Source organism: Microplitis mediator, chromosome 9 (genome assembly GCF_029852145.1).
Source record: "Microplitis mediator isolate UGA2020A chromosome 9, iyMicMedi2.1, whole genome shotgun sequence".
Lineage (NCBI taxonomy): Eukaryota > Metazoa > Arthropoda > Insecta > Hymenoptera > Braconidae > Microplitis > Microplitis mediator.
This window is the reverse complement of record NC_079977.1, coordinates 14,763,905-14,835,993: the sequence shown is the minus strand read 5'-3', so window position 1 is coordinate 14,835,993 and position 72,089 is coordinate 14,763,905. Positions and strand designations below refer to the sequence as shown.

General features: G+C 33.8%; 5 protein-coding genes across 7 annotated transcripts; 3 read left to right on the top strand and 2 right to left on the bottom strand.

Moving 5' to 3' along the window:
* The first annotated feature begins 33,142 nt into the window (after positions 1 to 33,142).
* Positions 33,143 to 34,942, top strand: LOC130674188 (uncharacterized). Its single transcript, XM_057479458.1, has 3 exons — positions 33,143 to 33,341; positions 33,402 to 34,839; positions 34,900 to 34,942. Exons 1-3 carry the CDS (start codon positions 33,143 to 33,145, stop codon positions 34,940 to 34,942), a joined length of 1,680 nt encoding a protein of 559 aa, XP_057335441.1.
* A 15,557-nt stretch (positions 34,943 to 50,499) lies between these two features.
* LOC130674393 (uncharacterized) lies at positions 50,500 to 52,957 on the top strand. Of its 3 annotated transcripts, none has more exons than XR_008991038.1 (3): positions 50,500 to 52,076; positions 52,177 to 52,369; positions 52,734 to 52,957. XR_008991038.1 is itself a non-coding variant. In XM_057479709.1 (2 exons), exons 1-2 carry the CDS (start codon positions 50,619 to 50,621, stop codon positions 52,735 to 52,737), a joined length of 1,755 nt encoding a protein of 584 aa, XP_057335692.1. In that variant the 5' UTR covers positions 50,500 to 50,618; the 3' UTR covers positions 52,738 to 52,957. The 3 variants fall into 3 exon arrangements, 1 of the variants encoding a protein (XP_057335692.1); XR_008991039.1 differs by having other exon boundaries at positions 52,159 to 52,369; XM_057479709.1 differs by having other exon boundaries at positions 50,500 to 52,369.
* Positions 52,958 to 54,680: 1,723 nt separating this feature from the next.
* Positions 54,681 to 60,742, bottom strand: LOC130674781 (uncharacterized). The gene is made up of 5 exons (XM_057480196.1): positions 60,353 to 60,742; positions 59,682 to 60,065; positions 58,840 to 59,441; positions 58,528 to 58,729; positions 54,681 to 55,353 (listed from the first exon to the last, which is right to left on the bottom strand). The coding sequence occupies exons 1-4, from the start codon at positions 60,495 to 60,497 to the stop codon at positions 58,598 to 58,600; spliced, it is 1,263 nt and encodes a 420-aa protein (XP_057336179.1). The 5' UTR covers positions 60,498 to 60,742; the 3' UTR covers positions 54,681 to 55,353; positions 58,528 to 58,597.
* Positions 60,192 to 67,186, top strand: LOC130674780 (uncharacterized). Its single transcript, XM_057480195.1, has 3 exons — positions 60,192 to 60,929; positions 60,987 to 61,073; positions 64,941 to 67,186. The coding sequence occupies exons 1-3, from the start codon at positions 60,767 to 60,769 to the stop codon at positions 66,932 to 66,934; spliced, it is 2,244 nt and encodes a 747-aa protein (XP_057336178.1). The 5' UTR covers positions 60,192 to 60,766; the 3' UTR covers positions 66,935 to 67,186.
* Positions 66,969 to 68,628, bottom strand: LOC130674187 (tigger transposable element-derived protein 6-like). Its single transcript, XM_057479457.1, has 3 exons — positions 68,266 to 68,628; positions 67,192 to 68,151; positions 66,969 to 67,019 (listed from the first exon to the last, which is right to left on the bottom strand). Exons 1-3 carry the CDS (start codon positions 68,626 to 68,628, stop codon positions 66,969 to 66,971), a joined length of 1,374 nt encoding a protein of 457 aa, XP_057335440.1.
* Positions 68,629 to 72,089: the final 3,461 nt, after the last annotated feature.

Here is a 72,089-nt window from a genome sequence, read left to right as displayed (position 1 = left end):
GAGATATCAGCCTTCAAATGAAAAAGGATCCTTTTGTCTTTGATTATTGACATCTCAGCAAATAATGGCCGCACAGTAATTTAAAGGGTAGTTTAAGAAACTTGAATTAATTCACTACAAGCTCTATTTTCGATTTTTTCGAAAAACAATTGTTTTTTATCCGTGATATCCATTTGAAAAACCCTTAAAAAATAACCATTTTCTGGTTTTTTAGTCGACTCATCGCTACTCTGCACATATTGATTAAAAAAATGATGTTGCCAGGTAATTTTACAGCTTAATGTACCCTCAAAAACCCTGGAAATTTTCAGATTGATCCATTGAACCGTTTGTTGGGTCCGATTGCTCAAAGTTTTGCAAAACTATTAAAGGAACAAGTTTTGTTCCTTAAATTGTCTAATCGTTATTAAAATGAAAAAATCAATTTTTTTCGGATTTTCTTTCATTTTTGTGTTATTTATTCAGTAAATGTAAAGTAAAGAGAAAAAATTTTTTTCCGAAAAACGAGATAAAACAAGAATTTTTTTACTTTTTTTTTTTTACGTTTTATACAGTTTTTTTTTCGGAACGAAGTTCCTTATGGCGCGTTGCGGAGGGGTACCCTAGCCGGCAAAATACGTCCGTAACGCAACAAAAAAAATCGTAACCTTTTTATGTATAGTCTACGTACGGTGGCTATACACTGTCTAATGTATAGTCTATGGGATGACTGTTATTATTGTTGCCGTTTGCTATAATTATTATATCATTCGATAATTACACCATCTGGTGGTCAAAAGTGGAACCATCTGATCATTACTCAGAGAGAAGACTTCTCTCTGCATTACTACTACGGTAAATGCAGGGAGGCTATACACTATGTATAAGTGTGTATGCTTATTCTTTACAGCGTACATACACACACACACACACACACACACACACACACACACACACACACACTAACGTTTCACGATCAAAGCGTGGCTTGTGTTTGTGTTAAGTTATTTTGTGAATTATTTTGATAAAAAACATTATAAATACCAAAAGTGGATTGAAGACAGTAACAGAAAGTGAATCGACCGAAATGGTGATTGATAATTGTATTAAGTCACCAAATACTATGTAAGTAAAAATAAAAATTTATTTAAAACATTCGACTTATAAGCAACACGTGTTTTTGTTTGGTTATGTGTATGATTACCACGTGTGTTAGTTTTGTCGTTGTTTGTGTATAATTCATTTACGATATTTTTTTTTTATATAAAATTTATTATTTCATCTGTTAGTAGGAAAGAAAAACGAAAAAAAAGCGGAGTACCAAAAAAAGTATCGGGAGCTGCAAAAAAATAAAAATACAAATAAAAAAAAAAATTATTTTTTCAAAACAAAAGTGTCAACGCTTATAACAATTATGTTTTACAACAATTTGAAAATAAAACTGTCTCTATAGCTAGTGATGTGATTACTGGATCTAAAACTCATGAACAAGAGGCTAATTGTAGAGTTAAACTACATAAAATGTCTGTCATTGATACGGGTGGTTTGCCTTATGAAATTACTTTTGTAATTAATAAGTATTATATCATTACAACGAATATCGATGTAACTTATGGATTATGCAATGGTACAGTTGGCAATTTAGTACATGTTGACTTTGATGAACATAACATCGTTTGTCGAGCATGGCTGGAATTTAGCGGTTCAGACAAAATTGGAAGAAAAAGAAGAACAAAAGTTGGTCATTTAAAACGGAGTCAGTGAACTTGCTGTACCCATTGATTTACGAACATCAAATATTTCATTGACGTCTGATTAAAAAGTTGTCACCGAACGGAAGCACTTTCCTTTAATGGCCGCTTGTGCTATGACAATTCATAAGTCTCAGGGTGGAACTTACGATGAAATCGTTTACGAGTATAGTAAAAGTCATTTACAAAAACTTGTATATGTAGCACTTTCCCGAATATCAAGCATCGAAGGATTGTACATAGTAACACCCGATGACGACGAAACTAAAATTAAGTTTTATCATAATCGAGTGCAAGCTAGATCGACGGAAAGATTACTTACAGAATTCAAAAGGTTATCTCTAAATTCTTTACATACAAGATCAAAAAGTATCGTAGATTTCATTAGTAATAAAAAAGGTGTTTCAACGTTAACATTTAACGTTCAAAGTTTAAAGAGTCATCGCTTGGATTTAACTGATTCAGTCACTCAAAAAACAAACATTTTATTACTTTCTGAGACAAATATGGACAATGATCAGCTATATGAAATACCGAATTTTAATTGTATCGTCCATTATGAAAGAGCTAATGTTCGATCAGGTGGAGTTGCGATTTACCAATCGAATGAAGATAATGTTAATATCATTTCACCAAATATGGACATAATAATGAGAAATGTTAATGATTATAGTTTTAGACATTCACCTGTTGGAGATATTTGTTCCGCTATATGCAAGATGGAAAACGGCGTTGAAATCGTAATGGTAGTCGTTTACATTGCCCAGAAACAGAAGCTAATAGACATACAAGGATTCATACATCGATCGCTGTTGGAGTATTCTGCAGAATCTGCAGCATTACTTGAAGAGTATGGTACCAATTATCACCAGCTTCCACTAATTTTGGCAGGTGACTTCAATATTAACTTCCAAGATAAACAATCAGAATCATGTAAAACTTTTCTAAAGAATAAATTTGATTTAAATATGAACAATAATGCTGATGAATCCACTACGAGAGGCAATACTACTATCGATGCTGTTTTCTCAAGATATTTGGCAAAAATCAAATCATAAATATATACATCTTATTTTAGTTACCATAAAGCTATAGTTTCTATGATAGAACATGATTAGTCTTAATTATTTTTATTCATGTAAATAGCTGTTTCTTTCTATAATATTATTATGTATTTTTTTATAAACCATTGTAAACAAAATAAACGTGTTAAGATAATTTTGTAAAGTATTTTTTTTTTAATTTTTATCGAAAAAAAAATCATAATAAATACTGTTTACCCGAATAATTATTTTCTTTACACCTCGAATAGAACTTGAAATTAATATTTTTATAATAAGGAACTTCGTTCCTATCTGGTGTCCCACGACACCACACGATTTTTTTTTTTTTCGTCTTTCGGAAAAATTTTTTTTTTTCTCTTTACCTTACATTTACTGAACAAATAACACAAAAATGAAAGAAAATCCGAAAAAAATTGATTTTTTCATTTTAATAACGATTAGACAATTTAAGGAACAAAACTTGTTCCTTTAATAGTTTTGCAAAACTTTGAGCAATCGGACCCAACAAACGGTTCAATGGATCAATCTGAAAATTTCCAGGGTTTTTGAGGGTACATTAAGCTGTAAAATTACCTGGCAACATCATTTTTTTAATCAATATGTGCAGAGTAGCGATGAGTCGACTAAAAAACCAGAAAATGGTTATTTTTTAAGGGTTTTTCAAATGGATATCACGGATAAAAAACAATTGTTTTTCGAAAAAATCGAAAATAGAGCTTGTAGTGAATTAATTCAAGTTTCTTAAACTACCCTTTAAATTACTGTGCGGCCATTATTTGCTGAGATGTCAATAATCAAAGACAAAAGGATCCTTTTTCATTTGAAGGCTGATATCTCAGCAGCAAATTGACGTACAGGAAAACAAAAAAAGCAAATTGTAGCTGAATAAATTTCCTAAGCGAGCCATGAATTCCTTTTCTTGAAAAATTTTTCCCGGCCCCGTAGACCTTAAAAACAAAACCAAAAAATTTCGAAAAATTTTGTCTCGACCTTTTTCTTATGATTCTGCAAAAACCGTGGCTTGAAAAAATATTTTGCTGGAAGATCTTCAAACTAGAGATTTCAAGCTTCAAGTTGCTTTTTTTGTTTTTTCAATACGATTATTTTTCAAGAAATTACAGCCCTTCAAAAATCACTAAAAAATTTATAAAATTTTTTTGTTCCTTTAATTTTTCGGATAAGTGTATATTCAATTGTTCTATTCTAAAAAAAATTATATTATGTAAAAAAAAAATGGTATTTGATAAATTCACCTATGCAGTACAGTATTTTATGACATTAATAAAATAATATTTATAAGTTGGTTGGACTTCTGTTTCCGGTGAATTTATGTTCAAAAGTGTTAGTTGTTGGTGATCAGTTTTTTGGTTTTTTGGGGTAGTGGGAGATAGAGTTCAGTGGGGTATTTGAGTTAGAATAGCAGGGAAGAGGTAAGAGGGTTTCGGGAGTATAGAAAAAGGGAGGGTAGGGTGGTAGACAGGGAGATATTTAACGGTTTGGTGCAGGTGTCAGAGTGAAGGTTAAGACATAGTTTGTTGATAAGAAGGGAGGGAGGTAAGGGGAGTAAAAGAAGTAGAAAGCGGTAGGTGTGAGTAGCGGTTAGAGATGCGGAACGACCGTCATTTTTATTTTCGGTCAGGAAACGGTCATAGGGACCGTCTTGAGACCGTCACATATTTTTAAAAAAATTCTGTGATGCTGGAATGACCGTCACGTTTCAAACGGTCATAAATTCCGTCATTTGCATCAATATAGACGATTATGGCAGAATTTTTTAATAAAACATTTTTGGAGAATTGATGCAAAATTTACGATCATATTAGAAACCGTCGTGAATTTGATCATTTGCATCTATATAGGCGTTTGTGACGAAAATTTTCAATAATAATTTATTCTCAAATAAAAACTATAAAAGAAATCGATCATTGTATTACCGAAATTTACCGAGATATTTCAGTTTTAGCTTGTACAGGTAATCATTTTAATGTCGAATAAAAATAAATATTTCATGTACCATTTTAAAATTGTCTTTTCAAATAAATTTCAACCATCAAATGATGCAATAAATATGAAATGACATAAATCATATTATTATTATCACAAAAGTTTCTTTATTTAATAGTTATTATTACATCTTTATCTTTAAGATTTCATATAGCTTCATATTTAGAATTAATAACGATATCTTTTTTTTAAATAAATGATATTTTGTATCTTTTAGAAAATATTCGTATTAATTTTATTTATTTAAACCATTGCATAAAATATATTTCAATTTATAGCTTTTAAGCATTAAATATTAGTATTTATATGCTAAGATAAGTTGTTAGAAATTCACTACCCGGAAGAAAATGATGAGACCTGACCATGCCTGTTCACGTATGATCAGGCCAGAAATTAGACCTGATCCTGCCTGCACATGTCTGTTTATGTCTGAAGCGTTGAATACGCTCAGGCCTGATCATACCTGTTCATGCCTGGTCATGTCCGTTCATGTCTGAAGCGTTAAATACGCTCAGGCCTCATCATGCCTGTTCATGTTTGAAGCATTAAATACGCTCATGCCTGATGATACCTGACCGTGCTTGTTCATGCCTGGTCATGTCTGTTCATGTCTCTTCATGTTTGTTCATAGATATAAAATTTTATTTACCAAGAATCTATCACGTATAAGATTTTTATTACTTGAAGTTCATACGAAACTTACTTTTGGACTAAATCTCTTAGGTCAGCGGGTAGCGGGTTAAACTTTCGAGCGCAAGGTTCACGGTTCAAATTCTGCACACGCCCGAATTTTTTATTTTTTTATTTATTTTTATAGAAATAATTATATATAATTAAATATAGTTATTAGGGTGGCGCAAAAAAACCGACTATTGTTTTTTAACTTCCCGCTAAGAAAATTGTAAATTTTCAAAAATTCGGGAAGTTATTGGTTTCGGTCCGATTTACGAAAATCGAATTTTCACCAGATGTCGACGTTTTGAGGTCCTAGGAAGCTATTCTGACTAATTTCAAGATGATGTCCGAGTGTATGTATGTATGTATGTACGTACGTACGTACGTATGTAAATACCTGTATCTTTTGAACGGATGAACCGATTTTGAACTTTAAGGTGTCATTCGACGTGGCTTGTCAATATCTTGAAGCTGTAAGATAATTGAGCTTGATCGGTAGGACTCGTTCAGAGATATTCCAAAAATAGAATTTTATCAAAAATGATTTTTTCAGATAACTTTTAATGTGCTCGATGGAATGATTCCAAAATAGACTGGGCTCTAGAACTTTATAACCGCGTCGAATGCCACCTTAACCATCAAAATCGGTTCATTCGTTCAAGAGAAACCGTTGTCGCAAGAATTGAAAAAAAAATTTTTTTTTATTGTTTTTGAAATATCTCAAAATCGACTCGATAAATCGAATTCAAAACATGATCAGCTTTAGAACTTGATAAAACGCGTCGATTGCCACCTCAATCGTCTCAATCGGTTTATTCGTTTGAGAGATATCGTTGGAAAAAAAATGGTGAAAAATTTTTTTTTTTCGAAGACAACAGCTTACAAACGTATTTTCGAGCTCAAAGAGCTCGAAAATGTATTCACAATAATGTTTCCTAGGATCTTGAGCTCGAAAACAGCGGAAAGTTTTGGGGCTGGCCCGCAGGGTCAACTGACAGACCGGATTTGTTTTTTTCGATCTCGCATGGAAATTGGTTGGTTTACAATGTTTTGAAAAGCCTCTACAAAAATCAGCTCGATATAAAATTTTCAAGAGGTCGCTCACGAATTTTGAAAATATCAAAAATAATCGAAATTCGGATTTTTATTTCTAAATTTTTTTCTTTTTCGTGGCAGCAATAGTTTATACTTGTGAAATCATGACTATGCTTAAAATTTCAGCCCAAAACTTAAATATTTGAACGGCGCTCAAGAATTTTGAATAATAACTGATAATATGTAACTAATAGTTTGAAATAGTTTTTATATTTTTTTATAACTCAATTATTGTCATTTCAATTAAATATAACTATTGCATTACCAGAAATATACAGGACAGTCTTAAACAATAAAATTTAGTAAGTTTTGAATAAGCGAAAAAACCTACAAATTGAATCAAAAAATAAAAAAGTATGTAAATAACTTAGTATTTCTTTTCGTCGGGTTACATTTTCATTCATTGTTATGCAAATTGATGGTGGAAAAATCGAGAAGCTTTGCTACTAATATTTAAGGGTCGCTCAAAAACATCCAAAAGACAGCACTCAGAAACATTCAAAATTCTTGAGCGAGGTTTAAATATTCAAATTTTGGGCTGAAATTCTCAGCGTAGTCAAGATTTAACAAATATAAACTATTGCTGCCACGAGAAAGAAAAAAATTTAGAAACAAAAATCCGAATTTCGATTATTTTTGATATTTTCAAAATTCGTGAGCGACCGCTTGAAAATTTTTTATCGAGCTGATTTTTGGAGAGGCTTCTCAGAACATCGTAAACCAACAAATTTTCATGCGAGATCGAAAAAAAGGCCATTCGGCAGCCGAAATGGAAGTAGATTTCTCATTATTTAATTTTTTTCACTATTCAAATAAAAGTTAATAATGAAATAAAATTTTTTTTTACATTTTCTTAGAAATTCTCGAGATGATAAAACAAAAAAATCAAAAAATTATAAGTATAATGCCAAAAATTGAAGCTAACTAAATTAGCTTAAGAATAATTTTTGATGATAATGCACTATATGTTTCGATTTGACGTTATTTAAAGATACGTATGCATATACTCAAACTATCGGACCAATGGACTTCCGGATCCTATTCGAAAAATTATGATAGATTATGGTTTTAATGCTTGAAAATTCTACCATAAGGACAAAGGCGATAATTTGCTTTTAATAAAATCTACTAATGAAATATTCTTAGATTAAAAATTTATTGTGATACATCAAAGTGTCATTCTTGAAATTAGTATTAATATTTGAAATCAAAAGCCTCTTAGAATATCAAACGACGAGTAGATATAGAGAATATTATCATCATAACTAAGGTTAATCTTGTTATTAATATATCATATCATTTATACACTGTCGATAAAACAAAATTGTATATACCCACTGAATTGAGATGTTTGGATTTTATAAGTGTCACACTGCGATAATATGAATTTAAGTAGCTCTATGAATGTACTAAGAAGTAGGAGAACTAATGCAATAGCAAAATTTCATTAAATGAATGGTAAAATAAGTAATTTCAGTGGTCTAGGCATATATATAGGTATGAAAATTAAAGCTTATTTGAAGAGCATTTAGATGAATTCGATATAAAGTCGATAAGTTATCACATTCAAAAGATATTGAAGGAAGAATAAGTAAAAATATGAATTTTGGACATTTTGAAAATTTTGAAATGCTATAACTTCTAAAATAATCTACCGATTGAGCTCATTTTCAAACTCGAACAAGGTAGTCACCCACAAAATACGTATACTAAGTTCCAAGGTGATTGGTTTGAAATTGTAGCTATAATCAGAGTGAAAACCTGCAAAAAATCAGTTTTTATACTATTTTGTAAATGTTCAAAACCATTTATCTACTAGAAAAAATGGTCCAATCAATGAGCTGTGTAGTCAAAATTGTAGGCAATCGAACGAGCTTTCACACAGAACCAACGAAAATAAGCTATCTTTTTCCGTTTAGAAGTTACATCCAGTTAAAGCGGCAAACAAATTTTTTTTTTTAATTTTACAAAATTTCAATTAACCATAACTTCTAAACTTATCGGCCGAATTGGCTCATCTTCTAACTCATCCAAGGTAATCGTCCATAGAATAAGTATACCAAGTTTCATTAAGATCGGTGTAGAATTGCGGACGCTATCGTTGGAGAACGGCGCGTTATATTGCATATATTATATATATATATATAAGTGAATGGAACATTTGGGCGAGGTTGATCAATTAAATTAGTCGAGTCGTAAACGGTTCGTTCGAAAAATGTCGATCGTAATCTCGTGTAGATCCGTGCCTTCTGACCTTTTGTGCCCCACGTTGGGCGCCAAAATATGTAACGGGTTTTTTACCACCGGGGATCTACCGGAATGAAGTCCGAAAACACTTACGATTTTTGGCAACCTTGTTCAAAATTTTTAGTTGGGCGCCAAGTGATTTTAATGTCACCAAATGATACAATTATCAAAATATAACTCGGCTCAGGGTGGCGGATCGGGGAAAGGTCAGGCGCTTAAGATTACGATAAATAATTAATCAAAATTAACACAAAATAATTAGTCGTATATTAAACACAAGTAATTGATCGGTATCACAAAAATAATCGGTTACAACAAAATATAAATGCCGTTGTCGGCTTGACTCGATATAAACAAAATTAAAATTGCTCGTAGAATAATATGTGATCAAAACACGATGTCAGTTCGGTTGTCGAAATAAAATAAATTTATTTGATTTTTCACGAAGAATACTTGACAAATGACGTCAGAGTATCGTAAACGTAAGACTCGACTGCGGTACGAATGAGACACGGATAATCCGTAATTCTCAGAATTGCTCGATGAAATAAAATAAAATATAAAATAATATTTTATTTCGGTAACGCGTTCAATTTCACTATCACAAGTTATTACGCGAAATTAATTATTTTATTAATTAATTATTATTGCACTTCACTCGTTCATTAACAAATCGGTTGTACACTTTGTTCAGTTTCGGGCCGAGGCTTCGGCTTGTTCACTTAATCGGTTATTGTCGGTCGAAATTATTGGTCGCGATTAATTGTTCGTTGATCCAACTCGGATTGATCTTACATGTCGTAATGCAACTCGATCATACGTCGGAATCGAAATTGTTTGTTTAGTCGAGTCGAATTGTTCAAATAAAAATAACCGTGGCCGTTCAGTTCGGCGTCTATCCCGGATCTATCGTAACAATCCATGCGTTGGATCGCTTGCACGGTCGAAGTCGAAATTTTTGCTCATAGGTGTCACCAGAATTGGCTCACCGAATAACTGTTTATTTTATTTAAATAATTTCAAACCTCGGGTCGATGTCGAATTTTTTCTCCTGTTACAATATATATATAAATACATATATAAACTTTTGAACTGAATGTATTTCCTGACTCAGCTCGTCGAGCTAAGTTTAGAGGTAGCAAAATTTTTCGAAAATTCCATCATGAGGAAAAATACAATAGTTAGTTTTTTATGAAATCTACTAATAGTCGGTTTTTTTTGTGCCACCCTAATAGTTATACATAATTATATATAATTACATAGGGCCATTTTTTATATATAATTTTTTTACCCGGACGGGCATCAAACATGCCTGGCGAGGTTTGATCAGACCCGATCATTTTTTATGTCTGATCAGGCCTGAAGAATCATGCCTGTTCATGTCTGATCATTTTTTCCCGGGTAGATGGCAGCATTGTCGCTTGCTTGGTCCGTAATTTAACAAACGGCCATGTGACGGTCCTGTGACCGTCCGGTGACCAAAACAAATGTCAATGACGGGACCGCTCGTATTTCTAGTAGCGGTGAAGGTGCGTATTTAGAATTTCGGGGTTGAGTAGGTAAAGTGTTTGCAGTAGAAAAGGTAGATTTTGTGGGTTGGTAAGAGAGTATGCCGGATCGTAAGGAAGGGAAAAAGGCGGAAAAGTTATATTTTCAAAGATTAGGCTTAGGCAGAGCAGCTAGTGCAGGGGACTTAACGGAAGCAGTGTTGAGGGGAAAAAGAAAGGAGAGAGAATTATAAGGAGAGGTAAAGCTAGCGACAGAATTGGAGGAGAAAGAAGTATTTAAAAGAAGTTAGAAGTTGGTGAGGTCTCCAGAAGATAACGAGAAAATGGAGGGGATTCTGAGGAAGCTAGAGGAGATAGATGGTAGGATAAAAGAGGGGTGTGGAAAGGTGGGTGAAAGGGTGGATTGTTTGAGGGAGCAGGGTATAAAGGAGAGGGCGGAATTGAGAAAGATGTCGGAAGAGGAGAAAAGAGAGATGAATAAGAGGCTAAAAGGGCTGGAAAAAAGATTAGAAAAACTGGAGGTGGTAGGATTAGATAAGGAACAGGGAATAAGTAGCGGGGGAGGGGAGAGGTAGATAGAGAGACTGAAAAGAGAATAACAAAAAGAGAGCAGAGCTTGGAAAGAAAAGGGAGGAGGCTAGGAGAAAGAATATTATTGTGAGAGGGGTAGGAATGGGAGTAGGGGAAGATTGGGGGAGGGAAATTGAAAGGATCTGAGAGAAAATAGGAATGGTAGGAGGCAGAAAGAGCATGAGGAAAATAGGAGTAGTTGATAAGGAAGGGAAAGTCCTGGATTTAATCAAGTTGGAGGGATTAGAAAAGAAAAGGGAGGTTTTGATAGCGAAGAGTAAACAAAAAGGGGAAAGAATCAGGATAGATAAAGACCTCACAATAGAAAAAAGAAAAGTTAAAAAGATAATAATGAGGGAGGCAATTAAGGAAAGAGGGAAAGGGAATAAAGTGAAAGTAGGGTACATGAAGATGTGGGTGAATGTGAGGCTAAGAGTGTGGAATGAAGTGGAAGGGCTAAAAATTTTAGGAGGGAAACGAGTAAAGGAGATAAACGAGAGAGTAGGGGGAAGGCGGAGTGGAGATGAAGGAAGGGTGGGAAAAAACAGGGTGAAAGGGGGTACAAGATAGGTTTCTTAAAAGTGGCTGGGTTAAAGAATAAAGATAAAGGTTTCTGGGAAGGATTAAAAGGCTGGGATGTCGCAATTTAAATTGAGACGTGTGTAGATCAAAAGGGTTGGGAGGAAATACGGGGGAGTTGGAAGAGGGGATACAATTGGAAATTGCAGGAAGCAGTAGCCTTAAAAGGTAAGGGGAGAGCGATAGGTAGTATGGTAGTGGGGGTGAGAGAAGGAATAGAAGTAGGCCAAATAGGGAAGTGTGATGTAGAGGGATGGATGGAAAGAGAGGTAAAATTAGGGGATGAATGGTAGTGGGTGGTTGGGGTGTATATGAATGGAGACCTGGAGAAGTAAAAACTGTTAATGAGTAGATGGATGGAAGAAGTGAATGAGAATAGAAAAGTGGTGATAGAAAGAGATTTTAACGTAAGATTAGGAAAGGAGGGGGGTGTAACGATTAAATAGAATGGGAATGAGGAGAGGGTCAGAAACTCGAAAGATAGTAGTTTTAATAAGGAAGGAATAGTATATTACACTAAAAGGGCAGAAAGTTTGAGATTCCTGCACTGCGCGCCATGATGCCCGAGGCGAAGGGTTCTCAAACTTCTGCCCGTGTAGTGTATACTATTTTTCTTTATCTGCGGTCGAAAGTACGTTAATTAATATTGGTTTTCTTGCTTACAAATGTGTCTTGGTATGTCTTGATGCGTGCCCGACATTTACAGCACGAGCGAAGCGAGTGCGGCTGGTCGGGGGCAGGCATCAAGTGCATCTAATAGACAAAAATAATAATAACTTTTTAAAATTAAATAGAAGTAATTGAATAGTTTTAATTAATTGTAACGTATTTTATTTTTCATCACATTCATCAGATTTAATAGGCATACATAAACAATAAAAATTATTAATAATGTTGCTATTGAAAGTGCAGTTATTAAAAGTGTTGCAAGTATCTGCGTATGAAGTTAAATTTGATTTCATTTCTTTCGAAAGATTTCTTAGGGAGTGAGATTCAATTCTCTTTGCTGGTGGTTCATTTTTCTGCTCTTTGATAAAAATGTTGATGGGTGATTTTGTAGTAAAGTGTGTACGCTGAGTTACTAATGGTAATCTTCGAACATGTGTTGTACACGCGGTTGTTGGTGTTCGTGCTGTCGTTATTGTTGTTGATGGCGGTGGTGATATAGTTTTTTCGGGTATATTTAAATTATCAATATTAACTAAGTCTTCAGCATTAAATATAAAATCATCTCCAAAATCTTGGTCAGCAGTGTCAGCATATTGTAAATTTCCATGATTTGTCATTGTCGAGTTGCTTGAGCTAGTTGATGGTTTTGAAATATTATTAACTTCAGGACCAACTGTACCAGTCATTCTATTAAAAATTATTTCCCTAGATTTTAATAAATTCTCAACATAGCCTGTAAATTGGTAAAGGAATAAATTAGTAAAATAGAAAAATATAATAATTAAAATATAATAATAAACTTGGGCTGTAGCTGTTGATTTCCAACCACCTAGTTGTTTAAGCATAGTTGTATTGGCACCTGAGTCAGATAATAATGCGGCAGCAGTCCTTCGGAAACAATGGCCAGTATAACGTTTTGGATCGGGTAAATTTAGAAATAACGCGATATTTTGAGGTGTTGTCCCAATGGTGTTTCTTCCAATATTTTGGTGAACACATTTTCCTCTGCGTTACTGTACCAAGAAGTTATCAGAAAATGGTTCCTTCGGCCTCAATGATATGTATTTTTTGACTCTCGTAAAAAAATTTGCCAATTATAAACTGCCGAGGCACATAATTTTTGGTATTGTTAACAGAAACAAGATACCGGTTCCCAAGATCTTTTACGTATTGTCTTTTAAGATTATAGATTTCTTGACATCGGAGAGCCTTAGAAATACGATATATCAAGATAACCTAAAATCATAATAAAAATAAGAATATTAATATCCATATTATAAAAATATTAATATAGATTTATGTAAGTAAATATTCATATTAACCTTTTGATCCAAATGTGTTACGTCTGATGCATCATCGATAAAGTTTATAACATTATTCCATTTCAACACTAAAGATTTTTTAGGCCTAAAACCTTTAGAATTATTTTCAACCAGACTTTTTAAATTTTGAAATTTTCCAGTATCGATATTATCATTAGTATTTAATGTCTTTTTAACATGGACCATGTAGACCATATAGTCGACGGTTGTAACCTCTTACTTCATTCTTTAAAGTATACAATAAGGTTACTTTCATCAGAATTAGATGAAGAATCTCTGTGTTCTTGTAGCCATTTTTTATAGGCCTCATGATTTGTTAGGTATTTCTCTGCAGACTTCTTCGGCAACGTATCAGTTAATACTATCAGATTAGCTTCCACATCGAAATTTCTCAGAATTTCCTCATCGTCCGAAGAATCATCTGATGATGATAACACGTTCATTTTTTTTTTATTTTTCATTATTTCCACTCAATACAATATTGTATGGTTGATAATTGATTAGAAATATGCGGTCAAATTTTTTCAATTTTACGATTTGTTTGTATTAATACTTTTCGTAGTTTTTAAGAACAGGACAAAAGAAATTAAATTGTATCAACATACATAACGCTGCCTCGTACTTCAGTTCAGTTCATACTAGCTTCTTTCTGCTCACTAGAGCAGTACGCATGCGCGCCCCTACCAAAGCATCAATGCTAGACTTTCGGCCTCTCGGTCGAGGCACAAACTACGTACTTTCAGCCGTGGATAAAGAAAAAAAGTTTTGTAAGTTCATAAATGAGAGGGGGTGGGTGATAGCAAATGAGTGTTATTGAGGAGACGAAGAGAGGGAATGGACGTTTGTAGGGGAGTGAGGGTGTTCAGTGATAGACTTAGTGTTAATTCAGGAAAAGATTAAGGAAAGTGTAGCGACGATAAAAGTAGTTGGAAGGACTGACTCGGATCATCTGCCTGTCGTGGTGGAAGTCGAAAGTAAGAGAGAGGGATGGAAGAATAAAGGGGAAATGGGAAGAGGAGTTTAGACAAAAGAGGGCGCGCAGAGGTTTGGGGAAGAGTTCAGAAATTGGAGTAGTTCAGGAGGAAGTCTGGAGAAGAAATGGGGTGTGCTAAAAGAGAAAGTAAGAAAAGCTATCAAAAAAACAGAGAAGGTGACAGTTAGAGGGAAAGGAAAGTCGGGATGGTGGGATGAAGAGTGTAGAAAGGAAAAAAGGAATCTGAAAAAGTACTTACATAGGTTTAGGAAGATGAAAATCGAAAGAGAGGTATATCTGACGGTGTAAAACAAGTATGGAAGGTTGTGTGAGGAGAAAAAAAAAGCGGAGAAAGATAAATAGGAAGAGTGGGTAAGAAGTATGAGAACGGAAGGACAAGTTTGGAAGGTGGTGAATGAAGGAAGGAAGAAAAGGAAGGGAGTTAACAAGAATATAAAAATGAAGGTTTGGGACGCTCATTTTAAAGGCCTGTATGGAGGTGTTGAAAGTAGGATATTTAGGGTAGTGGATCTAAGGGAGGGGGAGGTTGAAAGGAAGGAAGGGGGTAACATTACTCTAGAGGAGGTCAGGAATATAGTGGTAAGGTTAAAAGATAATAAGGCGATGGGGGAGGATGGAATTCCAAATGAGGTCTGGAAATATGGGGGTGAAAAGATTATAATAGAGTTGTGGAAAATGTGTCAGAGGGTGTGGAACGGAAAGGGATGGCCGGAAGATTGGAAGGAAGGGATAGTGGTACTGATAGTGAAAAAGGGGGAGGGGAATAAGGTGGGGGACTACAGAGGGGTTACATTGACGCAGACCGCATACAAAGTGTACGTTGGGGTTTTAGAAAACAGGCTAAAGGTAGAGGTAGAGAATAAGAGGTTGTTACCGGAGAGTCAGGTGGGACTTAGGAAGGGGAGAGGAACGATAGATAATATCTACGTACTGAACTATTTAATTAATAGGGAAATAGCTAAGAAAAAAGAGAAAATGTTAGTTTTGTACGTAGATTTTAAAGCGGCGTTTGATTCGGTGGATCGTGGGAAACTGGTAGAGCTATTGAGGGAGAGAGAAAATAGAGGATTAGTAAGAAGGTGTGAGGAAGTGCTTAAGGAAACATGGGGTAGGGTCAGAGTGGGGAGTGAAGCAGGGGAAATATTTTGGATGGAAAGGGGGGTGAGACAGGGATGCCCGTTGAGTCCAGTGCTGTTTGTGTTGTTTTTAGCGGATTTAGAGGAGTTAGAGAAAGGGCGATGGGGAGGGCTGAAACTGTCGGCGGGAGATATAGTTTATGCGTTGGCGTATGCGGGTGATGTGGCGTTGTTAGCGAAGGATGAAGATGAAATAAAAGGGATGGTAAAGACGTTAGAAAGGTATGTAAATAGGAACGGGTTAGAAGTAAATACGGATAAAACGAAGATAATGAGGTGTAGGGTAGGAGGAAGGAGGAAAAGGAAGATTTGGTGGAACCGGCAGAATAAGGAGATTGAGAAAGTGGATAGGTACGATTACTTAGGGCATGTAGTAAAGACAAATGGGGATCAAAGTGAGAATGTAAGGGAAGAAGCTAGGAAAGGAGCAAAAATACTGGGACAGGTTTGGGGTGTAGGGAAACGGAATTGCGGAAAGGATTGGGGTAGAATAATATGGTTGTTCGATAAATTAGTGTGGTCGGTAGTTAGCCATGGGGTAGAAATTTTGGATTGGAAAGGAAGGGAAGAAATGGAGAAAATTCAGGAGAAATATCTGAGGTGGGTACTTGGGGTGTCAAGGAGGGTAGCAGGGTATATGTTAAGGGAGGAGCTGCAAAGGGATTTACTGGAAGGACGGACAGGGATGAGGAATTGGGGATATGAGAAAAGATAAGAGGAAGGGAAAGGGTGGAAGCTAGCATGGAGATGCAGGATGGAAATAAGGAAAAGAGTTAAGGCGGGGTGAGGTTTCATTGGGTGGGAAGCTTAGAGGAAAGATTTCTTTGAGGCTAGAGGGTGGGAGTTAAACGAGGTAGAAATGAGGTGGGAGGAAGGTTGGATGAGGGGAGAACATTTAGTGGGGGTGGAGAAGAAAAAGCCAGAGAATGAGAGGTGGAAAAAGATCTTGGGGTCACGCAGTAACAGGGATTATAAATTCGTAAAAGGTAAAGGAGTGCCAGGGTATGTCAAAAAAGATGGAGTGAGGAAAGGTGGAGTAGAATAGCGAAATTTAGGTTAGGGGACGGGTTAAGGCGAGGTAGATATTGGGAAAGTAGGGATAACAGGTAATGCGCAATATGCCGGGGGGAATGAGGAGACTTGGGAACATCTGTGGAAGGTATGCTCTGGGCTAGGGTTGGAAATGGTTGACAGGAAGTAAGAAATGAGGTTTTGGGGGAGGAGGGACAGAGGAAGGGTTGGTTAAAAATGATAGAAAGTATGAGGTAGCAAAAGATGATCGTTGGCGAAGTTAGGGTTAAATTGGTGCAGCGGAAGCGGAAGCCTAGGAATGAGAGCGATGGATGAAGGTATGTGTGCGAGCGTAGAAAAGGCGGGTTTTTCTTTTGCCTGCTAGGGGTTTTATTTTTACCGCCAGGAATGGGTTATGTTAGTGTAAAAATTTAATATTTGTAGTAGGATTAAGTTATAGGCTAAGGTATAGGTTAAGGTATAGAATAATAGGTATAGGCTAATAGAGTTTTGTAAGCGGAACGGGGGCCCGCTGATGTACCCCTCTTGTATGGGCATTAATAAAGATTCATTATTATTTATAAGTTGGCTAATTAACAAGTGGTATATAAAAAAAAAAATTTTTTTTTCCAAAAAATGATCCAAGGGTCTTGTAGGGAACTTATTCAAGTTTTTAACGCTGCCCTTTAATTTACTGTGCGATCATTGGTACCTGAAATATCAATGATCAAAGCCAAGGAGGATAATTTTTTGTTTGGAGGCTGATATTTCTGCGACAAATCGTCCTGGGAGCTTGAAAAATAGCCAAATTGAAGCTGAATAAATTAGCTAAATGACCTATGCATAGGTTAAGTTGGAAGAATTTTTCCACGGTCCGTAAGCTCTTTAGGAAAAAAAAAATTAGAAATTTTTTGTCTCGTGGTTTTTCTCATGTTTGCGCAATAGCCGAAGCTCTTAAAAAAATTAAAGAAAATGCACCGAAACTAGAGACTTCAAGCTATAAAATGCTTTTTTTAAATCTGGATACAGTTATTTTTCACCAAGTCACAGCCTTTTAAGAATCACTAAAAAATTTATAACATTTTTCTGTTCCTGCAATTTTTTGCGTAAGTGTATAATAATTTCAATGGATTTTACTGATTTAATTATGTTTATTATTTTGCTGTTGTGATGGGTCTAACTGTCAGAGCGCATATCTTACAAATAGAGCTCCCAGTTCGCACTATCCATATTTTTCTTAATATATTTATAGACTTTTCATTGAAAAAATCCCTCCCTTATTCTACCCAATTTTCTCCTTCCGGAACCTTCTGAACAAAAAGCTCATGTATAAAATATATTTTTTTAGCAATGATTTCATTGAACATTACTAAAATCTCCGATTAAACAGTGATGATTCGAATTTCGAGATGGTTAATTAGATTATCTCGAAAACGACTGGTTTAATTGTTATGGCTTAAATGATTTTATTTATAGAAATGAAAATTTTCATTAAAAAAGTTTCATAAAATTTGTTTTGAAGTTGGCGGTTTACGCATAAATCGATTCCCTAACATCTGTAGAATATGCTAGTAGAGTAATTTTTTATAATTTGCATTCATCATAAAAAACAGCAGTTAGAAGAAGAAAATATTCAGAGTGCTGATGGGTTGAATGCTTGGAGGCTGGGCCTATTGTAAAGAGTTGAAAAGCCAAAATTGAAGCAACAATAGAGTAATCCACTTTGATAGACTTCCAAGATGAACCCTGGCGGTTTAGAATCACGGTGAAAACACGGTGGGTTTATTCCATTTTACCACTGTGATTACGTGGTGTATCCACCGTGTTTTCACGGTGGCTTTACCACCGTGTATCCACGCTGTTTCTACCGTGATTGCGCGGTGGATACACCGTGGAACCACGGTGGTGAAATCGCACAAACCCACCGCGTAATCACAGTGATAAAATGGAACAAACCCACCGTGTAACCACGGTGGATCCACGGTGTTTACACTTCCACGGTGTTTCCACCGTGATGTTAACTACGAGGGAAGAGAAAAAAAAGTTCAACAGACCAGGTATCGCCGTGGAATTTCAACGTCCTAGGGAGCTATTTTGACTATATTCAAGATGATGGCCGAGTGTATTAACGTGTGTATATGCGTACGAATGTATTAGGGTGTTTTACAAAATAACAATTTTTTTTTTTCTCGGAAACAGGTTTAAAAGTTTCATTTAAAAATTAAAAGCTGCCTGTGAAATTTAGAGTTATCAGTCGAGTATGTCAATATACGGAAATATGATGTACGGGGTGAATGGATGTGTCTTATCACTAGATAAATGAACAAATAATTGAACTTTCAGCTGGTTTATTTAATGTAATAATTTGTCAGAATACAAGATTTGACTGAGCTGGAGACCAGATTGCTGTTGGTTGAAATTCGATTCGAATAAAAATGTTGTCAGGTGGCTCGATAGTTGGTTACGATTCTTGAATGTTGAGAATTAATGATGTAAATGAGCAAAGGAGTTTACTTATACTGGGTAGTTGATAATCTGTCTGAGTATACTTTATAATACGACGAAACTTATTTAAATGTAAATATAAGAATATTGAATAAAAGAATTGAAAATCGAAATTATTTTTATTTAAAATAATCCTATTTAAATTGTATAAATTCTAAATTTAATTATTAACGACCCGAACAAAAAAATTAAAATTTAATATTAAATATAATAAGATTATACGTAATCAAGAGCTTGATAATTAATGGGCATAGAGGACCGATTTGCGGCGGTTTTTATAAGCACCACTACAGGCGAGGGGTAACTTGCGTGACCAAGATTTGATTTTGCTCGCTACCGAAAAATAGGATAGTAAACGAAAGTTCTAGCAATTAGACCGAAAAAGAAGATGATGTCACTAAGCAAAGTTGAATAGCTGAGTTACTTGCGGGGTGTGGTGTAAGAAAAAGCGTACATGATGATCCCGGGTAGAAAGTTCTAGAACAATGACAAAGACTCAAAAAAAGATGATGGTAGTTCCTATGGGTGGAAGAAGAAGATCCGATCCCATGTTATTAGATTGGGATTATTTTCATCTGTTAATAACGGGTTATTAATCAGATTTATGGTATAGGTGCTTATTGATTATCAATCATTTTGTTATTATCTTTCGATTGATTATAGTTATTTCCTTTTATCGTTATTGGTTTAAATGTAATACCTATTTCAAGTTATAAATATTTAATAAATTGCAACTATTATTAGGTTTATAGATAAAGGTGCATCAGATAATTATTGTGATAATTTTGGTTAATCGATATTTTATTTGTTTATTGAGTCATTGATGATGGAAGTTACCCGCTTACGTATGTGTTAGAGAGATACAGATGATTGTGATGAGTCATGAGGCACGTCTTAGAAGAAATTTCTAGATCCGACTCAATGTTATTAGATGAGCCTTATTTTAGATTGTTAATTACGGCTTATTAACTAGGTTTAAGGTATGGGTGTTAATTGATTATTAATCCTTTCGTTATTATCTTTCGATTGATTGTAGTTATTTCTTTTTACCGCCAGTGGTTTAAATGTTTTACCTATTTTTAACTATTAGGGGATAATTATTAAATAATCGGAAATTATTGCCGATTCGATTAGATAAGGTAGACTATCGGATTATTACTTATTCTTAGTTTGTCATTATTTTAATTATCTATCAAGTTATTCAAAGTAGAATTTATCGATATAGTTGTATGTGTTAGAGAGAGGAATGACAGAATACGTTACGCGAAACGTCACAAGAAGAAACTCCGAGAACGCAGCAAGACAAACAATAGTTAATTCTATTAGTGGAAGAAAGAGATGCAATCCCATGCTATTAAATGGTCTCATTCTTAATGGTTAATTTTAAATTATCTGTTAGGATTAAGAGTTGGGTTTTTAACAATAAATAATTCATTTGTAATTATCTATCGATGGGTTATGGTTAATAACCCCTATTGTTAGGAGGTTAAATCTTAAACCTGGTTTCAATTACTACCGGATAATTATTAAATTATCTGGAATTCTTATCGGTTCGATTAAATAAGGCGTACAATCGGACTATTATGATATTTTTGGTTGTTATTATTTTGATTATTTATCGAGTTATTCGAAGTAGAATTTATCGATATAGTCGTATGTGTATGAGAGAAAAATGATGAGATACATTACGCGGTACGTCACAAGAAGAAACCTTGAGAACGCGGCAAGACAGGCAATAGTAAATTCTATTAGTGGAAGAAAGAGATGCAATCTCATGCTATTAAATAGGCTCTTTTTAAATGGTTGATTACAAATTATTATTGAGTGTTTAGCAATTAATAATCAATTTTTCATCATCTATCGATGGGTTATCGTTAATTACCCCTATCGTTAGTAGTTTAGAAGTTATGCCTGTTTTTGATTTTAAATATTCAATAAGTTGCAATTGTTTTTAATTTTATCGGTAAAAGGGCACCAGTGAATTATTATAGTAACCTTGGTTGATCATTATTTTATTTATTTGTCGACTTATTGAAAATAGAAGTTATTTGCTCACGTATGTGTTAGGCAAAGACGGATAAGAGAGTGAAATAGTTAGGTTCCTTCGTTGATTTCAGATGGTTAGTTACTTAATATATGAGTTTTTATCTAGTCTTGAATTCTACTTTTCATTATCTACTGATAAATCATAACTACTCTTGTTATTATAGTTAGTTGACTATTATCCTCCGTGGGATGTTAAAAAATTATTATTATTGTTATAGGTTCTGCCTTAATATATTATGGTTGTCCGATGGTATGTAGTGAGTTAATTGTTATCTTATTGCATTTCTTTATAAATACGTTGGGATATTGCGCCTCAAGTTGTTAATATTCATTTTACTAATAAGCTTCTTGGGTTATCGTGCAATAGTTACTGTTGCGTATTAAGCGTTATTTATGATTTTATTTACTGTCAAGGGTGTCAATCATGGAATTCATTACTTTGTTTTTGTTAACAATTATCAGTTTGCTTTATAGTTTATTCAAAATTTTAAATGAATTTTGATGTGATTTGGGCTAGTCAATACTAAAAGGGAATGCGGAGAGACTAAGTGATTTGATAATTTAATGTAAAGACAACGATGCATAGATGTAAAGTTTATCGGGGTGGTGACACTTGACTTTATAAAGAAAAACGGAAGAACATCGCGTGGCATTATTTGAAGGTGGTACTGTCTAGGTTGTAAGCATTGGGGAGCTTATCATAGCTCAATTGATGACTCGATTTATTAGCTAGTTTATTATTTCTTCATAAGTAACAAAGAAGGAAATTTATGGTGTTTTCTTTCTACATCAACAAATTCTGACCACTCATCTGACCTTGGATATGTTTCGTTTTTAGTCTACAATTTTCCTATATACTGGTCACAAAAATTAAGGAATAGAAAAAAAATCCGAAATTTTTAGGTGATTTTCAACATGCTGTAACTCGATGGAAAATGGTCGCAGAAGAAAAATAGAAAAAGTAAATTGTAGCCTCAAGTTTTTAGTTCAAAGATCTGGACCCCAAATTTTTTTATCATGCACGGTTCCGAAGTAATCATAAGAAAACCGACAAAAAAAAAATTTTCAAAATTTTTGCTGGTCTTTCAATAACTTTATGGGCGTCAATAAATTTTTTTGAATAATCCGACCTTATGATTCTTCTAGGAAATTTTATGCCCGTTTATTTGGCGGCCTGAAAAACTCTCTACGACAATTTGGCGCCGAGTTATCATTAATCAAAGCAAAAAAAGTCCATTTTGGCTTTGATAATCAATAACTCCGGACATATTGGTCGTACAGAGAATAAAAGCAGGGTTTTAAAAACTGGAAAACATTCTCTATAAGGCAAAATTAGTGGCTTTTGATGAAAAAATTTTTTTTAAAACGATATTGTTTAGTAAAAAAAAGGTCAAAATTTGCAAATTTGAGGATATTCGGAAATCTTGCTATAACTTTGGATATAACGGATGAACAAAGGATATCTTCGTTTTTTTTTCCAACCTTCAAGTGTCCTGAAAAAACCCTGAAAATTTCAAATCGCTGCGATTTTCTTTTCTTAGTGCCCCGAAGCTTTAAATTTATCGATTTTGTCAAAAATCACCATAATTGGTAGTTTCTCGGTTTTTGTGATCATTTTTTCGATTTGAGAATGTTTTTTTCTACCGATAACCTTCACTGCCTTGATCAAAAAGATTCATTGTCGAAAAAATTAAAAAAAATAAATAATTAAAAAGAAATTTTTTTTTTTAAAAAAATTTTTTTTTTCCAAAATTTTTTCTTTTATTCAATCCAAAAGAAACAGATCAAACTCAACTGTCCGTTTCCACCACCGCTCCCATCATTGTTCACACCGGTGCTCGCATCACCGTTCCCACCATCATTAAAATCGTAATCATGATGATTCTTCACATCAAAATCGCCGTTCCAGGTCTTCATCAAGAACTAGGTTTCAAAGGATTCTTATTAATGATATTCATTCGACTTTGTCGTCTCAACTATCAAAAGATTTCAGTTCAATTCCTTCTGTAGGCAATTCATTAAGTATTCTTTCGAATAATAGTTCTTTAGTTGCTTTAGCGATTACGCACAATCAACTGATCCTCAGTCTACCTCATTTAGTGGTCCAATAGCTGGTGATGCTGTCATTCCACCAAATGTCTCGGCTGATGTTCTACCATCTTCTATTCCTCAGCCAACCAATCAGCCTGCTGATAATTCAACAACAGAAAAATCTGTTGTGAGTCCAGATGAATCAAGTGAGTCAATTCTTGTTTCAGAAATTTTGGAGGCTATAAGAGAACGTCTTGATTTAGATAACCAACGTGCTCCTGCCATTCATAATGACATTATTGTTTGTTGGGAAGATATTATCAAGAAAGGTTTATCAGTAGATGAGTGAAAAAATCTCTTTCAAAAACATCTTACTCCGGAAAACTGCGTTATGTTTGAGCCTCCAAAATTAAATGCTGAGATTAAAGCTTCAGTTTTAGAATCAATTATTTCAAGAGATAACAAAATAGTTGATAAACAACGCAAAGTTTCTGTCTGTTCATCCACATTAGGTTCTATGCTGTCTAGTCTTCTCAAAGTTGCTACTTTAGATTCACTCACTTTAATCTCTAATTTGAGTGATATGGGACGTATTCTGGTAGACTTTCAACGGGATGAAACGGTAACAAGACGCTTAATTATTTCTTCCAATCTCAATACATCTTTGAAAGAAACATTAAATGCTACTACCGCTGATGAGTGGTAATTTGGAAAAGATCTTGCTGAGACTTTAAAGACCGCTAAGTCTCTTAAACGTTCTTCAAAAGATCTTAAAATTTCTAAAATACAAGATTAAGATCCAAAAATGTACACAAATTCGATTTTTAACAGTTTTTCGAGGGTATTGTACTGTTTCATTCTCAAATGATCTACGACGTGGATACCTCTTTTTCCACCTTTTCCTTTATTTAGTAAAAATTTGCCATCCTGTTGGGATTTCAACTTCTTCGATGTGCAGACTTCATTTCATTGCATGATCGCTTGTACTTGCAACCAGGGCACCTCCTCGGGGTGACGGTGGGCAACAGAACCATCTGGCAGAGTCCCTGGGTTAACGGTGTGTGTGCCGTCATAGCAGGTACAAGTGATGAGTACTTTGCGATGGAGGGATATGGAAACCCAGTATCGGCGTCTGGTCAATGTGAGAAAGCAGGCCCGCAGGCGTCGTCATCCAGCGACTGCAGCTCTTCAGTAGTGGGAAACTTGGCTACTGGAGAGTATACTATTACAAGAAGAAATTTCCATCTATGCAATAAGAGTCCTGATCTATTTTGTTACGTGTGTGGGGAGTTTGAGCCGGTAAAAAACCGCAGAACGTTTTTAGATAGATTAAAACGAAATTATGAAGAATGCTGAAGCATTCAAATTACAAATTTGGATTTTGCCTGGGTTCCACAGTTTGTTTGTGGTCGATGTAATATTATGTTGACACGATGGGAAAAAACCAAAAACAGAGAAAACTTGAAATTTACAATTCCCATGATCTGGACTTCACCAACTAGTTTGCATAACTGTTACTTCTGTGTGACTGAAATTGCCGGATTTACTTCGTCGAATGGAAGTAAAATACAGTACGCCAATGTTTTATCAGCTGTTAAGCCACAGAAAACAGTTATTGTTGATGAAACCGAAGCTCTTGAAGAGATGTAAGTAGAAAAAGAAGAAGTGCCAACGACGGAAGAAGAGGAAGAAGAAATTTCTGAAGATGAAAATCCCGAAGATGACAATTTCATGCCAAATGGGAAAACGAAAGACCCTGAAACATTTAGTCGAGAAGAACTAAATGATCTCATACGACATTTAAATTTGCCTAAGGATGAAGCTGAATCACTGGCATCAAGACTAAAAAATAAAAATTTGTTAGTTATTTATTGTTATTTAATTATGTTTAAAAGATTTTTTTCCATTTTTTCAGCAGCAATTTTCTGCTATTTTATCGATTTTTTGCAATTTTATGAATGTTTGAGGGGACAATGGGCCAAATTTATTGCAGAATCAGATCAAGCAGATTAAATGACATGACAATCTTCGTCAATCCGGGTCCATAAAATTTTTTATACTGAGATAATTCCAATTTTCTTCGATTTTTGCAATTTTTGATGATTTTTTACAATTTTTTTAGATTTAAAACGGTTTATGATTAAAGTACGATCGAAATTAGTATTTAACGGATCAAAATACATAAAAGTTATGCTTGCCTTAGATCTCAAAAATTTTTTTCTTACCAAAACATCGAATTTTCGCTATTTTTGGGGGTTTTTTGCAATTTACTCGAAAGTGAAGGCTGGACGGCCTAAACTGACTTTAAATTCATATTCAGCGGGTCGAAAAACATGCCGGTAGATAGGTGGCGCCCGGTGTACAAAAAATTTTTTTTTGTAGAACCAGAAACCGAGTACAGTTTCTCTTATTGTGATTTTAATCGGTTATGTAATAAGTTTGGTTACCCAGAAGTTGATTTGTTTGCTTGTTGCATTAATGCTAAATGTCATAATTATATTTCGTGGAAAAAAGACTTAGGTTCTTTTGCAATTGATGCTTTTACCTTAGACTGAAGCAAATTTGTCTTTTATGCTTTTCCTCCTTTTTCATTAATCCCAAAAGTACTAAAGAAAATTGAAAACGATAATGCAAGAGGTTTATCAATAGTTCCTTATTGGCCATCACAATCATGGTTCCCTCGGTGTATGTTATTGTTTGAAATGCTACCAATAATTGTCAAGCCAAGCTTAAATCTTCTTTTTTCTTTTGATAGACAGCCTCATCCTCTTCACTCCCGACTTTCCCTGGTTGGAGGGCTCTTATCAAGCAAGCATGAGCGTCAAAAAGACTTTTTTCTAATACTAGTAATATAAGTTTAGCTACTTTATCTGATTCAAGTTTACGGTAATACAACACAGCTCTCAAAAAATGGTGGAATTTTTGTCATTTCACAGAAACACCAATTTTTACCGCTAATATTCCAGATATTTTCAGGTTTCTGACAAGTAAAGTTAATAAAGGTGCATTTCGTGGTTCTATAAATTCACTCAGATCAGCTGTTGCCTTAATTTAGGGTTCAGAGTTAAGTGAAAATTCGGATGTTAAACGGTTTTGCAAAGGTGTTGCTAAAACTCGACCACCTTGCCCTAAATATGATTGTACTTGGGACCCAAAAATCATCCTGATTATTTCAAAATGGATTCCAAATAACGAAATTTCCCTAATAAATTTAACCCTTAAAGTTGCGACACTGTTGGCGCTCCCAACTCGTCAAAGAATGCAAACTTTGACTGCAATTAATGTGTCTAATATTGAAAATTTGAATGATCATATAGATGTTAAAATTCCTAAAACTTTAAAAATTTCAGTACTCAATAGGGTTCAACTAAATTTAGTCCTTACTTTCTTCAATAAAGATACTTTCATCTGCGTAGCTTTAGCACTTTTAGAATATGTCAATCGCACTAAAACTATCAGAGGAAATGAAACAACATTATTTATGTCTGAGAAAAAATCTCATAAAGCAGTTTCTGAACAATCACTGAGTAGATGGATTAAAGAAGTACTCTAATTGAGTGGTTCAGATACTTCCAAATTTTCTGCATACAGCACGAGATATTCCTCAACGTTTATTGTTAACAAGAATGGGGTTTCCATTAATTTCATTCGAAAAACTGTAAGCTAGACGCACGTTTCAAATCTTTTTGCCAAATTTCATAACTGCAAAATTATTGAAGACCGTACTCTTTTCGCTTAGACTATTTTAAGTAAAAAAACTACTTAACTACACTAATGCAAAAAAATAAAGGAGCAGAAAAAATTTATAAATTTTTTAGTGATTTTTGGAAGGCCGTAACTTGGTGAGAAAATAGTATATTGTACAACTAGTGCGGTAAGTTGTCGATTGCCCACGAGAGCAAAGTTGAGCGCACGAACGAAGTGAGTGCGCTCATTTGCTCGAGTGGGTAATCGGCAACACCGCACGAATTGAACATACATTTTTTTATTATTATTGCGATATGAGTACTATTTTAGTGCTCGCTGTTTTGATCCCCAAGTAGCTTTTTGCTCATTCAACTGTTACCGCGACATTTTTGTGGGTTATACGATATTCTGCATACGGCAAGTAAATTTGAGTGTGACAAGTTTACTTGTCGCACTCAAATTTACTTGTCGCACGCAGATAATCGTATAACGCACACAAATGTCGTGGAAACAGTTGAATGGGCAAACAGCTATTTGGCGAACAAAAGAGCGTGCGCCAAGATAGCACTTATACCGCATGAATGATAAAAAAAAATTTAGAACACAAAAAAAAAGTTTAAATTTTTTTTTTCTTCGATTTTTTTGACATTTTTTGGAAATTTTTTATATTTTTTGTCACTTCCTTGCATTAGCTGAGTCATCAACGCAAAAATTTGAGAAAAGTCGAAAAAGAGAATTTTTTTCATTTTGATTATGATTACACAATTAAAGGAACAAAACTTGCTCCTTTAATTGTTTAGCTAAATTTTGATTGATGATTCCCAAAAAACGGTTCAATAGATCATTTTAAAAATTTACAGGGGTCTTGGGGGTACGTTAAGCTAAAAAAGTCCCTGGCAACATTATTTTTTTTATCGATATTTGCAGAGTAGCGGTTGATTTACTAAGAAACCAAAAAAAGTCATTTTTTTGTACTTACTTCTAATGGATGTTAAAAATAAAAAAAATTTTTTTTTTCAAATAATGATGACGGGGTCTTGTAGGGAATTTATTCAAGTTTTCACCGCCGCCCTTCAACTTTCTGTGCGATCATTGGTATCTGAAATATCGATCTTCAAAGCCAAAAGGATCATTTTCTGTTTGAAGGCTGATATCTCTGCGACAAATCGTCCTACGAGGTTAAAAAAAAAACAAATTGAAGCTGAATAAATTTGCTAAACAAACTATGCATTCGTTTGGTTGAAAGAATTTTTTTGCGGTCCGTAGGCTCTTCGGAAAAAAAAAAAAAAATTTAGAAATTTTTTGTCTCGCGGTATTTCTCATGTTTGCGCAATAACCGGAGCTTTTAAAAAATTTTGAAAAAAATGCGCCAAAACTAGAGATTTCAAGCTGTAAAATGCTTTTTTTAAAATCTCGATACAATCATTTTTCACCAAGTTACAGCCTTCCAAAAATCACTAAAAAATTTATAAAATTTTTCTGCTCCTTTAATTTTTTGCATTAGTGTATATTATTTATGTTTGTCATATCTTCGTATTTCCGTTAATAAAATATTAATTTCTTTTCCTTAAAAAGAATTTGTTTTCTATTTCTCCCGATACTCGTCTTTAAACATCTACGTTTGGTGATCTTGAGAAGAAGGCGCGGAATACAGTTTGACGATTAAACGAACTTACCTAAGTGAAGTTCTATGGTAATTTTATGAAGCGCCTCCTCCAAAAAGATCAGTCCCACTCTATAATAACCCTTACTAAATATAATTTTAGTCCCTTACAGACGTATCGGTAGATCTTTTAATAATAAAGATCGTGACAACTTAATGCAGTACTAGAGTTAAGTAAGCAACTTGTATATTTTAAGTTTCTTACTTCAAATATTGTGGCATTTTGAGCTGAAGTCAGGATGCTACGTTCGGTGATCTGTTCAGAGGAGGCGCTTCATACAATTACGATAGAACTTCACTTAGGTAAGTTCGTTTAGTCGTCGAATAGATGATGATTCACCGCCTGGTCGTTTGAAAAAATATTGAATGTAAGTACGATACCTCAACATCATTTTTGAGGTCGTTGAGTTTGGCAGTACATTTCAACCTCAGAAAATGATTTCCTGTAAAAAAAAATCCATATGCCTTAAGATTTTATGAAGAACTATATATAATTGCTGGAACAAAATTGACTAGAGGCTCCTGGGATACCGTTCGTGTCAAAAGGATCGATATTCATTAAGACTATCGAAAATCCCTAGAAGAAATAAGAATAATTAATAGAATAGTCTATTATGGCTGACTTGCATCTATGCCACGCATCCTACTAAGGTCTCACAGGTAATAGTAGGAGTAAAAAATTTTGATATTATAATAGTAATAATTATCACAATTAGTAGATATGTTATGTTATCTGTGGCTGGTATCGGAGATAACAGTTTAACAAAGAGTCTACCTTTTCAGCCAGTTTACGATATAGATATGATAGGATAATTAAGAAAAAAATCTTTCTTGTGGGCTCGAACGCTTGATTTTTATATTTTTTATCTAGATTGCAACCCACTAATAACCATTGCATTCTTTTGAGACATTATTGTACGATTTAATAAATGTTTATTGTTGATGTCAAATATTTGGTGACTTTAGTACCGAAATGTGAAGATCAATATTTCGGAAAAATTTAAGATTTCACAAATAAAAAACAAAATCTAGTCAATGTACTCATAAGTATGAATATGGATTATCTAAATGTATCTAAATAACTCTTAAATAAACGCAGAGAAAATTCTGTTTAAAGCTGAGATATTTCGCTGCGAAAGGAGGTAAAATAGGGAAGGTTCGTTATACTGTAGGTCGTCAGTATCCCTTGAGACCTTCAGTGTAATTAAGCGAATGCACCCTCACATGTCTATGTATGTTTCCATCGTGCCTATCACTCTTTCTATAGCAGCAACGTTAGCTACGTTTATCCGTACCTTTTATAGATATTATAAAAGACGCAGCTACACTATTGAAACATGGGATCGTGATGAAAATAAGAAATAAACATATTCGAAACAAAAATGTATCAGTATTGAATTTATTTTAAAATCGACGATCGAAACTAAAAAATAATAAAAAAAAGTTGTACATATTTACGATTTTAAATTTTAATTAGTGATGTCAGCCTAATGTATTAAGCTTGAAGTAACCTATTGTAACAAAAGTTGTAATAATAACTGAAGTAATCAGCTTTAAATATTATTGACTTCAAAATTAATATCATTATTAGTTGATTTCTATAATTATTCAACACAGAAAATAAACATATCAAAAAGTACTTGCATGAATATAAATGTTTTTACTGAGATAACAATAACTGTACATAAGTATTTTAATTTTTCAATCTTAATAAGATGCGTAAACAAATCATTTGCCATAAAATAATACAATTATTTTATCAAAAAATGTCTTAACCATATACAATATACTAGCTGTAAACACCCGCGTAATGATGAAGATTTATCTTATGAATATACATTAAGAGCCGTTAACTATTGTCGTAGCGGGAGAAAAAATTCAAGTATAGAGAGTGTCAGACAAAAATTAAAAAAAATGCAGTCTGTGCATCAGTTACGACGATGAGCTTATCCTTTGAATCAAGAAGGGACTTATAGAAAGAAATTAGCAAGAATATCACTAGTGCATCCGTCGGAAGGTGTTTCTCGATTTACTAGTGCATTTGCACACACTTTGTCTTCCACAACTTCTATTGTCCAGTCTTTGAATTATTCTTGAAAATGTAAAGAATTTTCTGCGATCATTCCGACCAGAGTATTAATTTATAGCATTGCGTAAACCATTTTGAAAACTTTCCTTTATATGTATTTCTTCATTATTTACAGGTGATTTCGGAATAATTATGGGTTGAAATGTTGTTAAGAGTGGTCTTATAACATTTGTAGGATTGACTTTCATTTTTCTTAATACACAAAATAGAAGTTGTCGCATAATGTTAAATTATTCACTTGAAAAAATTACAAGATTATAACACTCAATCGTAAAGAATCAAGTCCATCGCAGTAACTGACCTGTTTTAAAAAAAATGTGTTTATTTATATAATGATGGTTTTTACGTTACAGACTCATTTATTTCGAAAATATACTCAACTGTTTTATATATACTTAAATATACTCAAAAGTGTCAATAAGAAGCTATTCGGTCCATTGCAAAAAAAAATGAATGTACCTTAAAATTAAGATATGTTACTACTTACAATACTTGGCATCCTGTTGCAAACAATCAAGTCTGGAATTAAAAATAAAATATTAAAAAATGATATTATTATAATGCCATCACTGCTAAAATGTATAAAAAAATAATTCTCGACAAATGAACACCCAAGCTTATAAAAATATTGATGTTTTCTTGTTGGTTAATGTAGATGGGCTTGAGGGTTGTTTAGCCCTTAAACTTGACTTTTCGGAAAAATCCAAAGAGACGTATCCTCTACTTTTTTTTTCTCTTTCGATCACCGTTGGTTTCATGAAAATCCATTGGATAGTTTTTTTTTTAATAATTGTTTTGTGAATTTTAACCTTTATAACGATTGTTCTATTTACTTTCAGGTAGATTTTTTTAAATATCTCACTATTGTATTTGTCCTCATAGTCGATTTTTCAAGGGTGTTCAGTCGCGCAATTATAATTTTATATTTTTAATTTAAATATTTTTTATCATATTTTAAAATAATTATTTTGTCTAGACTTTAGATTTTAAATTTATTTGTTTAAAATGCATGGTTTAAATGTACACTTAAATTTCATTTTTACTTAAGTTTTAAGCTGCTTATTTGTTTATTGCAGTCTTAGGCTTAAAAATTATATTGAGTTGTCGCCAAATAACTGGATTTTCCCAGTCATTAAAGTATTGTATTTTAGAAAATATTCAAATATTTATAGCAAAACAGATGGGTATTCCCGCTCATCCTCTTATAGTCATAAAGTGTACATTTAGACATATTTTTTGTAATCTTTTAGCAATATTCTGGGTTTATTTCCTTTGTTGTAGTCTGCATATTATTATAAAATTCAGTAGACGTACTTATAAGTTTGGTAAACATTGCTGTCAGGGTCCAGACATGCCGTTACCTCAATTATCCTCAGGTATGCCGTTGGACCCAATGACGTCAAACCTTGCACCTGGCCTCTCTCGCCGCCTACACCTTCTTAAAAACTGTCCCTTGCTAATTACTCCGCCTTCTGGTCACCTGACCTACTTGCCATTCGTTGACAACATTTCCTACTTCCTATTCCCCGATTCCCATTACTAAATATTGTAATGACCCCCGCCCTGAGTCAAGTTATCTTAAAATATTGTAAACTATTGTAAGTTCAGTTACTCTTGGAAATATCACAGCGCACAGTCGCATAAATAAAAATACTATTTCACTTAAATCTTGAATATATTTTTTGGTGCAAAACTTATTGCAAGTCTTGCACGTAACAACAATCGCTTATGGTAAACCAACCGCGAGTCTAAACAAAGGGATTTCGTCATAAACTATCATAATTAGTTGAGTAGCGTTCAAAAATACCATTCGTTAAAAAATGTATATATGTATGTATATATATAGGGGAGGGGGGGGGGGGCAAAAGGGGGTACCTAAGGAAATACTTAGTTTACGAGGACTAAAATACGCTGAATCTTTTAATTTTTAATGACATTCGAGGTGAATAGACAAAATTTTCAGCTGCCGTTGTAAAATAAAATTTTTATATTTGGCGGGCAAAATGGGGTACCCTTAAAAAAAGGTGAAAAAAAAAATTTTTGAAAGTTGGTCAAATTTCAATAAATTAAATTTTTTATAAGTAATTTACATAAAAAAAAAGTTACATTTCGCATCATTGGTGGATGCAAAGGCAAAAAAAAATTGTTTTTTTTATAGTTTTTATCGTAAAACAAAAGTCAGTAACATTTTTGGGCTGACATTTTTGATTTTTGAAAATGTTTAACAAAAAAATAATAAAATTGTTTTTAACAAGTAGAAATTAAATTAAAGTCTGTTTTCATTATTATCATTTTTCCGAAATTTAAATTTTGCGCCAATTTTCAGTTCTATTGTTCGTCTCCAACGCTGACCGCGCTGTCTGTACAATTCGCGAATACAGTGGCGTAGGTTACCTATAAATTCAAATTTCAAGCCTCCAACCCAGCTGTCCGATTTTTTGTTGACACTTCAACTTGTTGATATTGTGGAACAAATTATTTAAAGTGCTAATTATTATTGCAAACAATTGAAAAATTATGGTTCATAATTATAAACGTACATCTGATCGACTAAGCTGGGATGAAATTTCCATGGCTAATGCCATTAGAGCTGTTTATAAGAAAGAAATGGGTTATAAAGCAGCAGCTCAACTTTTTGGAGTTCCTCAAACGACTTTAGAACGACGTGTTGCAGTTTATAGGCAGAATCCTGATATGAAATTATCTGTTTTAAAAGGTTCTCATCAGTGTAATTTATTCCTTTAACATTAACCTAATTTAATGTTTTTTTTTTCAGAGCTTGGTAGATTTAAACCTGTATTTAGCGAAAGTCAAGAGTCAGAACTAGTTGAATATTTAAGTCAACTTGAGTCCAACCTCGTCGGCTTAAGCACTGCTGAGTTGAAATTACTCGTTGTTCAATTAGCTGAAACAAATAATATTTCGCATCCTTTTAAAAATGGCCGAGCTGGAAAAGATTGGGTTCAAAACTTTTTGACCCGCAATTCATTATTGTCACTTCGAAAACCCGAATCAACTTCAGCAATGCGAGCTGAATGTTTCAATAAAGTTGTTGTGAATTTATTCTTCGACTTATTGGAAAATATCATGAATACCTATCATCTAACACCCGAACGAATTTTCAATGTCGATGAAACAGGTTTTTCAAATGTCCCAAAACATCAAGCGAAAATTGTTGCTACAAAGGGAAAAAAACAAGTGGGCATTTTAACTTCTGCTGATCGTGGAAAAACGGTGACTGCTGAAATTTGTATTTCTGCAGATGGTAATTATTTACCCCCAATGTTTGTCCTACCACGTCAAAGGATGAAAAGTGGCATTATGAATGGAACACTGCCTGGTAGTTGGGCCGTATGTCATCCATCCGGTTGGATGCAAACAGATATTTTTCTGGAATGGTTTAAATGGTTCGTTAACCAAGTTAAACCAACAAGAGACCGCCCAGTCCTTCCCATTCTCGATGGTCACACTACTCATACTAAAAATTTAAAAGTAATAGATCACGCCCGAAAAAACCACGTCATCATTCTTTGCCTTCCTCCTCATTCAACCCACCGACTTCAACCACTGGATATCGCCGTGATGAAACCACTTTCTAATTACTACAGCACTGAAATCAGAAAATGGCTTCGAGAACATCCTGGGCGAGTTGTCACAGCTGAAGAAGTTCCAAGTCTCTGTTGTGAAGCTCTGAAGCAAGCAGCTAAAGCCGAAACAATAACCAATGGTTTTAAAAAAACCGGAATTTGGCCAATGAATCGTAATGTTTTTGATGATAATGTATTTGTAAGCTTGCAAACGAGTGAAAGCAGTCAACTAGATGAACCAACTCAGCAAGATGAACCAACTCAGCAAGATGAACCGACTCAGCAAGATGAACCAACTCAGCAAGCTGAACCAGCTATCAATGATTCCCAGCAATTTGATGAATTTTTAGAGAGTCAATCACTTGATAATGTCACTAAAAGCTTAAGTAAAATATCAGTAGAATCTGACACGGAAAAAACACCTTTATCATCTTCAACGAGTTTCCTAAGAAACACCATTAACTCTACAGAACGAGATAATTTAATGACTCCTGAGCCAGTAGCTGATTATTCTAAGTCTACGTTAACTTCAAGCTCTCGTCGTACAGGATTTTTTCGACCATATGTGCCGGATTCAAGTTCAGATAATGAAGAGATAAAAGAAGTTCAATCTACGCCAAGTAGATTGTCACTGAGAAAAAATATTTGTTTTTTGCGTGGATTTATAATTTATATTTCACTTTTTAGTTGCTACGAGATTCATACAACGGAGAAAGCGTTCATCAACTGAACTTGTAATCGCGTCAAAAAGCCACAAACCGTATCTGCTGAAGCCGAAAAAATGGCTCTCCCTAAAAAGCGATCTCGCGGTAAAACTGCCGTGCTGACGAGTCTAGAGTACCGGAATGAATTATTGCAAGGAGCAACGAAATCATCAAAGCAGTCTATCGGTAAAAGTAGAGGTCGACCACGGAAAACAAATAAAGACAACGACGATGTCTCCTGTTTATATTCTCAATACAAATACAGTGAATCGACCGAATCATGGATACAATGTCAAAATTGTAATCAATGGGCTCACGACTCGTGTGCTGGTACCATGGACGATGAAACTGAATTTTTCTGTGATTATTGTGAATAATGTTTATTGCCTACGTTAAGATCATTAATTTTTAATTTGCTAATTACTTATAATTATAATTAATTGCAAAATCAAAGATTTAAGTTACTTTTAATTTTCAATAAAACATTTCTAAAAAAGAAATGAAATATTATTTTAGTGGCCAAATTTGCCCCAGCTACAGAAAATCAGCCAAAAAATGAATTAATATATTCAATTTTTTTTAATTTAACGATAAAAATATGAAAAAATCATATTTTCAGGATTTTCCTCTGGTCCATTTTGCCCTAGGTGTTATGAATAGAACTAAAAGTTCGGAAATATATTAAATTTAATTTAATTTGACGATAAAAATTTGAAAGAATCATTTTTTTATCATTTTCGGCTGGTCCATTTTGCCCCAGATGTAATGCTTAGCGCTTAAAATGCGCAAATATATCGGGTTCATATTAATCTGACGAAAAAAAAAAATTTTTTTTTTTATGAAATTTTGGGGGTACCCCGTTTTGCCCACTCTACCCCGTTTTGCCCCCCCCCCTCCCCTATATATATATATATATATATATATTTAGTGGTTGAGGTGATAATATAAATTATTAAAACCAACTAATTAATATAAACAAATGTTTTATTTAAATAAACGGAAATAACACAGTGATTGTAAGTATACAGTAAAGTAAGTAGCCTGGATGCGTGTGTACAATCCCACGGTCTATTACTAATTGTCCCCACCAATGTGGTAGAGATGGATAAAATGAAATAATCGATGTTCGACGGAAACTGTCGAATTTTATCGATCGCGTCACCTAGTAGCAACGCTACAGAACTCCGTTTGATTTTTTTTTTTTTTTTTTTTTTTTTTAAATTTTAATTTTAATACACGATACATTAAAGTAATGGAATATTTACAAATGACATGAATAAATAAATAATTAAATGAATGAGTATAATAAAGTGGTGAATTATTACTTTGTAGAAAAAAAAAAAACTTTTACATAAAAAAAAATTAAATCGTGTAAATTTTTAAATATTAAACCGGACTCGGCGTTTTACGGTCTCGGTTGCTGTGTTAATCGGCTGGGAGTTTGTTATCATCGTCGTCGTGTCGACTGAATTTGCCTCGTAGACCGGCTTTAATCTGTCCACAGAAATGGCGATTTGCCGTCCACGAAAATCAACGATGAAGTATTTATCGTGTCGGGTTATTACACGATATTGACCCTCGTACGGCGGCGAGAAAGATGGTCCAATCTGGTCATTCCGTACCAGTACGTGGCTGCAAGTACTAAGGTTCCTGAAACAGAAAACAGAATGCTTGCCGTGACGCGACATTTCGGCCGGTGCCAATGAATTAAAATGACGTTTTAATGTGTTAATGATATCGTGAGGTGTAGTTTTGTTACTGGGAGTGAGTAACTCGTCAGGTAAACGAATTGGCTCACCGTATACTAATTCAGTCGGTGTCGTCTGTATGTCGTCTTTCCAAGCAGCGCGTAAGCCGAGCAAAACGGCTGGTAATGCGTCATACCATGACTCTTGGTGACACAAAAGTGCTGATTTCAGCTGACGATGTAAACGTTCGACGAGACCGTTGGCTTGCGGGTGATACGGCGTGGTATGTAAATGTTTTATTCCGTACATTTTCATTAACGATTGGAATAACGACGATTCGAATTGCGGACCTTGGTCCGAAGTAATGCGTTTTGGTACTCCGTGGCGTGAAATCCAGTGCAGCGATAGTGCATGTGCTATCGCCTCTGCGGTTCCATTGGATAACGGGACAGCCTCAGGAAATCTCGTGAATCGATCGATGATCGTTAAGCACTGATTAAAGCCTCTTGATGTTTTTAAAGACACTAGATCGATGTGTGTGTGCTCGAATCGTTCAGTTGGAGGTTCAAAACTGGCGATCGGCGATGACACGTGTCTCTGAATTTTATTCTTCTGGCAATCGATGCAAGATTTCGCCCATTCACGGCAATCTTTATTAATCGACGGCCAGACGTATCGTTTAGAGACAAGTTCAAGTGATCCTTTAATTCCGGGATGAGCTAGCGAGTGCAGTGAATTAAACACCTTCTTTCTCAGCGGCTCTGGAACATATGGACGCACTGTACCTGACGCAGTGTCACAATACAGTGCAGGTCCATTATCGAGTTGTATCGTTTTTAAATTTAAAGCAGTTGTTTGACGTAACAACTGCTGGAGTTCATTGTCGGTTTGTTGAGCGTCGGCAAGTTCTTGCGATGTTATAGCAATAGATACTGCTTCGACGCGTGACAATGTGTGTCGAATATCGGTGGTAAATTGACCGATAAAATCGAGTCGCCGAAATTGCCAAGGCGATGCTCTTTTGGTGCGCTGTTTGTAAGCGTGCTGAAGCGGCTTGTGATCGGTGTAAATTGTAACATGCCGGCCTTCGAAAATATGCCGAAAGTATTTTACAGCCTCGTAGATAGCGTTCAACTCGCGGTCGTATGTCGACAATTTTTGAACCGACGGAGACACTTTTCGACTGAAAAATGCCAGTGGTTGCCAGTTGTTATCCACTTTTTGCTGTAGAACGGCTCCAATACCGATTTCGGATGCATCGGTGAATATTGCCCAGTCAGCATCGATTTTAGGGTGTACCAACAGAGTAGCATCCGCGAGGGCTCGTTTAGCTGACTTAAAAGACTCTTGAAGTTCAGATGTCCAGTTGACTGGATGAGAGCCTTTGACTTTGGGTCCTTCCAAAATTTTATTTAACGGTGCTAGAATTTCTGCAGCGTTCTTGATGAACTTTCTGTAGAAATTCACTGTGCCGAGAAATCGACGAAGAGCTTTTACGGTGGTAGGAGGCTCGAAATTGACAATAGCCTCTACTTTTTCCGGTAATGGCTTGATTCCATCTTTGGTGATGAGATGGCCGAGAAATTTTACTTCCGGTAGACCAAACGGGCATTTTGGTACGTTAATTACCAGTCCGTATTCACGGAGACGCTCGAATAATGTTTTTAGATGCTCCATGTGCTGCTTTTTGTCGTTGGATGCGATTAAAATATCGTCAACATAAGGAAAGACGAATTCAAGGTCACGAGTGACCTCGTCAATGAATCGTTGAAACGTTTGAGCTGCGTTTTTAAGCCCAAACGTCATAAATTTGAACTCGAATAACCCGAACGGTGTGATGATCGCCGTTTTCGGCACGTCCTCCGGGGCGACGGGTATTTGCAAAAATGCCTTTGCAAAATCGACGACTGAAAATATACTTTTACCGTGCAAAAGTGCGGCAAAGTCGTCAAGATAACGTAACGAGTATTTATCGATTAAGGTTCGATCGTTGAGTGGACGGTAATCACCGCAAGGCCTCCATTCTCCGGACTTCTCCTGCGCTAAGTGAAGTGGTGAAGCCCAGGCGCTGTTGGATGGTCTGCAAATACCTTCCTCGATAATTTTACGGAACTCTGCTTGTGCGATTTTCAACTTATCTGGAGCCAGACGTCTTGCTTTGCACGAAACTGGCGGGCCAGGTAACGTTCGTATATGATAAACAGTTGAATGTTTTTTAGTTTGACGCTGAGTAGCGTCAGGTCGTGTAATATCGGAAAATTCTCTTAATAATTCCATGTATGCAGAATTGCCATCGACTGCTTTAATATTTGTTTCTGCCGATGTCGTGTGAGAATTTCCGGGTGTAAATAAACCGGTGATGCCATCACGAAGGCATTTTCGTTTTAGGTCGACTAGTAAGTCATAATGACTTAGGAAGTCTGCACCTATGATCGGTTTAGTGACGTCAGCGATTATAAAATTCCATGAAAAGTCACGGCGAAGTCCAAGGTTCAATGTTATAGATTTTAGACCATAGGTTTGAATTATCGAGCCGTTTGCGGCATACAATTGATAACCTATTGGTGTACTGATTGATTTCAGCCAGCCACGCGGAAAGACGGACAAATCGGAGCCGGAATCGACAAGATATTCCGTTCCTGTAGTTCGGTCTCGGATAAACAGGCGGCGAGAAATCGATTGAGAATCATTAGCCGCCTCTACTGATTCTCGTTTAAGTTTCCCTGCCATTTGCAGCCGGGAATGCACGATCGGGCATTTTTACCGTGCTTGTAATGGAACCAACAGAAGTCAAACTTCTTCGGTACACGTGATCGTGATTGACTGCGAGATCTCGATCGACCACGTTTCACTGTCAAGTTTTTTACTCGATTCGTCAATTGCGCATTTTCTCTGCGCAGCGCGGCAATTTCGCCGGGCTCGGCGGTTGATGGTGAATTTGCTGCAGCAGCGGCAACTTGGGGTTTGAGCGATATACGCTCAACCATACGATCAGCTGACTCGGCGAGTTTATCAAGCGTTGAGTCGCTGATTGCTTCAAGACATACTTGAATCTCATTAGGCATGTGCGAAAACCAACGTGCTTTAATAATAGCGTCATCAATGCCGGGAACTAGTGTACGCAGATGACGTAGATGTTGCGAAGGAGTTCCGTCGCCAAGTCTCTCTCTGTCGAGGAGCTGAGAAATCCGTGCTTCCTCGGATCTCGTGAAGCATTTTATCAGGGCGGCTTTTAAATCGCTGTAAGGCGTGTTTGCTGGAGGATTGACGATGGTGTCTTGTACTTCAGCAGCGATGCGGGTTTCAAGCAGCGGTATCACCAGGTCAAATTTGGCGCGTTCTGTTGCTACCTGATATGTTGCAAACTGCGCCTCAACCTGCGCAAACCACAGTTTCGGATTCTCCGTACTGAACTGGGGTGCTTTGATGTTCACGGCCGTATTTAATTTAACTGACGTGAACGACGATGATCCCGATAAATTAGATTTAAATTTGTCTTCGTCAGATGACTCGGATTTTATTTTCTCGTCGCCGTCGATTTTCGAGTCTGACATCACCTACTGAAAATGTATTGAATTCGGTATTGTGCTACCGAAGATTATCGATGACGCACGGCTCAGGAATGTACAGCCGGCAAATCGGCCTAATCCTCGATGGTATTTCCGGCAACGGAAAGAAAATTATACGCGACACTGCACGAAAAATTCATTACAATTTTTTATCACAGCTCGCGAAAACTTTTACCACTATTCGATTCGCACTAAAGGTCCCTCGAATCAACACTGATGCGGCATAACGTCCATAAGATGCCCAGCAATGCACCAGTGGTGATAAAAGAATAAAAAAACTGCACAATGATAACAAAAATCACTGCACTAATTAATTAAAAAATAAATTCACACAAAAATAACTGTGAGTACAAAATCACGGTCTCGCCGATTAAACGGCAACGCGACAAAATATTCGCGGGAAAACAACACGAGAACTCGCGAAATTTTTGCACACTGTGTAATACACGTGTTCGACGCTTCCCTTAAAAAGAGATCACGTCGGGGTCACCAATTTAGTGGTTGAGGTGATAATATGAATTATTAAAACCAACTAATTAATTTAAACAAATGTTTTATTTAAATAAACGGAAATAACACAGTGATTGTAAGTATACAGTAAAGTAAGTAGCCTGGATGCGTGTGTACAATCCCACGGTCTATTACTAATTGTCCCCACCAATGTGGTAGAGATGGATAAAATGAAATAATCGATGTTCGACGGAAACTGTCGAATTTTTTCGATCGCGTCACCTAGTAGCAACGCTACATATATATATATATATATATATATATATATATATATATATACATATTAGGGTGATTCAACAAACAAACAAAGGGTATAGCCGGATTAATATGGGGATTCCGCCCCCATGGCTTTTTTGACTCAAACTTAGGAGGTCGATTCGGTGTCGAATGAAAATAATTCACCTCAATTTTTAGCTCTTTAACTCAAACGGTATTCGAGAATTTTAAAAAAACCTGTTTTTTCGAAATTATTTTTATTTTTATAGTAAAATTCGGAATTAATCAATGATGATTTTTTCCCTAATTTTTACGAGTCCAAAACATGAAAAAATCATATGAACGTGATTCTCAAACGGAAAGCCGATTGTTAACGGAGAAAAGAAAATTATAATTTTTTTTTTAGCCTTTTTGAAATATGTCACTCACCGAAATTCGTCAGAAAATGTCTTTTATACTCCTCTATACTCAGGAATTTTTTCGAATTTTTCGAATTGGTGGAACAATTAAAAAAAAATAAAAAACTCATTTTTTTCTTGAAATCTTGCGTTTTAACGAACTTATATTTTTTTTTAGAACAAATAAATACGTAGAAAATTCGTTTTTACCAAAATTATATCTTCGCAAAAGATAAACATAAAGAATCAGTAGCCTACAGTCATTATAAGGGTTATTAAAGATTCAAACGACACTTAAAGGTAATACATATTAGGGTGTCCCAAAAAAAACAAATATTATTTTTTTCAACGTCTTACAGGCTCAAAAGTTACTTTATATTATAAAAAAAAATCCTCACCGAGTTTCAGACAGATTTCTTTCAAATTGAGCTTTCACAACGGGAGGTCCCCGTTCCCATTTAAAATACACGCGAAAATTTTTCATTTTAGTATTTTGTTATTAAAACTATGAAAAAAATTTTTTTTTTCAATTCCGCCTAGTATACTTTCATAGGGAATTAAATTCTCTATGAAAGGTGCTCATACTTTATGTACGTCAAACAAACTTGGAAAACGTTACGGGGCTTCAAAGATCAACAAAATTCAGTTTCATCAGTGTTAAATTATTTTTTATTATTTTTCATTTTTGTTCTATCAAAATATTTTTTTTTCACATTTTGAGAAGCACGTTCTTGTAGAAAATTTACAAACAATATCTAATATCTTATATACGTCGAATGGATAAGAAAAAAATTACAGGTCTTTAAATGTCAACGAAAAATGAAGTTCACTTTTTTGTTGACAGTTAAGTTCAAAAATTTAATATTTTTTAAACTTAACTTTTCGTTGACATTTCAAGCACTATAACTTTTTACTCATTCATTTGACATATATATGATATCAGATACTTTTTTTAGGAAATTAAATTTTCTACAAGAATGTGCTCGTCAAAATTTGAAAAAAAAATTTTTTGATCGAATAAAAATAAAAAATAATTTTAAAAAAATTACTATTGAGGAAACTAAATTTTTATTGATCTTTGAGACCCCGTAACTTTCTCCCAGTTCGTTCGACGTATATAATGCCTGAACACTTTTTTGTAGAGAATTCAATTTTCTACAAAATTAAACTAGGCGGAATTAAAAAAAAAATTTTTCATAGTCTTAATAACGAAAAACTGAAATGAAAAATTTTCGCGTGTATTTTAAATGGGAAAGGGGACCGCCCTTTGTGATAGCTCAATTTTAAAGATATCTGGCTGAAATTCGGTGAGGATTTTTCTTATGATAAGAAGTAACTTTTGAGCTCATAAGACGCTGAAAAAAATATATTTGTTTTTTTTGGGACACTCTAATACTTATATATTTTTTCATACTATTGGGAAACATTTCGAATTTTGATACAGAAAAAAAAAATTATAATAAAAAAAATTTTCACGTATTTATTTGTACTAAAAAAAAATATAAGTTTGTTAAAACGCAAGATTTTAAGAAAAAAATGAGTTTTTAATTTTTTTTTAATTGTTCCGCCAATTCAAAAAATTCGGAAAAACTCGTGAGTATAGAGGAGTATGAAGGCCATTTTCTGACAAATTTTGGTGAGTGACATATCTCAAAAAAGGCTAACAAAAAAAGATTATAATTTTCTTTTCTCTGTTAAAAATCGGCTTTCCGTTTGAGAATCACGATCATATGATTTTTTCATGTTTTGGACTCGTAAGAATTAGGCAAAAAATCATCATTGATTAATTCCGAATTTTACTGTAAAAATTAAAATAATTTCGAAAAAACAGATTTTTTTGAAATTTTCGAATACCGTTTGAGTTAAAGAGCAAAAAATTGAGGTGAATTATTTTCATTCGACACCAAATCGACCCCCTAAGTTTGAGTCAAAAGAGCCACGGGGGCAGAATTCCCATATTAATCCGGCTATGCCTTTTGTTTTTCTTTCAAACAGGTTCAAAAGTTTCGTTTAGATATGAAAAGATGCCTGTGAAAATTAGAGCTCTTAATATCAATATTTACAATGTCCGCATTGCACTTTTCTATTTTCCATAAGAATAACATAACTTAAAATCCATCAGAAGACTATTTTTTTTTTGAGCATGACATTAAAATAAAAATAACGAGAAAACAAAGCGGAATTCGAAAAAACTTTATTCGAAATAACTCCTAGGGAATCAAATTGTCTACAAAAAAGTTCCATTGATATTTTGTAATAGGTCTGATAGTTTCGCCGGAAAAGTAAGAAAATCTCAAAATTTAATATGAATTCGACTTTAACCTCAAATAACTTTCGAACAAATAGATTTTCAATAAAATGATAAGGATTTTTTTTTGTAGCACATTCAATTCCCTACAAAAATATGCCTGCCAATTATTCCTATGACGCATCGTTAACTACTTATAAAAATCAGAAGACATAAAAAAAATTTTTCCATGTTATCCTTATGGGAAATAGAAAAGTGCAATGCGGACAATGGTAATATTAATATTAAGAGCTCTAATTTTGACAGGCGTCTTTTTTATCTAAACGAAACTTTTTAACCTGTTTGAAATAAAAAAAAAATTTGTTTGTTTTTTAAATCACCCTAATATATATATGTTAGAGGTATGGATTAAAAGTAAAGAACAACTGTTAATTATAATATGAGTCTGAAGTTTATTAAAACACTTGTCAGATGTACAACCTGTCAGAGATCTCTCGAGAGAGTAAAGTATGTACCCAAAAATACATAGGGGTACAGGACCAGAATCGGAAGGGAGGGGATAGCGGCCCAAAGGGCGCTGCGTACAACGCTGCGTATGACAAATAGTATAGGCGCTCTATAATTCCAACACTCCCTCCCGACTATACCTTATTTGTTCTAATTACAAAAGTACATATTTATATTATATATTTAAATGTAAATTATACTATTACAATGGTAATTAAATGTATTTCAGACTACCTACAGCTTTACGATATGGTATGTTATCAATCGTTTTAATCACTCGTAACAGCTCGTCGTCATATTCTTGTTCTTTCAGTTTCCGATTTCTATTGGCAACTTGAGTAGTAACCATAGGGGTCTTTTGAGGACAGCCATTACTCATATCGAACCTGGCAAGTATCTTGTCCACGTAACGTTCCTGATTAATAACTATAGTTTGAGTTTTTCGGTCTCTTTAAATAAAAATACCCAAAGATTCTTTCGGTTCATCTAAGTCAGTCATTTCAAACTCACTCTTCAATTTAGTTTTCACTTCGTTCAATTTGTTTTCGTCGTTACCTGCTATTAATATATCGTCTACATACAGTAATAAAATTAAAAATATCTCTCCATTTCGCCAAGTAAACAAACATGGTTCACTATTGCTGTTACTCAAACCAACACTTAAGACTACATCGGTAAATCTTTCGTTCCATCGTTTAGGACTAATTTTTAAACTGTAGAATGCTCGTTTAATTTTGCAGATTTAATTTTTCCTGTCTTCTTCAGAAATCTGAACTCCATCAGGACTTTCCACATAAATCTCTTCGTTTATAATGCCATTTAGAAACGCAGTCTTAACGTCTAATTGACACACGCTCAAATTATATTTGTTAATTATGGAAATTACAGATCGTACCAGAGGTAATCTGGACACTGGTGCATATGTTTCCTTCAATTCGTATATATTTCTATCCTTAAACCCTCTAATTACTAACCTACCTTTAAATTTTATTTTGTTATCTTTTTCAATATTTCTCTTAAATACCCATCGTGAATCAATTATGTTAGCATTTTTACCGTTGCACATCGTTTTCGGTCGTGGAACAATTTCCCACACTTCGTTTTTAATCATTGAATTTAACTCGCCATCAATCGCTTCTTTCCAATTTGCTACATCATTCGTTTGCATTGCTTGATTATACGAAATAGGATCTCGATTTATTTTAGCAAGTAGGGCATAGTACATTTTGTCTTCAAGATTTTCTGTTTTCTTATTATAATCATCGTTCAGTCTAGCAGCAAATAATAGTTTACCCTCAATATCATCGTTGTTCGATATTTCAGGAATCTTCAGAACACTAGATTCATTAATTTTGACACAATCACTCGTTTCTTTCACATCATTAAATTATTTATTAAATTTTTCCGCGGCCGTCCCCGTCTTCTTTATGATTCTCCCTCCGTTTGAGATAGTTCCTCACAGCTGTTGATTTCATCAGTAAATTTGATGAACCAGCTATCTTTATTTATTTTCACATCTTCAACTGGCCAATCTTTTATATTGTCTCGTTCATACTTGTCTCCGTAAACAAGCTTCTCGTTAAATTTTAAATCTTGACTTTCATAAAATTTACCTTCTTCAGGTTTCAAAAGTTGATATCCAGTAGGTGTATAACCAACTAGAATCACACGTCGTTTTTCAAATCGATATTTAGGCCCCGTCTTTCGTTGTACTTTAATATATACTAAACACCCAAATCGTCTAAGTTGATTTCTATCATAATGATGATGCGATGCAAACTTGCTCATGGGTGTAATCACGTCGTTAGATTTATGTAAAGTCCTATTATAAGTATATACAGCCGCATTTGAAGCTAAATCCCACATATTTTCCGGAAATTTCACATCGTACATATATGATCTTACTTTCTTTTGAATGGTTTGATTGAATCGTTCTGCGACACCATTGTGTTCCGGAGTATCAGGATCAGAAAATTGCTGTTCAGCTTCTAATTTGTTTAAGACTTTTGTTGTATAACCCCCAGTAAATTCAGTTCCTTGATCAGATCGTAAATAACAATTTTTTGCATCTCGTCCTAACAAGTTTCGTGCACTTCGTACAAATGCTTCAAAACAGTAACCAGTGTCGCTTTTATTTTTCATGGGATAAGCCATAGCAAGTCTCGAAAAGTCGTCAATAAACACTGAAATAAATCTGTAACCCTTAGGATGAGTAGGAGGATTTATGGGTCCCATTGTGTCTGAGTGAATAATTTGTAAAGGTTCAATCGCTCGCCTACGTGTCGTATTGAAATGCAGTTTGTTAATTTTTGATATCATTTAAACTTCACAATCTAAAATCGTTTCGTGAAAGATTGCTTCTTGTAATTTTTTATTTTCAGGAAATTTCTTCTGCAAACTTTTGAGATAGCCTAAGGATGCGTGTCCCAATCTAGAATGACAAAGCATTGCTTTGTTATTTTTGTAGAATTTATTATATTTCTCACCAAACGGCGATTCGTTATCTTGTATCTCAATAATTGGCAATTCGTCTATATCGTTAAATTTCCTATTCCAAATCGTAGTATCAAAGTTTGAATGTTCAGAAATTATTTTCTTTTCTACCTTAGAATTTAGCGCTTCCTCGCAAAGCCTTTCTTCACTCTCGTTCAACACATCGTTTTCTGCCGTTTTTAGTTTTGTAGTCTTTTCAGATACTGTTTTACTATTTTCTAGCCCCTCGTTCACTAAATTATTTATAGAATTCTCATTGTTTGACATTAAACTTTATCGCATCGTTACACTTTGTGTTTTATACCTCGTCTCGTTTACAATTTCGTTATTATCTTTTCTCAAATATGCTACAATTCGTTCATTAGATATTTTCATATTCTTTTTCCTTTCATTTAATTTACTGTTATTAATGTCCAGTTCAATAATCCAATTAGATTTATTGTACACACCCGATATAAACGACTTGGTAGCAACTGGATCAAAAATATCTATCTTTTTGTTATCTAAGTAAATACTCAACCCCATTTCAGCAAATTTTCTTAACGACAGTAAGTTATCAGAGAAAGCCTTTGCACAAATTACACTATCTACTTTAATGGTCTGACCGTTATTAAGAGTTATTTCAATTAGGCCCTCTCCATCCGTTTTTAAGTCTGCTGAAGAGTTTTTGTTAGCGCATTTAATAACTCCACAGTTTCTTTCATTAAACGTTTTAAAAATTATTTTTGAATTCATTACATGTTCCGTCGCGCTGAAATCCGCCAAAAATTAAGCAACTAATTGACTTTTATCAATATCACTTTCAAATTCGTTTAGCTTTTCGTTCGTATGATTATTTAAATCGCATGCATAACTGTCGTTTGATATAAACATTGAATCAGTCAAAAGTACTTTACCTTTTGTTGTCTTCGTGTCACCTGCTTTTGTATTTTTGAATTGTCTGGGCTGGCTTGAACCTTTATTAAAGTTCTTAAATTGACCTCAACCTCGTTTATTACTGAATTTTGACCCCTCTGATTCGAAATTCCCTGTGTTGTCATTGTTCCTCCGCTTCAGAAGCTGTCAATTATCGTTGCGACGATTGAATAATTTTGCTTGAGAGTTTCATCTCATGAAACCTCGGCCACGGCCGAATGATATGTTGCGCTCTTTATTTCGTCGTGCAATTCGTTGTGGGCATTTGCTGGCTTTGTGCGTTGTAAACTGATTACATTCGTAACACTTTCAGAGACCAGTCCCCTAATACGGAAAATCACTACTGGGATGTCCATAGTCATCACATTCAAAACATCGATCTTTAGGATCTCGTTTGGCTGTAAACGCTGCTCTTGTTTCTCCATTAATTTGATTTTTATTCGCTTCGGCCTGCATAAGAAACATTTTCAGTTTCTCATAACTAAGACCTTTGCCAGTTGTGTTTTTAGTTACAAACTCTATAGCTTGTACCTCAGGAGCTGTAGCCATAATTGCGTTATAGAATGCATCTCGTTCTTCTTCCTCCGAAAGAGTTTCGGTACCAGGAAGATTTTTCTATCTGCGAACAATTTCTTCAAATTTCTTCAAGATTCAAATTATGTACTTTGTCCAGGGTTTCTGTTGGATCTTTTAAATAAATAACTTTTGAATGATAATATTGAACAAGTCGATTAATAAGAATGTCTCTTACTTTAAATTTATTTTTTTCAGTCGTTGTCTCGTCAAAAGTTTTGGTTAATTTTACCTTCGGGTCAATCACATATAGTAAATCATTCGACATTAATTCTGACGAAAAATAGTCATAAAAATATTCATATTTCGTTTGCTGTGTCAGTTTATAGTCACGTCGTGTTCCTGAATCTTTATTTATGACCACAAATTTATCAGTCATATCGTTAGCAATGGAGCTGGTCATAGTGTTGTGGTTTCTGGTCAATTTTGCTACCTCCTGTCGCACCAGTTCAGAAATTGTACTGTTCTGACCATCGTTCAACACTTCGTTATCAATATCAACTTTTTCGCCGTTCGATGAATTTTTAATTAAATCATCAAACCTTTTAGTTAGATTATTTAAGTTTTCCTGGGTTCGTTTCAATTCATTTACATGTTCTTTTTGAGAATTTTCTAATTTCTTTATAGAATTAACGATACCGTCCAAAATTTGGTTTTGGTGTATCGTATTGTTATTCGTAGCAGTACAAAACTGCTTCAGCACTTCGCTTAGTTTGTCATTGTTTGCCTTGCCCACAACTTCTGACACGTCGTCTTTTTGAGTAACAGTACTGGCAATATTTTCTGTAATTGAACAATTTGAGTTGATATATTTAAATGAAAAATCCTACTTCTTAATGTCGGTGATAAAAGGTTATTTTTTACCAAACGAGTCAACTGAAGTCGTTTCAATTCGTTTGTTTCGTTCCGTCGTTCCATCGTTCTGTCAATCACTCGTTTCTTTGTTATCGCTTCGTTCATATCTTCGTCATCACTCTTCAGCAGCGCGTCTTGATCGAGTATATCAATGTCTTCTGGTTGGATTCTAGTTTTTTTGGCATTACAGACCTTTTTCCTGTTTTCTCGACATTATTCGTTAGCTCGTTTAATAATTTCCACTCTTCATCTAAAAGTGTTAGTTTATCTATAAAATATTTCCGGAAATGAATTTAATAATTTTATGGATACCAAAAACTGTGCCTCTAACACGGTTGATCGAACGACAAATATGGTTCGAACAACAAGACGAGCCAGTATATATGTATCTGAACATCAAGATTATACATATGAAAGCTCTAGTCCTCTCAATAACAGTTTAATGCACAGCAGTCACAATCATTGAGATGACCCAACACAATATCATGAACCAAGTAATTTTAATATTGGTTTTAGAATATATAAATAAAATTTTATTTATTTTTATAGATCCAAACACACCTGCTTTATATTCAGATCCAGATTGAGTTTTTAAAACCGCATTGCCTTCGGAAATCGTTATCGTTATCTCTTCGTCGGGATGATTTTATTTAAATTTGAAACAGCTTTCAAATTTATTTACCAAATTCTTAAAAATTTAATCCGTCGTCTCTGGTTTTATTTCTATAAGATAAAATAAAATTTTAATGTAGTTGTATCTGATCAGTTTATTTTTAGAATTTTAAGTACTTAAAGTACTTAAGCAGATACTATAGCAATACATTGGTACAGCAAAGGCATTGTTCAAGCAAGTTAAGAGCTCGCATTCAACATTTCGTTGGGTCGACCCATAAATTTGAATTGTGTAAACACATAAAATTTGAGAAACAAAGTTTTCTTCTTTTGTACGTACGTTTTATTTTTTTTTATATTTATAAAATACTAAAATACAACTTAAAACTTTCATGTTTATTGCTCAACAACAAAAATTTGTTTCATAAATTTCCCTTTTCCGGGTGTCACAAATTGTAGGATTATGATATTTGGACATGTTGCATACAGATGTTGACTAATAGACTCAACCTCAGGTATAGAACTTCAAATTCTTGCAATTTACAATTCGTTTGTATATGTATTAGGGTGCTCCGTTTGAAACGAAGATTTTTTTTTTTTCGTTCCCCATCAAAAATCTTGTTCTACATGTAAAAATAAAAATTCAGTGAAATTTTGAGCTCTTAAGGGGTTAGGGGTAGTCAGAATTTTCAAAAAATCGATTTTTTTTTTTTTGCATTTTCTTAAAGTATAATATTTTAAAAATATTGTGTGAAAATTTGAAGTGAATCCGACAAATTCTTTTCGAGTTATTTAACAATGACCAAAGGACGCTCGGGTGCTACGTGGCATTCGAGAGCAGGTAGCTAGAAACAGCTGCAAGCAACCGACCTTTCGGGTTTCATTGTCATGAATATCTCCCCATTTTAATGTATTTATAATTATATATATATATATATATATATATATATATATATATATATATATATATATATATATCCTTCTACATATATTCACAATTTGTAGGTAGTACAAGAACTGAAAAATAATTTTTGGTTGCCAGTATACCTGTAGTCGTTGCACTGATCAGTCGATAGTTTTGTGATAAATTATTTCTCAAGTGAATTAAATTATTAACCATGGGACGTGATTCTAGAAAGGTTTCAAGAGAACTTCGGAGTTCTGAAAAAATTAATAAGTCGCGTTCAGTCAAAAGAAAGAATGTTTTTAATCCGAAAACAGCCGAACGTGATGAAAGTATTCAGAGTACATCTTCTAAAAAATTAAAACAAAACACTGAAGATGATGTACCTGAAGACAGCAGTACTGAATTTCGAATAATAAATTTTATTCAGGTATTCACTGCAATTTCTGCTCTTATAAAATGTAAAAAATGTGATGGAAATGTAGTGTTTCAAACAGCAAGTACACGTGGGCTGGGATTCAAAATTGTAGTTGCATGTAATAACTGTGGAAATGAATATATTCCTTCCTGTTCTTTCGTTGGGCATTCTTATGAAATAAACAGACGTTTCATTTTTGTAATGAGAATACTAGGAATAGGATACGAAGGATTGTGCAAGTTTTGCGGCCTGATGGACATGCCGTCTTTTTTAGATAAATCTACGCATACAATTTTACTGAAACAGATTTTGAATTGTAGTAAAGCCGTCGCAGAAACCTTCATGACGAAAGCTGTGAATGAAGAAAAGCAAGCAATGCCAACAACTGAAAATGAAGATATAAATCATCTAACTGTATCGGGAGATGGAACCTGGCAAAAACGGGGATATACATCGTCATTTGGAGTTTCTTCTATAATTGGCTATTTTACTGGAAAGATTCTTGACATAAACATTAAAAGTGCATATTGTAAGCTATGTGAGTATTGGAAAAAAAAAACAAATACTGTTGAGTTCGAGGAATGGTATCAATCGCATGAAGATGTGTGTTCTGCTAATCATCAAGGGTCTTCTGGGAAAATGGAGGTGGATGCGATGGTCGAAATGTTTTCGTATTCTGAAACTAAATATGGAGTTAAGTATGCCAACTATATTGGTGATGGTGACTCCAAGACCTATTCAGGAATTATAAAATCAGATCCTTACGAAAATACAACTGTAAATAAAAAGGAATGTATAGGGCATGTCCAAAAGCGGATGGGGAGTCGATTACGTACGCTGAAGAGTAAACAAAAAGGTCTTGGTGGTCGAGGTAAGCTCACAGGAAAATTAATAGACAAACTAACTGTGTACTATGGTTTAGCAATACGCCGGCATTGTGATTCTATTGAAAATATGAAATCTGCTATAATGGCAACCTTTTATCACTACGGCTCGAGTGATGAAAAACCGAATCATGATATGTGTCCAAAAGGCGAAGAATCTTGGTGCTCTTACCAGCGCGCTGAAGCAAGAGGAGAGCTTGATACCTTTTCTCACGATTATTCTCCTTTACCTTCTGATGTTTTAAAAGCTATCAAGCCTATATACGAAGATCTTAGTAATGAAAATTTACTTTCAAGATGTGTAGGTGGATTCAATCAGAATAATAATGAAAGCTTTAACCAACTAGTATGGAAAATATGCCCAAAAACGGTAAATACTAGTTTTACCATCGTACAAATAGCTGCATACGTTGCTATGTGTATATTTAATGAGGGTATAAATTCATTATTAGTCTTGATGAATACACTAGGACTTAATTGTGGGCCTAATTCTCATCGGTATGCAGAAAGAATGGATGCTGCACGTATCAAAGTAGCAGATAAGCGCGCTAATGATAACACCCGAGAAGGTCGATTGCAACGTAGGCACCAGCAAATCGATATTTTGGAAGCTGCTATGTCGGCTGAAGAGCTATTATATGGTCCAGGAATAGATGACTCAGTGTAAGTTATTAAATAATTCTTATAATTCGACATAAATCCATAGCAAAACTTTAAATGCGTTTTTCTCAAAACTATGTTTTCTGAACTGGTGATCACTGTAACTTAAAAACTGCTCGGTAGATTTCAATAAAATTTATTGTACTTTTGAAATACATTAAAAACTCGTGCCTGATCGAAGGATTTTTTTTTTTTTTCAAAATTTCGATTTTTTTTTAACAATAAACTGTCGGTTTTTTTCTCGAAAATTTGAAAAAAATTTCCTGAGGCCGCCATTTTGTTAATTTCGAAAAAAAAAAAAAAAGCTTCGATCAGGCACAAGATTATCTATTAATAAAACTAATTTTTCTTGTCCGATTGATTTTAGATGAATCTCCAAGGACTTATGATGATCACCGCAAAGGACTTCGGGAGGAACGGGCTCTACAAAAACAGCGATAACTTTTTGAATTATTAATTTTTTTTTTTGAAATTTTCGTGAAGTCAAATCGAAACGTGTTCTAATAAAGCTATGTTTTTATTTTTGTCAAATAAAGTAATTAACTACAAAAAAAAAATTATTGAAAATCATCATTTTTTCATACCCCTGAGTACCCCTAACCCCTTAATAACAATTTTAAGAAATGGAACAACGTCGTTGAAGTTTTCCCATGCTAAAAGCATGTAAATTTTGATTCTTTTCTTTTTATCGTATAAAACTCAGCCCCATATTCACGCATCTTATCAGTTCAAAGTTTTCTTGGAAGAGAATTGTATGCTCTTTGAAAAAGCCTGTATGTGCTTAGCAGTACCTTCAACTACAGCCCTCGTGGAAGCCTTGAAAGTCTAATTTCCTACGAAATTAGTGGTTTTTTGTTGTTAACTTGTAAACGGTTCACTTTTGGGAAAAAAAGTACATGACATTTTTTGTAGAAAATTTAGTCTTCTACAAAAAAGTTTTCATAAGTAAAATCTCTAAAATCAATATTTAAAAAGATATATGAACTTTAACTAAGTAAAATTTGAAATTTTAGCTAAATGTCAAGATTAACGGTTTTATAATTCAAAACCATTACATAAACCATGTTTTTTTGAACATAATCCAACTGTTAGGTCCCAAGGACATCGAAAATTCGAACGAGATTCTTCAAACCTGTGTTTTAATCATTCAATTTTTCAAAAGAATCGCAAATGAGGTTGATACTTTAGAACAATTTCGATGAATAATTACGGGCATTTTATATTTTGAATAAATATATATTAATTGATTCTTACCATAAGTTAATAACTGAATATATTGTATAGTATTGAACATTGACATTTAGTTAAAATTTCGAATTTTACTTAGTTAAAGTTCATATATCTTTTTAAATATTGATTTTAGAGATTTTACTTATGAAAACTTTTTTGTAGAAGACTAAATTTCCTACAAAAAATGTCATGTACTTTTTTTCCCAAAAGTAAACCGTTTACAAGTTAACAACAAAAAACCACTAATTTCGTAGGAAATTAGACTTTCAAGGCTTCCACGAGGGCTGTAGTTGAAGGTGCTGCTAAGCACATACAGGCTTTTTCAGAGAGCATACAATTCTCTTCCAAGAAAACTTTGAACCGATAAGATGCGTGAATATGGGGTTGAGTTTTATTCGATCAAAAGAAAAGAATCAAAATTTACATGCTTTTAGCATGGGAAAACTTCAACGACGTTGTTCCAGTTCTTAAAATTGTTATTAAGAGCTCAAAATTTCACTGAAGTTTTATTTTTACATGTAGAACAAGATTTTTGATGGGGAACGAAAAAAAAAAAATCTTCGTTTCAAACGGAGCACCCTAATATGTATGCAATATATATACGCATACCTAATATCATGCTGCCTGTTATAAAATAGTATGTCCCCGGGTAAAAATAAAGCAATCTACGGTAGATTTATAGAAGATCTACCACAGATCTTTCGCTTGCAGATCTGCAAAAGATCTACCGAAAGTCTGTTTGAGGAGACAAAATTCGAAAAAACAAAAAAAACATCAGAGACTTCTGAGAGATCTCTTGCAGATCGGTGATGGAAATGTGATAAATCTTCGGTTCATTTGCTATTGATATATTTGTGATAGATCTCTGGTGAACTAGAAGAAGACTGATTAGTTAGCTTGGTGTTTCATTCATAATCTTAGGACACTCGTAAATTTTTAATAGATAATTTAATACATAATTTAATAGATAATTTAATATGAACTTTAATTTTCCTAAAGAATTAGATATTTAAAAAAAATTTTAACTTACATGGCTAGGAAAAAATTGAGAGTTGTAATGCCTTATCAATTTTCATAAATTTTTATTTGGGTTGATTAATATATAAAGTCAAAACAGGAAAGAGATAAATGAACTTTAGAGAATAATAAAATTAATGAACACTATTGAAGAGAAATCGTATTTGTTTTAAATGAAAAAAAAGTAGATAAATAGGTAAAATTATGAATTGAGCATTAATAATATTTATCATGGCGGTAAGATTGTTTACTCTGGCTTTGACCACTACGGTGAACAGAGTAATGGGAACGGCTTCGTGATCTTTCGCGTGGACGGTAACGTACGAGACTTCTTGAGCGGGAACGGTGTCGTGAAAGATTTCTTGAGCGGGAACGGTGTCGAGAAAGACTTCTTGAGCAGGAACGATCATCAGTGGAACGATGATCATATAATGAACTTCTTGAATTGCTGTTCGGACGTGAAGTATTACCATGATGTAATTTTCGGTACGAGTAATTGGGAGACAAAAGCGAAGAGTTACATCTGGCTTCCATAGCATTGGAAGCACTGATTGGCTTCGATGATGGAACCACGGAAGAGTGGCGAAACGGTGAGCTTGTTGATAAATTCTTTGAACGATTATTTTTGTTTGCGGCATTTGAATCTTGATTGAACCGCCTGAGTGAAGTAAACATTTGAGTTACAATCCGTTCGAATTTTTCACAGGACAATTTTGGTTTTGCATGCGACCTCACATAATCTAGAAAATAAACGCATTCTTAATAAGGTGTTTAAATCGTGGTAATTCGAATAAATATAGTCAATTCGAGCTTCTAGTAAAATTTGGGATATAGAAGCATTTATTCTACTTTCATCAAAAATTCAACCATCACGTTTTTGGGCAAAAAACTAGCTGCTACAACAATTTTATATAGAATTCACTACCAACACAACAGCAATGATTTTTGTAGAGTATAAAAAAGACCTAAGGAATTTTGAAGATTTCACCACAAATACATATTTGAAGTCGTAATTTTGCAGGCACATAGCTGTTGAAGAGAGATCTAGCTTTCAAGACAACTCAGTATAAATTTCATTGCCTAGACAAGAAAAATAGAATCGGTAGAGCATAAAAAGAGTGTAAGGAATTTTTATAATTCGAAAATTTTGAAGATTTCGAACACAAAAAAATTTTTGAATTCATAATTTAGCAGGAACACAGTCGTTGAACAGAAAACTAGCTTTTGGGACAATATTGTACACAAGTCGCTGGGTGAACAGCGAAATTAAAATCTATAGACGATTAAAATAGTCTAAAACCATTTTTTAGATTTAAAATTTTGAAGATATTATCTAAAATAAATTTTTAAAGTCATAACTTAGCAGAAACACAGTCGTTGGGCAGAAAACTAGCTTTTGGGACAATTTTGTACACAAGTCACTGAGTAAACAACAAAATTAAAATCTCTAGAACATAAAAATAATCTAAAACCACTTTTGAAATTGAAAATTTTTAAGATTTCGCCCAAAATAAATTTTTGAACTTATAATTTAGCAGGAATATAGTCGTTGGGCAGAAAACTAGCTTTTGGGAACATTTTGTATGCAAGTAAATGAGTGAACAGCGAAATTAGATCTATAGAAGATTAAAATAGTATAAAACCATTTTTGAAATTGAAAATTTTGAAGATATTATCTCAAATAAGTTTTTAAAGTCATAATTTAGCAGGAACACAGACGGTGGGCAGAAAACTAGCTTTTGGGACAATTTTGTACTCAAGTCACTGAGTGAACAGCAAAATTAAAATCTTTAGAACATAAAAATAGTCTAAAACCATTTTTAAAATTGAAAATTTTAAAAATTTCAACACAAATAAATTTTTGACGTCATAATTTCGCAGGAACACATTCGTTGGACAGAAAACTAGCTTTTGGGAACATTTGGTATACAAGTAACTGAGTGAACAGCAAAATTGAAATCTATAGAAGATAAAAATAGTCTAAAACCATTTTTGAAATTGAAAATTTTGGAGATTTCAACACAAATAAATTTTTGAATTCACCATTTAGCAGGAACACAGTCGTTGGGCAGAAAACTAGATTTAGGGACAATTTTGAACGCATGTCAGTGAGTGAACAACAAAATTGAAATCTATAGAACATAAGAATAATTTTGAACCATTTTTGAAATTAAAAATTTTGAAGATATTATCCCAAATAAACTTTTGAAGTCATAATTTAGCAGAAATAAAGTCATTGGTCAGAAAACAAGCTCTTGGGACAATATTGTACACAAGTCGGTGGGTGAACAGAAAAAATTAAAATCTATAGAACATGAGAATAATTTTGAACCATTTTTAAAATTGAAAATTTTGAAGATATTATCCCAAGTAAACTTTTGAAGTCATTATTTAGCAGGAACAAAGTCGTTTGACGGAAAACTAGCTTTTGAGAACATTTTGTATACAAGTAACTGAGTAAACAGCGAAATTAAAATCTATAGACAATTAAAATAGTCTAGAACCATTTTGTAAATTAAAAATTTTGAAGATATTATCTAAAATAAATTATTAAAGTCATAACTTAGCAGAAACACAGTCGTTGGGCAGAAAACTAGCTTTTGGGACAATTTTGTCCACTAGTCACTGAGTGAACAGCAAAATTAAAATCTACAGAAGATAAAAATAGTCTCAAACCATTTTTAAAATTGAAAATTTTAACGATTTCAACACAAATAAATTTTTGAATTCATAATTTAGCTGGAACACAATCTTTGGGCAGAAAACTAGCTGTTGGGAACATTTGGTATACAAGTAACTGAGTGAACAGCAAAATTGAAATCTACAGAAGATAAAAATAGTCAAAAACCATTTTTAAAATCAAAAATTTTGAAGATATTATCTCAAATAAGTTTTAAAAGTCATAATTTAGCAAAAACTCAGACGGTGGGCAGAAAACTAGCTTTTGGGACAATTTTGTACACAAGTCACTGAGTGAACAACAAAATTAGAATCTCTAAAACATAAAAATAATCTAAAACTATTTTTGAAATTGATAATTTTGAAGATATTATCTCAAATAAGTTTTTAAAGTCATAACTTTGCAGAAACACAGTCGTTGGGCAGAAAACTAGCTTTTGGGACAATTTTGTACACAAGTCACTGAGTAAACAACAAATTGAAAATTTCTAGAACATATAAATAATTTAAAACCACTTTTGAAATTGAAAATTTTTAAGATTTCACCCAAAATAAATTTTTGAACTTATAATTTAGCAGGAACACAGTTGTTGGGCAGAGAAGTAGCTTTTGGGAACATTTTGTATGCAAGTAACTGAGTGAACAGCAAAATTAGAATCTCTAGAACATAAAAATAATCTAAAACCATTTTTGAAATTGAAAATTTTGAAGTTATTATCTCAAATAAGTTTTTAAAGTCATAAATTAGCAGGAACATAGTCGTTGGGCAGGAAACTAGCTTTTGGGACAATTTTATACACAAGTCACCGACTGAACAACAAAATTAAAATCTCTAGAACATAAAAATAGTTAAAAAACATTTTTAAAATTGAAAATCTTGAAGATTTCACCCTAAGTAACTGGGCAGAGAATTAGCTTTTGAGACAATTTTGTACGAAATCCATTGTGTTGACAATAAAAGTGAGTTTTATAGAGCATGAAAATAGTTTAAGAAATTTATAGAATAGAAAATTCTGAAGATTACACTACAAATCAAATTTCGAAGTCAGAATGGTGCAAGCACACAGTCGTTTTGTAGGGAACTTGCTTTTGAGACAGTTTTGTGTAAAATTCACTAAGTGAACAACAAAACTAAAATCTGTAGAGCAAGAAAATCATTAATGAAATCAACAGAATTAAACATTTTCAAAAATTCATTAAAAGTCAATTCTACGATTTTACGATTCCATATTTACCATAGACCGATTGATAAACATCTAAAGGTAATGGTTTCCATCCGTTTCCACCGGTTCTGCTCATTGTCTTTCATAGTTCTTCGCCAATGATGTACTTGAATAAACGTCGTGCTGTTTCAGGAGAATCCTCTTTGAATTTAGTTTTCACGTACTTTAAATTCACACTGTTAATGAAAACGCCAGAATTTTCCCCAAGCTGTTCCTAAGTGAAGAGGTTAGATTCAATTATTTTTCAGATAAAATTGATACACTTTACAGTCTAATAAATTTTAATGATTAAATCATAGGATGAAGTTTAACATTTTGACCAACTTTTTTATCTGATGCAACGTTCCATGGAGGCAGATCGTCCTTGTCATCAGTTTTATTATTAATTATTCTTTTAACAGGATCTTTGTTTGACGATTCTTTAGGTTGTGGATTCAATTTTATTCCAGTACTTGGTGACGGAGAAATAATGACTTGTTCTTGTGTCGGATGAGAACGATACGGAGACAAATTTTCAGGGCTAGGAGAATTGTAAGTAATAAGATGAGAATCAGCAGCTTTCTTGGGTTGTTTCAGAGGTCCTTGGTTGTTCGGTAAAATTTTTCTTGAGTGTTGAGAACTAGATTGTTTACGATATCCACTGGAACAATCTTTAGGCTTGAGCACTAATGTCGGATCTAGACTGCGAGAGTATCGATTAAAATCCAAGTCATGATGTTCAGCTTGGTCTGAGACATCTTTGATCTTAGTCGAATGGAATTCAGAAGGCTGAAAAATACTTCCGGAAGACTTTGCAGTTGAAATCGTAGACTGAAGAGACTGAGACGGTGGCTTCAAATGGTCTGTTTTCTGTGTACCAAATTGGCTTATTTTTTCCCGGAAAAAATCCATTAACTCTATACTTATCTCGTAGCCTCTTGTAAAATCTTTGGACAAAATAAATTTAGTATAAAAAAAAGGTTTGAGACATCGATTAAAAATATTAGTACTTTTCGGTTAATTAAGGAAATTTTGAATTGCATTTAATTATGTCAATATTGTGAGAAAACCAATACGAAAATTAAAATAAAACAATACGTAGTTAAGAATATTTTACAGTAAAAAACGATAGAATAAAAGATAAGAAAACTAATCAGAATATTTTTTTAATCTATTAAAAAATGTACCTTTTTGAGAAGCTTTACAAGTACTGCAAACAAATTTTTTTTCAATCCGTTTATCATACTCAATATTAGCCTTTACGATTGTGACTCTAGATCCAGTGCGAGGATCGACTATTTTCTCCTCCTGAGTTGGTGAATACCCACGATCCGAAAGATCACCGTCAGAACTTGAGGACTCTGCAACCTTTGATGATGGAAAAATATCACCAAGGATATTTTTCACGCCGTCTATAGAGCTTTTTCCCTCAGCATTGTTTACTGGAGTTTTCTTCTTCTTTGCGCCGTTCTCTTTCTCTTTCCCCGCCTTGTTGTTGTCTTGTAGATTTTGTGGTAACTTAACATTACCATTAGTATCAACCTCCAAAGATTCTAGCCATTCTTTATCTTCTAATAATAAGACATACGTAAAAAACGAGTGAAAAGTTATGACAGAGAAAAATTAATAAATAAATTATAGTAAACGGAATTTTGAAAATGAAATCTACGAACGCTATGTGATTTGGAAAGTAAAAAAAAAAGAACACAATAAAAAAACATAAATAGAAAATAAGTCTAAGCAATTATTTTTAAGTATTATTCAAAACAAAAAATTATAAAAAAAAATAATTTTTCAATTATCTGCCTTACATTGGTCGGAAAAAAAATAATCACGCGTTGATAATTAATTAACTTACCGCTTGTGCGTAGGATTTGTAATGCATAAAACTTATTTTTACATTTGGCCGATGCGTCACCAGATTTGTTGAATTTAATGCTATCATATTTTAAAATATCACGTTCGCACGATTGAGACCATAAGACAAGAGCCCAGAGTTGCATTATTTCACGATACGATTAAAGAAAGTTTTGATAAATCAATAAACCAATATTGACAAATATATTTTTAATAAACTCGTTCGAGGTTAGATGTGAATAAACAACGTTACCATGGATAATAGTAATTAACGTTACGGCAACGGTAACCAAATAACAAACAATTGACTAAATAAATAGATAAATAAAATCCCATTAAGCAACGACAAAAAGACAAAAAATAAATAAATAAAAGTAACCAACAAAGTTACGAATTAAAGAAAAAAAAAATTAAGATGCCCAAGAGAGTGAAATCATTCGAGGAATACTCCAGATCATACCAATACAAAATATTGCGGATGATAAGGGAAGAAGAATGCGAAAATAGTAGAAATAGAGAAGATCAGTCAGATGCGGAAACGAGCACAAGAGAGGACTCGGAAAATAGCGAAACAACAGGTACAAACTATGACATAAATAATAAAATACTTTAATAATTGAAATTCGTGAGTACAGGAAACGAATCTTGCGCGTGGAGTTCATCGAGTGACTCGGAATGGGCAGAACCAAGTGATGCAGAGTTCCAGGAGATTGAAAATCGAGGTAAAAAATTAATCCATCCATTTTCGAAAATATTTGAAGAAATATTGAAACTTAGTGGAGCCAAAGCTCTACAGTCGTTTGTGATGAAAAAACAGACGGGTGGTCACGGTACTTGGTAATGTCAGAAGAGTTTTTGGAGGCAAACTATTTTTTTTTAATAGAATAATTTAAAAAGTTTTAAGGGCCTCGGTAGGGGTGGAGCATTAAATACGTTCGTAATGAAAAAATATCTGGCTGGTCGGGGTACTTGGTAATTTTGGGAGAGCTTTTGTAACCAAACTATATTTCTGATAAAATAATTAAAAAAAAATCTAGGGCCTCGGAGGAGGTAAAGCATTAAATTTAAAATCTTAATAAAGAAAAACATGCGGGTGGTCAGGATACTTAAAAATTTTTAGAGAGCATTTATAAATGAACTATTTTTCCGATAAAAATAATTTATTAAATTTTGAGGATCTCGGTGGAGGTGGAACATAAAATTCGTTCGTGATAAAAAAGCAGACAGGTGGTCAGGGTACTTGGTAATTTTGGGAGAGCTTTTGTAACCAAACTATTTTTCTGATAAAATAATTTAAAATATTTTGAGGGCCTCGCCGGAGGTGGAGCATTATTAAATTTAGTCGTGATAAAAAAATCAGACAGGTGGTCAGAGTGCTTGATAATTTTGGGAGAGCTTCTGAAAGCAAACTTTTTCTTTTAACATAATCATTTAAAAAGTTTCAAGAGCATCAGTGAAGGTGGAGCATTAAATTCGGACGTGATAAAATACAGATAAGTGGTCAGGGTACTTAGTAATATTTGGAGAGCTTTTATAACTAAACTATTTTTCTAATAAAATTTTTCGAGAAATTTTGAAAAGTCGGAATATACCAAATTTTTCAAAAGTTCCGTCATGAGGACCAATGCAATAGTTAGATTTCTATGAAATCTAATAAAAAGACAGGTGATCAGAGTACTTGGTGATAGTTGGAGAGCTTTAATAACCAAATCAACGTAATAAAAAAAACAGACAGGTAATCATTGTTAAGTCATTGTAGGAGAGCTTTTGAAAGTAAACTATTTTTTTCAATAGAATCATTTTAAGAGTTTCAAGGGCCCCGGTGGAGGTGAAGCATTAAATTCGGCCGTGATAAAAAAAAACAGACAGATGTTCGAGGTAATTGGTAATTTTTGGAGAGCTTTTGTAACAAAACTATTGCTCTGATAAAATAATTCAAAAAATTCTGAGGGTCTCGGAGAAGCTGAAGCACTAAATCCGGTAGAGGTAAAAAAAAAGACAAGTGCCCGGGAAAAAATGATCAGACCTGACCATGCATGTTCATGTATGATCAGGCCTGAAATTATACCTGATAATGCCTGTTCATGTATGATCAGGCCTAAAATTAAACATGATCATGCCGGTCCATGCCTGAAGCGTCAAATACGCTCAGGCCTGTTCATGTCTGAAGGGTTCATGCCTAGGCATGGACAGGCATGAACAGGCCTGAGCATATTTAATGCTTCAAACATGAAAATGCATGCACAGGCCTGATCAGACATGAGCGTATTTAACCCTTCAGGCATGGACAGGCCTGATCAGATATGAATAGGTATGGACAGGCCTGATCAGACATAAACAGGCATGAGCGTATTTAACCCTTCAGACACGAACAGACATGGACAGGTATGATCAGGCCTGAGCGTACTTAACGCTTCAGACATGAACAGGGATGAACAGATATGGACAGGCATGGGCAGGTATGATCAGGCCTGAGCGTATTTAACGCTTCAGACATGAACAGACGTGGACAGGCATGACCATGTCTAATTACCGGCCTGATCATACATGAACAGGCATGAGCAGGTCTAATTTCAGGCCTGATAATACATGAACAGGCATGGTCAGGTCTGATGATTTTTTTCCGGGATAGATCTGATCAGACTTGCATATTCAGAGATGTAATAAAAATTTTTTATTTGACAAAAAAAATTTTTTTGGTCATCACAAAATGTGCAAAACTATTTTCATCATTACGTTTAAATAATTTTGAAATAAAAAAATTTATTACATTTCCTAAGGAAAATTTTGGTCTGCTCTGCTCCTGCGTAATATTAAAATCAATACTTATTTTATTATTTAAATAAATGTGATGTTATAATAAGATTAGGTTAAATAAATAAATTAAGACGATCCAAAAATATAAAATCAATTTTTATATTATATCTATGATAAACTTATTTGATACGTTATATGATTCATAAAATTTTTGACACATAAGATAGCAGCACAGCAGGCGAGAACTTCAAGGCGCACGGATATCACCAAAGTTAAGCAGCATTGAGCGTGGTTAGTAGTTGGATGGGTGACTGCTGGTGTTACAGCCGTACAATTATATATAATCATTTTTTTTTTTATTTTAATTCATTATAGAGAATTTCGTATGACTCTATCAAGTACTATATCAATAAAATTAAGCAAAATAATTAATTAAAAGTAACAATGAGCTTTCAGACCTGACCATGTATGATCAGGCCTGATCAGGCCTGAAGACTCATGCCTGTTCATGTCTGATCAGGTCTGATCATTTTTTCCCGGTCGGTCAGGTATTTAGTAATTTTTGGAGAGCTTTTATAACTCAGCTATTTTTTTTCTTATACAATTGATTAAGAAATTTTGAGGACCTTGTCGAAGGAAAATCGTTCAATTCGGCTGTGATAAAAGAACAGACGGTTAGTCGCGGTATTTGGTAATTTCGGAAGAGCTTTCATAACCGAATGATTTTTCTGATAAAGTAATTTGAATAGTTTGAAAGGCTTTGGTGGAGATGGAGCATTGAATACGTTTGTGGCGAAACAACATGCGGGTAGCAGGGTACTTGGTAATTTTCGGAGAGCTTTCATAACCAAACTATTTTTCTGATAAAATTTTTCAAGAAATGTTGAAGGTTTCGGTGACGGTGAAGCATTAAATTCGGTTGTGATAAAAAATAGGCAGGTGTTCTTCGGGGTAATTGGTAATTTCAGGAGAGCTTCTGTAACCAAACTATTTCTCTGATAAAATTTTTCGAGAAATGTTGAAGGTTTCGGTGACTGAAGCATAAAATTCGGTCGCGATAAAAAAACAGACTGGTGGTTACGGTATTTTTTAATTTTAAGAGAGCTTTCGTGACCTAGCTAATGTATCGATAAAGTATTCTATGATCCTTCGAGAAAGGTTGAGGAGATCGAGCTTTAAAAATATTCGGTCAGCACTGATTATTATTTTCGCTAGAAACTTTGGTGGTTAGATTCAGTTGCATTATCAATTCAATGACGTAAATACTGAAACAAATTTTGAGTACTTTAGTAGAGGTTGTACTTCACTTTAGTGGAGTTAAATATCTAAATTTTGTGCCGGTGCGTGTGCTTACGTTATTTGGTGATTTTAGAAGAGCTTTTTTATACAAACCTCCAAGTTTAGTTAATATTATTTCAAATTTCGAGAGCATTGTAGGTGATGGAGCTATCAAATTATTCGTATTTTAAGTACTTACGATTGGTTTTAGTATTTATTATTTTCGGAGAGCAGCTTTATTACATCCTTACAATGCTTAATAAATTCGAGAAGTAACTTTTATTTTCTGATCAATTCCTAATTTCAAAACTTCATTTTGCAACAGTTTTTCGACGAGAAAATAGAATTTATCAGTTCTTGTCTAAAATTTTTAAACATTGCTTGCCTCGTTCTTGTTTCTGTTTCAATTACATCTTGAGTTAGAACACTGTTTTATAGAATTTAGGTCAGTTCATGTTTATACTGCTCATTATCCGGTTTACTCTTACGATCTTTGTAAAATTTTTTTCTTTAATAATCACGACTGATATTTTCTTTTCTATTTTCATTTATAGATTCAACTATTCCTGATCTATTTTCTGACAGTTACAATGCAGAAGACATCTTGGAGCTGTTGAATGGAAGAATATCACCTTCTTTAGAAGAAAATCATTCAAATTCTGAAGACGATGATTGGATTTCTATTTCTAGTCATGAGACACTGTTTTCCTGTTATTCTTCCCAAGCTTCTGATAGTGGACGAAGCATATCTTCTGAGGAAAGCTTATCGTCTGAAGAAAGTGATTCTAATGATAATATTTCTGAAAAACCTCTTTATCCTGGAGCACCTCTTTCTTTTCACGAAAGTTCACTTGCTATTCTTCTTTTTACTTTGCGTCATAAAGTTTCTGATGCTCTTTTGTCAGATTTATTATCACTTATAAGTGCCCATTGCATTGAGCCCAACCATTGTTTAAAAACTAAGTATAAATTCAAAAAATACTTTGATCGTTTGAGAATCAATTATGATCGTCATTTTTTCTGTCCCCAGTGTCACTTTTCGTTGCCATCTGAGTATGGTAGATGCCCTAATTGCGAACACGTTACTACTAAAGATTCTAGTGCTCCTTATTTTATCACTATGTCTATCCTTGCTCAGTTATCAGCAATGTTTTCACGCAGCGGATTTTATGATTTATTGAAATATCGTTTTACTAGAACCAAATTAAACATTAGAAATAAAGAAGATATTTATGATGGCAATGTCTACAGTTCGTTTATGAATATTAATCAACTTCTCTCTAAATGTGCGAATATTTCATTTACATGGAATACAGATGGCGTTTCTCCATTCAAGTCTTCGAAATTCAATATATGGCCTTTCTTTCTGAGGATTAACGAGTTACCATTTTTGGAACGAATAAAACCTGAAAATACTATATTTGCAGGTTTATGGTTCGGTTATGAAAAACCTGATGCTAACAAATTCATGTCTGCATTCTATAATGAGCTCAAAATCTTGTACGAAGGCTTTCATTTTAACGTTCCGGGTTTAAATCTTCCACTGCTTGTACAAGGCTTCATTATGTGCGGTACTCTAGATTTGCCTGCAAAAGCACAATTTCTAAACATGTCTCCACATATGGCTCGTTACGGATGTCAAAAATGTAAAGTTGAAAGTGAAAAGGTCAACCACGTTCAATCGTATCGTTACAAGATACCATTAAAGAACCGAACTACCGAAGAAACTATCAAATACGCGAAAAGTGCGATAAATTCAAATAAACCAGTGAAGGGGGTAAAAGGTCCTACGTTTTTATCCAAAATTTGCTATGACTTTATTAGAACCACTGCAGTTGATTCCATGCATTGTGTTGACTTAGGCGTCTGCAACAAATTGTTTTCATTGTTATTTGACAAACAATTTGCGACCCATAGAGCTTCGATGTATCGATACGTTGACGAGATCAATTCAAGAATTCGATCTATTCGGCCGCCGTGTAATGTACTCAGACTCCCACGATCAATATCTGATATAAAGTATTGGAAAGCACATGAGTTCCGAGCTTTCCTTTTATATTACTCCTTGCCGCTTCTCCATGATTTGATGGATAAAACTTACTTTGATCATTTAAAGTTTTTTGTCTCGGCCGTTTCTCTGTTGCATCAAGAAAGTATTTCTGATCAGATGATTACATTGGCATCGCGATTACTCTCTGAATTCGTAGGAAGATTTGAAGATTTATACGGTCTTAATCATATGACTTGCAATCTTCACCATCTGCTCCATTTACCCAATGTTGTTCGAGATTTAGGACCACTTTGGGTGACATCATGTTATCCATTCGAAGGTTTAAATGGTCTGTTAAAAAAACTTATTCATGGAACCCGGTATGTTCAGCTTCAAATCTCTTCTGCTGTAACAATATTCATTAACATAACTCAAGAAAAATTCAAAACCTTCTTTCCTGGCTCTCAGATAGTTTCATTCTGTGAAAGATTAGAGCTGAGTGGAAAGAATAGGCGTAAATTAAAAAAAATATCTGCTAATACAGTGGACTCTCGATAACTCGAACCTCAAGGGAAGTGATAAAAACTTCGAGTTAACGAGTTTTCGACTTAACAAGATGTTCGAAATTTGCAAGAAGATTAGACTAAAAATTAAGAAAAAAATTGATTTCTGTTATATGAAGCATATTTATTTTAAAAAATTATCAATTATTGAGGAAAAAAATATTACATAAATTCTGTTATTTTTTTCTGAAGTAAAGAATTCTCAGATTTTTTATCAATTAATTTTTCAAGTTTAAAAAGTGAATCGAATACATGATCCTCAATGTCAATACATCTTTCGACATAGGATCGTAGTGTGTCAACTGCTTCTCTAGCTTGTTTAGTTGTAATTGCTGGTTCAGAATTAGATAAATCAGCGTCATCGAGGTCATCTGGATTAACAGTATCATTCTGATTTACAATGTCAATTATTTCAGCATCAGTCAGCGTTCCAGTGGTCGCTAGATCATCATCACAAGTCACGTAATCTTCGAACTGAACTTCTATGTTTTGAAGTTGATTCCAATCTGCTTGTAATTCATCTAAATTAGCATCTTCAAGAACTTCTTTAAGAACATCTTCAGGAGTAGACGTATTAAGTGGCATCGAAAATCCGCAACTGTTAAAGCAATTCGATATTGTTCTTGCAGATACACTCCTCCACGCTTTATCTGCCATCCTCATTGCCTGCAGTACAGTAATAGGTGAATTTGAATGTTGTTCCATATCACCTATAAGTTTTCTTACAACTTCCTTTCTATAATAGGATTTGAAATTTTTAATTATTCCTTGATCTAGGGGCTGTAGTTTAGATGTCGTATTCGGCGGCAGAAATTTAACTTTTATGGCTTTTAATGGTGGAATTACGTTGTGAGCTGTACAGTTATCAATGAAAAGCAATATGTTACGTTTATCCTTAATCATTTTTTTGTCAATTTTCAGTAGCCATTCCTTGAATATTTCAGATGTCATCCAGGCTTTCGTGTTAGCTTCATAGTCCAATGGCAAAGATTTACAGCCAGAAAAACAACGTGGTTTTTTAGATTTCCCAATAACTAACGGTTTCAATTTTTCTGATCCTGTCATATTTGTTGCTAGCAATATTGTCAATCGCTCTTTGCTATGTTTTCCACCATAGCATTTCTCATTCTTAAAAATCAGTGTTTTGTCAGGTAGACACTTGAAGAAAAGGCCGGTCTCATCAGCATTAAATATATCTTTTGGCTCGTAATCCTTTAATAACCGTTTCAATTCAATTAACCATTCGTCACATACCTGATTGTTCACACTCACACTTTCACCGCAAATTTTTTTAAAAACAAGATTGTGACGTTTTTTAAAATTTACCAACCAGCCATTATTAGCACGAAAAGAATTGTGTCCAAGCAGTTTCGAATATTCTTCAGCCTTCTCGCGTAAAACACGACCAGATACACTTATGTTTTTGTCGCGGCACTGCTTAAACCAGGTCAGTAGACCTTCTTCAAAGTCAGGAAATTCAGCCACTCGTCTTCTTTTGTATGATATGTTTCCACTTTTCTCGTACCTTAATAAAATTTCAGCTTCATTTTTAATTATGGTTGATAAAGTACTAGCAGGTATCCCGTATTGAGCTGCTACGTCTTTTTTCTTCATCCCAGTTTTTACCGTGTTAATAACATCGAACTTTTCTTGTAAAGTTAAAGTTGTTAATTTTCGTTTAGCACTCATGATGTCTAGATACGAACTGATTAGCAGTCAACAACTTTGCAAGAAAATAATTTAGAGAGAAAATATACACTACAAACAAGAATGTAAGAAGCATTGAACATTCCTACAGGAATTAAGATTTGATTGCTATAAGCCTGGAAAGTACGGAGAAAAACGTACTTAAATTTTACTAACTTCGACTTATAGAGATTCACTTTTAAAATTCGAGTTATAGAGTATAAATATGCCTAATCGATACCGGAAGGGAAACGATACTAAGTTCGAGTTACAGAGTCTAAATAATTCGAGATATCGCGTATTTAAGGGTTCAGCGGAAGGGAATACAAATTTTTTTCGAGTTACCGAGGATTTCGACTTAACGAGGTTCGAGTTATCGAGAGTCTACTGTACATTTATTATTGGAACTAGCAAACGCATCAATGATTTACCTCATGATTTATTAACTCGTTTATCTATCGTCAATAATATGGATGATGTCACAAAAATGTACGAATTTCAGAAATTATTAAAAAATAGAACTGTTTACGAATCTCAATTATACCAGCGGAAAAGAAAAATTAATTCGATGTATGTAAAATATTTTAATGCTGACCTCAATAGTTGTGAATTCGGTTTAATTTCAAAATTCATTCAATTGTGTTTCTGTGATTGTGTCAGTAGATGTGAAAATTGTGATGCAAATTCAAAATTTTATGCCATTATTAAGAAATTAGAAACAACAACACCTTTCGAAGCATTGACCGATGTAATGATAGATTCCATACACATGAGTAAAATAATTGATAACACAGAATTACTCGTTGTTGACATTGATAATTTAAAATCAGTCTGTTATACTGTTGAGAATTTTAAGGATAACAACTATTTATTTATTATTGATCCCGTATGTACTATTGATTGTCAATGAATTATTTTATCTAATTCAAAACGTTGTCTTTTAAAATTTTTTTATGAGATATTTAAATGTTTAAGTCGTTGATTACAAATAAACAAGTATCTAATGCGGTAAGTTCATCTATTAATTTGATTTCAAGTTATTTCTTCAAAATTCAAGACAAGCAATAAAAATTTTTGTACATCAAAGCCTTAAGATAAAAACAAGCCAATAAATGAACTTCAATTTATTACAAACGTTTTTTACTTTTGAAAATTTTCCATAGCAGTGCTGGTGTTTTTATCTTTGGAAATTTTCTAGGCTGTTGTTGAATGGATTGGTCAGCTGCCCGATTTTAAAACACAGCATTTGACAATTGTCAGATTTTTTTAAATGCGCTCATACAAATAAAGTTTTAACCCTAAATTGACAGAAAATTTGATTTACCAGTAGAAAATATTTCAATGCCAATAAGTGTAAGGAAAAACCCCCAAGTTAAATTTTAAAACTGTTAGTAAATGCAATAATACAACAAAATCAGGCTCAACAATATAGCAATTATCCTGTGTTTTAAAATGGGTCAGTTATAGAGATCCAGTGAGAAATTTTCTTTAACTTATTGAAGACCGTTTGAATTTTTTCTTCTTTGACCGTGACATAACTCTCTGGACCGCGATAATTTATGCTAGCTTAAGATAAAGAAGGTAAGTTAAGTTTTTAAAATTGTAAAAAAAAATTTTCTCAGATCTAAAGTTTATGTCACATTTAATTTTTAGCCCCGTCTAACAGATAATATGACTCACCGAATTTAAATTGATTAGTCTCTGACTCACTTATCAGAGGTCTATTACAAGTTTGTCAATTACAGATTAACCGGAGATCTATCACATATCTATCGCAGATCTGCAAGAGATCTCTCAGGAGTCTCTGATGTATTTTATGTTTTTTCGAATTTTGTCTCCTCAGACAGACTTTCGGTAGATCTTTTGCAGATCTGTAAGCGAAAGATCTGTGGTAGATCTTCTATAAATCTACCGTAGATTGCTTTATTTTTACCCGGGTCGTTAAAATATTTATGAAAATATTTCAATTGTCTATCACTATTTTTATGTAAATAATATCATTTTATTTATTCATTTATTTCTATTTTTATTTTTTTATTCATTTAATTTATAATTTGAATCAATTTTAGAATTTTGGCATGCCATAAATGTTCGTTTAGAAGTAAGTTAAATTAGTATCTCGTTAATAAAATTATTATTCTGCAACTAAAATTTTTCTTTTTCATATCGTGTAAATAAGTTTATCTTTGTTCATATCGTTTCTTTTTATTGTTATGTGTATATTTTGTAACGGGTTTTTCACCACCGGAGATCTGGAGGAGTGAAGTCCGAACACACTTACGATTTTTGGCAAATTTGTTCAAAATTATTAGTTGGGCGCCAGGTGATGTAATAATCACCAAATAAACAATTATCAACAATGTCGGCTCAGGGTGGTAGATCGGGAAAGGTCAGGCACTGACGATTACGATAAATAATTGATCAGAATTACAAAACAATTAGTCGTATATTAAACAGAACATCAATTGATCGTTGTCACAAAAAAAAATATCGGTTACAAGCAAAATATAAATTTGCCGGTATCGGCTTGACTCGATATAAACGAAATTAAAATTGCTCGTAGAATAATACTTGATCAAAACGCAAAGTCAGTTCGGTTGTCGACATAAAATAAACTTATTTTATTTTTCACATAGAATACTTGACGAATGACGTCAGAGTATTGTAAACGGTAAGACGCTACTGCCGTACGAATGAGACACGGATAATCCGTAATTCTCAGAATTGCTCGGTGAAATAAAATAAAATATAAAATAATATTTTATTTTGGTAAGGCGTTAAATTGCACGATCATAATTATTACGCGTAATTAATTAATTGATTTCTAATTATTACGCGAACGCGGTTCACTTGATCAATAATAAAATCACATATACACTTTGTTTAAGATCGCGCCGATGCTTCGGCTTGTTCACAGTCGTCGGTTTATTGTTCGCTCGGGATTTACTTATCGCGATTAATTGTTCAAACTCGGATTGTTCTTAACGTCGTAAATCTAATTGTTCAATAGTCGGGATCAAAATTGGTCGCCGGTCGGAGTCGAATTGTTCAAATAAAAAAAAACGTGGTCGGTCCGTTCGACGTCTATCCCGGATCTCTCGTTTCAACCCAAGCGTTGGATCCATTGCTCGGTCAGAGTCGGAATGGTGATTATAGATGTCACCAAAAGTTGCTCATCGGGTACTTATTTATTATTTTTAAATATTTTCAAACCTCGGGTCGATGTCGAATTTTTCCTCATGTTACAATATATATATTATAACGCAAAAATTATACGCTAATTTTTGCGCTATAACTTCGTTCTCTGTCCTTAGCCTCCGGTCTCAATACTGATAGGGCGCCAGGTAATTTTTATCACTGGAATCACCAAACCAGTGAATTACGAAAATTTTAATAATTTTTGATCTGTGGAATTATTTCATAAACCACGCATAAATAAGGTGGATAATTTTTGATCTGTGGAA

Bases quoted from the DNA above. Each gene is read 5' to 3' on its own strand.
- LOC130674188 (XM_057479458.1), top strand. From the start codon at position 33,143: ATGGTTCATAATTATAAACGTACATCTGATCGACTAAGCTGGGATGAA. The intron at 33,342-33,401 runs GTTCTCATCAGT...TTTTTTTTTCAG, and splicing joins GAAATTATCTGTTTTAAAAG to AGCTTGGTAGATTTAAACCT. The intron at 34,840-34,899 runs GTCACTGAGAAA...TTCACTTTTTAG, and splicing joins CAATCTACGCCAAGTAGATT to TTGCTACGAGATTCATACAA.
- LOC130674393 (XM_057479709.1), top strand. From the start codon at position 50,619: ATGGGACGTGATTCTAGAAAGGTTTCAAGAGAACTTCGGAGTTCTGAA.
- LOC130674781 (XM_057480196.1), bottom strand. From the start codon at position 60,497: ATGCAACTCTGGGCTCTTGTCTTATGGTCTCAATCGTGCGAACGTGAT. The intron at 60,066-60,352 runs GTAAGTTAATTA...TCTTATTATTAG, and splicing joins ACAAATCCTACGCACAAGCG to AAGATAAAGAATGGCTAGAA. The intron at 58,730-58,839 runs GTTGGTCAAAAT...CTCTTCACTTAG, and splicing joins ACGTTGCATCAGATAAAAAA to GAACAGCTTGGGGAAAATTC.
- LOC130674780 (XM_057480195.1), top strand. From the start codon at position 60,767: ATGCCCAAGAGAGTGAAATCATTCGAGGAATACTCCAGATCATACCAA. The intron at 60,930-60,986 runs GTACAAACTATG...TCGTGAGTACAG, and splicing joins GGAAAATAGCGAAACAACAG to GAAACGAATCTTGCGCGTGG. The intron at 61,074-64,940 runs GTAAAAAATTAA...TTTCATTTATAG, and splicing joins CCAGGAGATTGAAAATCGAG to ATTCAACTATTCCTGATCTA.
- LOC130674187 (XM_057479457.1), bottom strand. From the start codon at position 68,628: ATGAGTGCTAAACGAAAATTAACAACTTTAACTTTACAAGAAAAGTTC. The intron at 68,152-68,265 runs GTAAATTTTAAA...CGGTTATTAAAG, and splicing joins GTGCTAATAATGGCTGGTTG to GATTACGAGCCAAAAGATAT. The intron at 67,020-67,191 runs GTATTCGATTCA...CTTAATTTTTAG, and splicing joins GTATTGACATTGAGGATCAT to TCTAATCTTCTTGCAAATTT.